At 48.1% G+C, this 66,243-nt stretch overlaps 2 protein-coding genes across 9 annotated transcripts; one reads left to right on the plus strand and one right to left on the minus strand.

Annotated features, from left to right (window-relative positions):
• The first annotated feature begins 5,839 nt into the window (after positions 1-5,839).
• Positions 5,840-33,140, plus strand: SPATA21 (spermatogenesis associated 21). 5 transcript variants are annotated; one of them, XM_041766084.1, is made up of 14 exons: positions 5,840-6,075; positions 6,173-6,300; positions 7,980-8,131; positions 10,371-10,563; positions 12,922-13,220; positions 13,583-13,631; positions 14,519-14,880; positions 15,235-15,326; positions 17,120-17,257; positions 19,576-19,647; positions 19,763-19,880; positions 31,240-31,412; positions 32,253-32,430; positions 32,979-33,140. In XM_041766084.1, exons 1-14 carry the CDS (start codon positions 5,964-5,966, stop codon positions 33,034-33,036), a joined length of 2,124 nt encoding a protein of 707 aa, XP_041622018.1. In that variant the 5' UTR covers positions 5,840-5,963; the 3' UTR covers positions 33,037-33,140. The 5 variants fall into 5 exon arrangements, with proteins under 5 accessions (XP_041622018.1, XP_041622019.1, XP_041622021.1 ...); XM_041766085.1 differs by having other exon boundaries at positions 15,238-15,326; XM_041766087.1 differs by having other exon boundaries at positions 12,925-13,220.
• SZRD1 (SUZ RNA binding domain containing 1) lies at positions 29,379-60,741 on the minus strand. 4 transcript variants are annotated; one of them, XM_041766090.1, is made up of 5 exons: positions 60,638-60,699; positions 59,413-59,518; positions 40,188-40,237; positions 38,176-38,427; positions 29,379-36,887 (listed from the first exon to the last, which is right to left on the minus strand). In XM_041766090.1, the coding sequence occupies exons 1-5, from the start codon at positions 60,679-60,681 to the stop codon at positions 36,785-36,787; spliced, it is 555 nt and encodes a 184-aa protein (XP_041622024.1). In that variant the 5' UTR covers positions 60,682-60,699; the 3' UTR covers positions 29,379-36,784. The 4 variants fall into 4 exon arrangements, with proteins under 4 accessions (XP_041622024.1, XP_041622023.1, XP_041622025.1 ...); XM_041766089.1 differs by having other exon boundaries at positions 38,176-38,430; XM_041766091.1 differs by lacking the exon at positions 59,413-59,518 and having other exon boundaries at positions 33,689-36,887; positions 38,176-38,430; positions 60,638-60,741.
• Positions 60,742-66,243: the final 5,502 nt, after the last annotated feature.

Genomic DNA, 66,243 nt, shown 5'->3' on the forward strand with positions numbered 1-66,243 from the left:
TTCTTCTTTGATGTTGCCTCTCATCTTCCTAAAGTCCTGGAGTGGCAAAGACACCCCGCCCCCCCCGCTGTCGCACATTCCCACCATTCGGTTTATAAGACTGCTCTCCCACCAGACTGTGAGCCTCTTGAATGTGGGACCCCGTCCCTGTCATCTGTGGACCCTGTATTCAGCAACACAGGTTTTGGCACAGTGTAAATGCTCAGTGAGTGAATGAGTAAATGTGTGTGTGTTCAATTGGCTACATCCCAAAACCAAGGAGCAATTTGGGGATGGGCCACCGTGTTTTCTCTTTCACGCTCTGACTCCTTGCATCAATACATGCTGAACCTCACAGGGGAAGAGCGGGTATCCGAGGAGTGAAGCACCCGGACTCATTTAGATTTAGAGAACTTCCATAAATAAATAAAAATTAAAAAAAAAAAAAAAAAGGGATCCCTGGGTGGCGCAGCGGTTTGGCGCCTGCCTTTGGCCCAGGGCGCGATCCTGGAGACCCAGGATCGAATCCCACGTCGGGCTCCCGGTGCATGGAGCCTGCTTCTCCCTCTGCCTGTGTCTCTGCCTCTCTCTCTATCTCTCTGTGACTATCATAAATAAATAAAAATTAAAAAAAAAAAAAAAAGATTTAGAGAACTTCCAGCTGGAAGAGCATCTAGGACCAGCTCTCGAGAGCTGAACTTTGGGCATGGTGTCCACAATCAGCACCAAGCTCCATCATTTCCATTCTGGAGGCCAAGCAGCGTGAAGACAGCACATGGTGACTTGGCCCCACCATGTGGCTCCCACAGGTAGGAAGGCTTCCTCTCACGAACCTCGAAGGGAATCCTCACTCTGTGCCGGGGGCAGCCAGGCCTTACAAAGCACCTGCAATTCCGTTCAGTCTCATATATGCTGGGTGTGGGATGCTGGGGCCATAGGGGTGAAGCCAGCCCAGCTCCAGCTCTCATCAAGTTTACAGCCCAGAGGACACAGAGGAAAATAGTCGTTTCCAACGCACAGCGGGATGGAGGAATTCTGTGGGTGCCAAGAGAGGAGAGAGATCCAGCTCAGCCTGGGGAAGTCAGGGAAGGCTCTCCAGAAGAGGTTACAGTGACATAATAATCTCCGTGAGGTAGGCAGGGCGAAGATAATATCTCTATTGTGTAGTGGAGGCCGCTGACACTGTGACAAGCCCCAGGGAAGCCGCACTGTCCTCGAGTTGGGGAGGTCAGAGAGTCCCTGGCCTTATTCTCAAACACACACCTCATGGGGGGACATTCCTGAAATGCACCCCTAGACCTCTGCTGTGAGAATAGTTGGACCTATCGCCTACTCCTGGGTTAATTACATTCTTTACCAAGCGAATTCAATGCAACCCAACAGGCACAGAGTATAGGCTAAGACAGAGCACGAGGCCCATTCCAAGCATGAGGAGGTGAGCAGGGAGGCCAAATCTTGCTGATTCACCCAGTTGTTCTCTGGTAGGTCCAGGGCCAGGTTGGGGTTTTGATGTGGACAGCTGTCTTTGGTGGCCTCCTGATATATATATAATAGGTCACCTATCATCTTTGTCTGCTGTATTTTTCTTCCATCATAGACATTTCTCTATTTTTATATATTTTTAAATTTTATTTATTCATGAGAGAGACACACACACACAGAGGCAGAGACACAGGCAGAGGGAGAAGCAGGCTCCACGCAGGGAGCCTGACATGGGACTCGATTCCGGGTCTCCAGGATCAGGCCCTGGGCCAAAGGCAGCGCTAAACCGCTGAGCCACTGGGGCTGCCCCCATCATAGACATTTCTAAGAGAAACTCCCCCATTTCTCAGATGGGGAAACCGCTTATAAAAGGGCACTCAATAACAAAACAATCTTGAAAAAGAATAAAAGGGAAGAACTCACACTTCCTGGTTTCAATGCTTACTACAAAGCTACAGTAATCAAGACACCATAGCACCGAAATAAGGCTGGATGAATAGAGCAATGGAAAAGAATTCAGAATCCAGAAATAAACCCTTACATTTACAGTCAGTTGACTTTCCAGAAGTGTGCCAAAAACAATTTGATAGAGAAACAATAATCTCTTCGGCATATGGTGGGGAGATATCCACATGCAGAAGAATGAAGTTGGATCCCTACCCCACACCATATACAGAATGAATTAAAAATGGATCCCAGGGGATCCCTGGGTGGTGCAGCGGTTTGGCGCCTGCCTTTGGCCCAGGGCACGATCCTGGAGACCCGGGATCGAGTCCCATGTCGGGCTCCCGGTGCATGGAGCCTGCTTCTCCCTCTGCCTGTGTCTCTGCCTCTCTCTCTCTCTCTCTCTCTCTCTGTGTGACTATCATAAATAAATACAAAATTTAAAAAAAAATGGATCCCAGACCTAAGTGTAAGAGCTAAAACTACACATTTTTTTAAAAATCCATTTTTTTTAAGATTTTTTATTTATTCATAGAGACACACAGAGAGAGAGGCAGAGACACAGGCAGAGGGAGAAGCAGGCTCCATGCAGAGAGCCTGATGTGGGACTCGATCCTGGGTCTCCAGGATCACACCCTGGGCTGTAGGCGGCGCCAAACTGCTGCGCCACTGGGGCTGCCCAAAACTACATAATTTTTAAAAGAAAACACAGACCTAAATCTTCATGACCTTGGGTTTAGGTTCTAATAAAAAAAAGAATCTAATGGGTTCCTAGAAATGACACTAAAAGCCCAAGCAACAAAAGACAAAATAGATAAGACTTCAATAAAATTTAAAACTTTTGTGCTTCAAACGACAAAAAAGTAAAAATACAGTGCAAATCATGTGAGAAAAATTTTGCAAATTATATACCTGATGAGGGACTTACATCTAGAATATATAAAGAGGGGCACCTGGGTGGCTTAGTGGTTGAGCGTCTATGACCCGAGCCCAAGGCACCCAGGTGCCCTGGAGCAGAAAAAAATCTTAAACTGACTCCACCCTGAGCATGGAGCCCAATGCAGGGCTTAATCTCATGACCCTGGGATCATGACCTGAGCTGAAACCAAGAGTTGGATGCTCAACCAACTGCACCACCCAGGACCGCCCCCCCCAACATAAAATCTTTTAAAAAACAATAAAGAAAGAAAAATGCTCCATTTCATCAGCCATGAGGGAGATGCCAATCAAAACCTCTATGAGATACCACTTCGTACCCACACCCACTAGGAGGCAGGTAATAACAAGTGTCGGTCAGGATGTGGGGGAGTTGGAACCCTCGTACACTGCAGTCGGAACGTGAGTGAAATGATGCAGCTCCCTCGGAAAACAATCTGGCATTACTCTTGGGTAACCAAAGAGGTGGGAAGCTCTTACACTTAGGTCTAGGATCTATTTTTAACGGATCCCCTAACGGTCCCTTAACTCTATGTTTAGCCTATGTCCAGGCAATTACTCTCCTAGCTACATATTCAGGAGAAATGAGAACATATATTTACACAAAAATCTATACCTGAATGTGTATAGCAGCGTTTTTCATAATAGCCAAAAAGTAGAAACGCACAAATGTCTATTAACTGACGAATGGGTATATAAATGTAGCCTGTTGGCCTTAAAAGGAAATGATGAATACAGGACACAACGTGGATGAATCCTGACATTTTGCTAAGTGAAAGAAGCCAGTCACCAAGCACCACGTATCGTGTGACTCCAAGCATATGAAGCGTCCAGAATAGGCCAACCTAGAAGAGAGTAGATCAGTGGTTGCCGAGGGCCGGGGGTGCGGCGGGGAGGATGGAGGTGATGGCTACGGGCCTGAAGCTTCTTTTTAGGGTAATGAAAACGTTCTGATATTGAGGTGATGCGCAAACAAAGCTGTGAACCAAAGGCCAAGGCACCGAGTGCCTGAAAGAAGGACGGGGCCTCTGTGGGCCAGCCAGCCCCCTCCACTCTGTCCTCAGGTTCCAAGCCCTTCTACGACGGGGGGGGGGGGGGGGGGGCGGCGTCCCTTGTTCAGATTCTCACAGTTTCTAAGCTCCAGATGGGGACAGAAGGGGGCTGGATCACTTCTGGAGCCTCTGCCCCCATAAAACGTCAGCTTGCGGAATCCTGGGGCCCGAGGTTCTGAGGTGGAGACAGTGGACAATGGGGGGCGTGTTCGAGGGGTCTTGGAGGGGGTGCCTCCAGATGAGGAGGCAGGAAGGCCCAGAGGACAGAGGAACGCGCAGGGAGCCCTCATGGGAGAGAGACAGCAGGAGAGAGGAACACCCAAGGGAGAGAGAGGGACTGGGTCACAGCGCTGACTCCCCTGTGCCGAGCGAGGCACTAGACCCTTTGGGAGGCAGGCACCGTGCCTGGGGTGAGCATCGACGGGGGTGGGGGTCTTGTTTGCATCTTGGGGGCGCAGGGCAGCTGCCGGGAGGACTGGGGGGAGGCCAGGATGGAAGGAAAGGAGGAGGGCGTGGGGGTTCGGGTTGGTGGCCGTTGGGTCACCTGCTCCACGTCCCTGGTAGACGGGGAGAGCCTTGCGAACCCGTGCACCCTCAGGGCCTGGTGCGGGGCCGGCTGTCGGCTTGGGCTTCCCTGGAGGCGAGAGAATAGAGCGAGACCAGCAGTCCCGAGAGCCACAGGCCCGGGTCCTGATCCAGATCCTCTATGTGGTGCCAGACGAGACGCTGGGCCTCTCTGAGCCTCCAGGCTAAGCCCACTGACCTCCGGGGGGCGGGGGTTGGGGGGTAGAGAACCGCTCAGAAACATGCCCAGCAAATAGGAGGTTCCTGTGGGCCCGGGGGGTGGCTGGCCGTGATTTAGGGGGGAAGCCCCATCAAGATCTCCAAGGTCCCAGGGTCTCACTGAGGGGTCGATTTCCCCCCTAGAAACTTGTCAACAGTAAAATGCGGTCGGTGATGCTCCCATAGAAATAGCATTAGTGTCGCCTCAAAGGAACTCAGAGGCTGGAGGGAGAGCTGAGAGGCTGGAAGCTTGGAGAAGAGGTGGGAGGCTGGAGAATGAGGAGGGGTGGATGGAGAGACAGAGGAGTGGGACGAGGCACAGAGGCTGGGGTCTGTGGGGTTAGGACTGCAGGAGGCTGTCCAGGCCAACACAGCATGTTTGGGTGGCCTAATATGAGGTTGGCTGGGAGAGGCAGGAGAGACACCAAAAAAGGCCTTAGAAGGGATGTGTCCAGGCTGGAGGGGCGGATTGGGGTGCTTTGGTGAACTACCAAGGCCATTGGGGTTCCCAAAACCGATGTTCCCAACTCCTGTTCCTTAACCCCAAGAAGAACTTAGGAGTTAAAATGCATATTAAAGGCTCTGAGGGGGATCCCTGGGTGGCTCAGCGGTTTGGCGCCCGCCTTCGGCTCAGGGCGTGATCCTGGAGTCCCGGGATTGAGTCCGGCGTCGGGCTCCCACCAGGGAGCCTGCTTCTCCCTCTGTCTGTGTCTCTGCCTCTCTCTCTCTCTCTCTCTCACTCTCATAAATAAATAAATAAAAATAAAATCTTAAAAAAAAATAAAGGCTCTGAGAAGTCCTGCAGCACAGAGCCTGTTTCATTTTATTTTTTTTAAGATTTTATTTATGTATTCATGAGAGATACAGAGAGGCAGAGACACAGGCAGAGGGAGGAGAAGTAGGCTCCGTGTGGGGAGCTTCGTGCAGGACTCGATCCCAGAACCCCGGGATCACGCCCTGAGCTGAAGGCAGACATTCGACCACTGAACCACCCAGGCACCCCGAGCCTGTCTCATTTTAACTTTGCTCTTTCCAAACACATTTGGTCTGAGAACGCTCTTCTGTGGTTTACCCTGGGGGACCGATACTAGGACCAAAGAGCGTCCATTAGGAAATGCTGTGGTAGGACAAAGGTCGTGTTTTTGGGATCCAACAGGCCGCAGTTGAATTCCTGCTCCGTGGCCCCGGCTGGTGTTGGACCCTGGGTGAGTCACTTTGCTTCCCAAGCGCCTCCTTGTCCTCGGAGTCATTGTAAGAATTAGGAAGAAGAATTTGTGGGTAAATGGCATGTGGCCAGCTCTTTGGTCATGCTGCATTCCCTCCGGTGCCTTGACTCTCCCCTTGAGTCGGGCTCTCCCTGTATCGCAGGTTCCACGTGGGCTGCTGACGAGGGACTCAGGTAGGTAATGGGCTGGGTGGAACTGTGATCGGATTTCTCCTGCGGGACCACAGCAACTGACGCCCCTCCCTCTGTACCCTCATTGGCTGTGGCACAGCAGACAACAGAAAAGCCCAGATGTACATGGAGGGAAGGATCAAGGCTCCTGGGGCCCAGCCAAGTCCTGGGATGAACACCGCCAGCAAGAGGCCTGGTGCTGAGCCCACCATATCAGGAGTCAGCCAGGTAAGGGCCCCGCACCTCATGTTCTGACCCTGCTATTCCCAGCAGGCCCCTTTCCCCACCCCTACCCAGATTTCCTCCCCAACTGCTTTAATTAAGACTCAGTTATAAGTGACATGAAATCCAATCGAAACTGGACTAGCCGAGCATGAGAATATCTCAGCTTGGGTCACTGACAAATCTACCGGTAGACTTCAGGTATGGCTGGATCAAGGTGCTAAATGAGTGCCTCTTGGCTCTACCTTTCAATGTGCCATTCCCCGGCAGGCTCGCCCTGAAAAATGGCAGGATTTCCCTGGCCACTCCAGGCTTAAATCTTCTCATCTTACATCCTCTGGAATAGCATCCTCAACAGGAAGGAAGTGTTTTTGCAATAGTGGAAAAAAGTCTCTGGAACCACTGTCATTGGCCCAGATCGTGGTCACATGTTCATCCCTGAATTAGTCACCCTGGCACGGCAGAGTGGCCTGGATCTCTTGATATAACGGAGCCAGAGGTGGCACTCAGTTGGCTTCACTGAACCTCCTGCACCCCACCACCACACACGCATATAAAATGCTGACTGCTTTTACGAGGATAGATGCTGCGTGAACAAAAGCAAGAATTCCTACTTCCTCTACTATGTGCCTCCGTGGCCTCCCACCCCTTATAACCCGTATTCTCCCGGCAGCAGCCCCAGGCTTCCATCCGTGCCCCCCCCCTCAGCCCCCAGCCTGCATCCAAAGCTGTTGTCACACCCCTCAGCCTCCTTCCATCCATCCTTCTAAGTGCCAAGTGGCATGACCTGAAGAGCACAGACCAGGCCCTCCTTCCCATCTAGTTTCCCCAGAGCCAAAAATGTCACCATACAAAAAGGTCAATGTTCCAAAGTATTGCCCTCTTCCTGTAACTTCTGTTATGAGTCATGGCTTCCCCTGGGGGCAGGGAGAGCATCTGAAGGTGGCGCGGGGGTCTCCGAAGGAGGCTGGGGAGGCTCCCTTCACCTCTACCCCTGATTATTGGTTCAACGAGCAAAATCATGGGATGGGTCTCAGTCCCGTTGTGCCACCATCCATATGACCTTGGGCACTGGCCACTGCACCCCTTGGAACCCCATCGTCTTGGATGTGTCCTGGCGAGGACCAGCTGGGTTCGGTCCCTGTAGGCGTGAGCACAGGTGACCTTAGTGTTGGCTTTCGGCACAATCTGGTGTGCCAGCCGTCATCATCGGGCGATGGAGCCAGGTCATCCGGAGTCGCTGACTCGGTGAGGCTCGGGCCTAGCTCCCAGTCCTCGGGTTTCAACTCGAAACTGACCGGCCAGGATGGGAATCAAAACCCAGGTCCAGGGCCTGGGCTCTGAAGTGGCGGAAATCGTGGACGCCTCTCTTGGGTCCTCTCAGGGTCTTGCTGTCCTTCGGGGGGCTCAAGCAGGCTGACTCAGGGAGCCCCCTTGGCTCGGGGGCTACTCCGGACCTCAAGTCTGTGCTGGAGACGTTAGTGCCAAGTGACAGCGTCTGGGCCCGGCCGCTCCCTCCGGGGGCGCCCCTGTCTCCTCCTCGCCACCATTGTCCAGTCAATGGCACAGGCACAGGATCTCTCTGGCCCCGAGGCCAGGACGATGCCCAGGGGGAGGGAGGAGCCCTCCCAAGTGGGTGCATGTGGCCAGCCCTGGGCCCAGCGCCCTGAACATCTCTGTTGCAGGTTGCGTTTGCAGATGTTGCAGGGGTGGACAGTGGGAAGCAGCCCTCATCAGCCCCAGGAGGGCCAGCGAAGGGGCCCAGACCCAGGGAATCCTCGGAGGACGGGCCTCTGGAGCTCAGGCCCCGGGAGCAGATGCGTCCGGCAGGACCAGGGTGAGCTGGGGACTTCTTGGAGAAGGTCCGGGAGAGATCTCTGCGAGTCACGTGGGGGACAGGGACGAGGCAGGAGTCCCTGCCAGAGCGCCCTTGCTTCTCTGTCGTGCAGCACAAACCACGCTTTGTAATTATTCCTGGAACCTTCCCCCTCCCCCACTGTCCCAAGGCTTCTTTTATGTGTCCTGCTCAGCCCCAATCCCTCCTGCCTGGGACCGAGCCTGGCACACAGCAGATGCTCAGTAAATACGTGTTCACTGAATCAATGGAAGAATGTGCAAAAGAGAGGCAGAAACACATTTACGTGGCATTATTGTTACTGTTTTCTAAATGCTGTATATTTTTTTGACTTGTCTATAGTGAGAATGTAAATCTTTTTAATTTTTTTTTAAGATTTTAGTTTTAAGGGCCACCGGGGTGGCTCAGTGGTTGAGCGTCTGCCTTCGGCTCAGGGTGTGACCCCGGGGTCCTAGGATCGAGTCCCCCATAGGGCTCCCCACAGGGAGCCTGCTTCTCCCTCTGCCTGTGTCTCTGCCTCTCTCTCTCTCTCACATGAATAAATAAATAAAATCTCTTTTAAAAATGCCTTTACTAGGCAGCCCAGGTGGATCCGCGGTTTAGTGCTGCCTTTGGCCCAGGACGTGATCCTGGAGACCCGGGATCAAGTCCCACATCAGGCTCCCTGCATGGGGCCTGCTTCTCCCTCTGCCTGTGTCTCTGCCTCTCTCTCATGAATAAATAAATAGAATATTTTTTAAATGCCTTTACTTTTATCTATTTCTAGAAATATACCTAAAGGAAATAATTGGAGATTCAGGCAAAGTTTTATGCAAGCTTTTTCACTATCGTGTCATTTTCAATACTAAAAACTTGGAAATGCCAGTATGCCTTAAATACCCGCAATAGAGGAATGGTAAAGTCAAGTATGCTTATCTATAAAATATAGAATTTGGGGGCCCCCTGGCCGGCTCAGTCAGTGAGGTGTATGACTCTTGATCTCAGGGTTGTGAGTTCAAGCCCCATGTTGGATATAGAGATTACTTAAAAAAAAAAAAAAACAAGTAAATAAAATAAAATATGGAATTTTATACTTTCACTTAAAAAGCATGTTTATGAAAGACTTTTTGGCAGGGAAAACATTTATGTTGTAACGATCATTAAAGAAAGATTGCAAATCTATGTATGCAATATAATTGTATCTATGTAAAATTAAGCAAATATTTCAAGATGGTAATGAAATAAGTCCCCACGACAAATATATATGCACATCCATAGGAAGAAGCCTGGGGGAGGTACTCCAGAACCCAGACATGAAAGTGAGATCTGAGTGGCAGATTCAAATCCTGAGCTGTCACCTGTAGCCTTGTGACCGTAAGCTCAAGTCTTGTCTTCAAGTCTCTCAACTTCTGTGTAACCCAGTTCTCTCTGATTTTTCTTTCTTTTTTTTTTTTTAAGATTTTATTTATTTATTCATGAGAAACAGAGAGAGAGAGGTAGAGACACAGGCAGAGGGAGAAGCAGGCTCCATGCAGGGAGCCCGATGTGGTACTCGATCCTGGGTCTCCAGGATCATGCCCTGGGCCGAAGGTGGCGCTAAACCACTGAGCCACCTGGGCTGCCCACTTTCTTTTCTTTTCTTTTCTTTTCTTTTCTTTTCTTTTCTTTTCTTTTCTTTTCATTTATTTCTTTATTTGAGAGAGAGAGAGAGAGAGAGAGAGAGAGAGAGAGAACACGCAGTGGGGGGAGGGGGAGAGTGAGAATTTCAAGCAGATTCTCTGTTGAGTGCGGAGCCTGATGTAGGGCTTGATCCCATGACCCTGAGATCATGACCTGAGCTGAAACCAAGTCAGATGCTTAACCAACTGAGCCCCCCCACAGGTGCCCCAAGATTTATTTTGAAGTAGTCTCTATACCCAACATGGAGCTCAAACCACAACCCTGAGATCAAGAGTCACATTTTCTACCGATCCAGCCAGCCAGGTGCCCCTGATTTTTCCTTTTTTCTAAACAACAACAACAATAGTAATAATAAAGTCCTAACTCCCCTAAACATTGACATCACAGTGTGTGGGATTTGGGGAATTCGCGTCAGTCCTTCACTCATCCTCTCCGGCCTTAAGTCTGCCCCTGTGGCGTGTCTAGTCCTGCACAGGCGCTCTGGGGAACCACTTAGGAGTTTAAGAATATAAAACCGTGGCCCAATCCAGGAGCTGAGGTGTCACTCTGTTGTCCTCCCCAGGAAGAAGCAGTCAGCCCCCCGGGAAGGGCCCGGGGAGCTGCAAGCAGGCCGGGAGCAGGTCAAGCCAAGAAGTGAGCTGGGGGCGCTGCCTTCCAGGGTCCCTGCAGCACCTGAAAGGAAGCAAACCGCGGCTCAGCAGGGGAGACAGCAGAACCCAGGGACGGTGAAGGGCCAGGTCCTCCAGAGCCACCAGGTAATGTCCACGGAGACGTGGGCAGGAGGGCACAGGAGGACCGCCCCACGGGGGACACAGAGAGCCCCCGTTTCGGTACACTTGCATCTATTTCTCTCCGCGCCCTGGAGAGGTCAAGTGTCGTCAAATGTCGGGTGTCTGTGGGTCACTGGGACATTCTGGATGTTCTTGATTGCAAGACTTTGCAACTATGTCAATGGGTGCTGGGGGCGGGGAGGAGTTGAGGGCTTCTGGTTACAATAAACATAGGGTCCTGCTGGATTTAACAAAGCTCAATGGGTTTTCTTTACACTAGGATATTCTAGAAGCTCTTTCTTAGATGCTGAGCAATGTGGGACCTTGCCGGAGATGGTTGGAGCTTGGTGCCTTTTTAAAACTTATTTGACTACAAATGCCTTTTTACTCATTTTCTTTTTAAGATTAATTATTTATTTATTTTAAAAAGATTTTATTTATTTAATTCATGAGAGACACAGAGAGAGAGAGGCAGAGACACAGGGAGAGGGAGAAGCAGGCTCCATGCAGGGAGCCCGATGTGGGGCTCGAGCAGGACCCCAGGATCATGACCCGAGCTGAAGTCAGATGCCCAACCTACTGAACCACCCAGGTGCCCCAATGCTGAACATTTTTTAATGCACTTATAGGCCATCTATATATCTTCTTTGGATAAACGTCTATTCAAATACTTTGCTCATTGTTTAAATTGGATTGGTCCTTTTCTAAGAGTTCTTTATACATTCTGGATACTAGTCTCTAATGAAATACATGAGTCACACATTTTTGCTTCCATTTTATGGATCATCTTTTCACTCTCTGCCTTTTTTTTTTTTAATCAAGTTTTTTGTCTTCTTAGTATTGAGTTGGGGTTCTTACATATTCTAAATACAAGTCCTTTGTCAGATATGTGATTGGTGAATGTTCTCCTCCAGCCTGTGACTTGTCTTTTCCTTTCTCTTAATAGTGATTTTCAAAGAACACGAATTCTGAATTTTACTAAAGCCTAATTTATCAATCTTTTCTTTAGGGCTCGAGTTTTTGTTTTTGGTTTTTTAAAGGTTTTATATTTATTTATTCATGAGAGACACAAAGAGAGGCAGGGACACAGGCAGAGGGAGAAGCAGGCTCCATGCAAGGAGCCCGACGTGGGACTCGATCCTGGGAATCCAGGATCATGCCCTGGGCCAAAGGCAGACGCCCAACTGCTGAGCCACCCAGGCGTCCCTGAGGTCGAGTTTTTGGTGTTATTTCTTGCACGTCTTTGCTGAACCCAAGGTCACATCGGACATTCTTCTATGTTTTCTTCAAGAAGTTTTATAATTTTAGGCTTAATCTTTAAATTTATGATCCATCTTGGGGTGCCCAAGTGGCTCAGTCGATTAAACATCTGCCTTTGGCTCAGGTCATGATCTCAAGGTCCTGGGGTTGAGCTCTGCTCGGTGGGGAGTCTGCTTCTCCCTTTCCCTCTGCTGCTCCCCTTGCTTGTGCACGCTCTCTCTCTGTCAAATATGTAGATAAAAATCTTATAAAAATAAAATAGAATAACTAAATAGATAAATTTATGATCCATCTAGAGTTAATTTTTGTGCATGGCATGTTGGATCGTGGTTCAGGTTTTGGCTCATGGCCATCCAACCATTCTAGCACTATTTGCTGAAGACTATTTCCTACTGAATTTACACCTTTGTTGCAAATCAAAGGTGTTGAGCATGTATGTGTGAGCTGATTTCTGCATGCATCTATTTATCTTTATTCCAGGACCACACTGTCTTGATGATAAGTCGCTTTAAAATAAGTCTTGAGGGCAGCCCGAGTGGCTCAGTGGTTTGGCGCTGCCTTTAGCTCAGGGCCTGATCCTGGGGGACCCGGGAACATGTCCCATGTTGGGCTCCCTGCGTGGAGCCTGCTTCTCCCTCTGCCTGTGTCTCTGCGTCTGTGTGTGTGTGTGTGTGTGTGTCTCTCATGAATAAATAAATAAAATCTTTAAAAAAAAAACAAAATAAGTCTTGAAATCAGGTAACATAACCCCTTTTTAGGGAGCACCATGAAGGATTCTTATACTTTGTCCGTTAGGAAATCCATTTAAAGGGAACCGCCTCACTTCCTCCAAGCTCCACTTCTGTGTCCGCAGAGCAGTGTGGACTATGACTTTGGGTAGGCTGTGACTCCCGTGGGCCTCAGCGTCCTTGTCCCTGAAAACGAGGGTCTGTGCTGCCTTCTAGGGATGCTGAGAGCACTCAGTAAGAGGATGCTTGCAGTGCCTGGCTCACAGTAAGCCTGGGATAACTGGTCTGCCGGTGAGTGTTGAGGCTCACCTGGGAGCCAGGATCCAGGCTCCTCATTTTGGTGTCCTGTCCTCAGCAGGACCCAGCATGTCAGCCCAGCCCAGGTCAGCAGGCAGCTAACGAGCCAGACATAGTGCAGCCAGTGGAGACCTCTTGTATCTTGGACAGCTGTGGGCAGCGGCCTGGAGGCAAGCTCCCCAAGAGGGTGGACACCCCACACATCAGGCCACAGGAGGCTCTACTAGAGCCTAGCCCAGGGGGACAGAAGGAGAGTCTCCAGGAGGCAATGCCCCTAAAGGACAGGGCAGCTCCGGAAGAAAACACGGCCGACTCCTTCTCGACATCCACACCAGGACCTGAGCCACTCAAAGGAAGGTAAGTCATCCTCTGGGGTGCTGTCCCTTACCCGACTCCCTGACCCAACAATTAAGTTATAGATGAGATGAATTCTAGTCCTGATTGCTCCTGACCTGATGTAGGACCACGGACCACTCATGCCCTTCTGGGCCTCAGTTTCCCCATCTCTATGATAGCTCTAATACCAGAATTCTTTGTTCTGCAAACCTGTACTTTAACCATGGGGATGTGAGAGAATGAGGGTCCCCTCTGAGATTAGAAGGCCGGAGGAATGAAGCTGGGATAGTGGACCTGAGTGTCCTGGGTGCTGGGGGAAGGTCGGTGCAAAGGACGACCCTCGAGCTGTCCCTCTGCCAGCCTGGGGTCTCTCCCTTTTTTAGAGTCAAGACTGTGGAGACCGAGCCAGCACCAAGGCCTGTTCCTCCACCGGTAAGTGGAGCCCGAGTAGGGATGGGGAGGGTGCGAGTCTGGAACCAGGGTGAGGAGGGAGGCAGATGTGGGACGGGGGTGGTATTTGGGTCCAGCTGGGGAAGGTGTGAATGTGGATGCACCTGTGTGCTTGTGTGAGTGTGCACATGTGTGTGCTTGCACGTGTGCATGCATGTACACATGTGTGTGCATCTTGGGTCAGGAGCAAAGGATCCCTTTATACCCTGGAGCTTGGAAAGAGGAGCAGAACCCTGGGCTGGTAGCTGGGTTTGTCAGAGGAGATTTTTTTTTTTTAGAAGGAAGGTAATATAACGTGTTTATGCTGATGGACAAGATAGAACTGGGTGCTTTAGGGACAGCACGACAGGCAAGAGCTGCATCTGACTTGGGAGGAAGGGCTGGACAGGAGTCTACATGGCCTGGCTTGGTGGCTGGAGGTGGGTGGAGATGATCTGCCCCTGTAATAGGGGGGACAGACGCAGGAGGTGGCCAGATTTGTCAGGTGAATCAGTGGGCATTTATTAAGTGCCTCCTGCGTGTTGTCACTGGACAGTCGTGGATAGAAGAGGCAGACGAGTCCTGCCCCCGTGAAGCTTACCCTCTGGTCAGGCGGCAAGCGGCCGGTATGGACACGCCACGGAGGCTGTGCTGATCCCAGTGAAGGAAACGAGTGATGGGGCGGCCGTGACCCACTCGAGGCCCCGGCTCGTGGCACTGGGGGACAGCAGAGCCCAGGCGGGTGCACGGGAGGTTGCAGGGGATCCTCCGGGGGCCCAGACAGGAGGGGCAGTGCAAGGCTGCGGCGGAGAGCGAGTGGCAGGGGAAGCTTTGTGGGACAGTCTGGTGGCTGGAGGCCTCCCGGACCCGCCCCCCTGTCCTGTCCCCAGGAGGTGAAGGACCCAGTGCAGAAGCGGCCTCCGGAGCCCACGGTGGCCGCAGGGGCCCAGACCCTCGGGAACCTCCGGCAGGGCTTCATGAAGTGCTTGCTCCAAGTGGAGGAGGAGGAGGCCACCCGCCGGAGGGCGGCCAAGGCCCGGAGGTCCCCGCGGACCCTGACCCCCGCGCCCACCTCGGCCCCCCAGAGCCTGCCCCCAGCCCTGCCTCAGAGCCCGGCCTCGGCCCCTGCCATGGCTCCCTCCTGGGCCCGGGCGCCTGTCCCCCGGGGGTCCCCCGTCGCAGGCCTGGACACGGGCTGGAGAAGAGCGGAGCCCTGGAGCGGGGACAGGAGCCTGACCGGCACCAAGGCGCGGTAGGGGCCACCCCGAAAGGGCGCGCTGTCCCTGGCGGCTCCCGTCTAGACTCTTGCCCCTGCCACCGCACCTGTTCCCTCTCGGGGTCCCCCCCCCCCACGTAGCTCCTTTTCCCCATCCCTGCCAGCTTTTCTCTTTCTAATTCCCCGAAGGCGTGTCCCTCCCCTTCACGTCCCCTGACCCCTGCCTCGTCCTCCCCAGGGTCACTCCGAGGCCCCCTGACCTCCCGGAGCCCCCCGCCAGGTCCTCCCCTGCCCCCCCTTCCCCTGGCCCTCTCCTCGCGCTTGGGGGCTGCCGGGCCGGGCCGGGGCGGGGTGGCTGCATGTGTGCCCTGTGCCCGGGCCTGTCCTCAGCAGGCAGGAGCTGGAGGAGCGCGGCCTCTTCACGCTCTACCAGACCTGGGACGAGAGGCTCGAGGAGCAGCTCACCGTGAGGCAGGAGGAAGGTGAGGGCGCAGGCCTGCCCGGGAAGCCCGATGCCCTCCACAGCCCTGGGCCACGGCCGGGGGCGGGGGGAGCCAGAGCGAACCCTGGGCCCTCTCCCTGGGGTCCAATCCTCTTCCAGGTCCAGAGCCACCTCTCCGAGTAAGTGGAGCGGGTCCTGCAAACTTCTTTATGTTTCGGAGGCATTTCAGGCTCCTGCAACCCAAGCCCACTCACCCCTGTGGCCTCTGGAGGCGGCTTGGAGGGGGGAGGCAGGGCTCTGGGGCTCCCAGGCTGCCCCAGACCATCCCTCACGGTGTGACAAGACAAGGGGACCCTGGACAAGTCCCATTTCCCACGGCAACCTCCCCACGCCCTCCAAAAAATGCTAAAGTTCTGAACAACCGCCTGGGGGAGACTCTGTGCCCTTCGTCTCCATCGTTCTTGGCGCTGGGCCACAGGACCCCACTTGCCCCCAGGAGGAGGAGGAGGAGGAGGGAGCTCTGAGCCCCAGCCCAGGCCCCGCAGATCCGCGTCTGTCCTCCCTCCGCCCTTCACTCCTCCCCCAGATCTGTGCCTCTCCACTGGCCCCTTCTTCTGACTTCCTGAATGCGCTCTCTGGCTCCCCATGACCCCCTCCTCGCTCCTTTAGCATTCCAACTCTCTAGCCATTTTCGGAGAGGCCCTTCTGCCCCACACCCTAGAGCAGAGTTCACGGGCAACATGCTTCTGTGGCGCAACGACGCGGGGTTCCCACCACGACCGACCGTCAGCCCCCTCCGGCTGCCCTGCTCTGATGGCCCAAACCACCAAGCACTACGGTCACATCTGAGTTTAAGAACCATTCTGTTCTTTCCCTTTTGCCTGCCCTTGGTGGGTCCCCACTGCCCCCAACCCTAGACCCTAGTCCCCCTTCCCCTCCCCATTTCAGTTCTGTGTGTCAGGGAGCTATCACGTGCCAGGCACTGAATTAACACAACTGCTCTCGGAGGATGGACTGCTCTGCCCCTCTCACAGATAAGAAAATCGAGGCTCAGAGATGTACGGTGACTTGCCCGTGGCAGTTGTGAAAGGTCGGCTTGCGCGGCCGTAGTGGAGCATCACACAGATCAGGAGGTCACAGGCCTCAGATCAGGGTGTCAGCAGATTTGGTTTCTCCTGAGGCCTCTCCCCTCGGCCTGCAAGTGGCCGCCTTCTCCTGTGTCCTCACGTGGACTTTCCTCTGCGCACACACATCCCGGGTGTCTCTTGTGTTTCCACATGTCCTTTTCTTATAAGGACCCCAGTCAGATTGGGTTAGGGCCCACGTTACTGTCTCATTTTAACTTAACCACCTCCTTAAAGGCCTTGTCACTAAACGCAGTCACACCCTAAGGTACTGGCGGTTAGGGCTTCAACAGAAGAACTTCGGTGGCATGCTGTAAGCCTCAGTTTCCCTACCATGGCCATGGGAACAAGCATTCCGCTCCCACGAGGCTGTTGGAAGAATTAAAGGAACACGTGGCTCTAGAGAGCCTAGCACAGTGCCTGGCACGTGGTAGGGGTGCCCTAACGTGGGTGTGCTCCTGGCACAAAGTGAAGGTCACTAACGAGCTTAGCTTTTGCACACCTGCTGAACCCTTGGCCTGACCCTGGAATAGAGCGGAGTGAGCGAGTGTGACTGCGCCTTCCACTGCCACTCTCGTAGTTGCCTGTGCCCCTCTACCCAGCCATGGGGGTACAGGATGCAGGACAGGAGGGGGGTTGGAAGGGGCGGGATGGATGAGGCGGGAACCAGGCGTGTCCTCACCTCACGTGACCCCGCTGTCCGCCCCAGCCTTCCGCAGTTACTTTGAGATCTTCAATGGCCACGGCGAGGTGGATGCACAGAGCCTGGGGAACATCCTGCTGCTGGTGGGCATCTCCCTGACGCCGGCTCAAGTAGAGGACGCCCTGATGAGTGCTGATGTTGATGGTGAGTGGGGCGAGGTGTCCTCCGGAGTCCCGGGCGGGGCCAGCAAGGTGTGGTTTGATGCTCTACTGTTGCGGTCTGGAGATTTTTCATAAATTTTTGAGTGAGGGGCCCCATCCTGCGTGTCCATTTTGCACCGGCACCCACAAACGATGTAGCTGGTCCCGGCCCCCAAAGTTAATGCTCTCTGAGCGCCTACTCAGTGCCAGCTGCTGGGGATTCAGAGATGACAGTGACCTACCTCTTGACCCTAGGATGTAGGTGATCTCTGAGATCCCTCCCTTCTAGGCCTGCGTGTGTGCTCCACAGGACATTCTCCCATGACTCGGTCACTCATTTAACCAGCTGTGTGACATGGGACAAGTCACTGAAGTCCACCAAGCCTCAGTTTCTGTACAATGGGGCTGAGAGCAGTATCCATCTCACCAGGCTGCTGCAAAGCAAAAGAGATAATCCAGGCAGAGCTTTGAGCTCAATGCCTGGTGCACAGAATGTGTCCAGGAGACACTGAGCTGCTAGTATTATTCATCAGTAAATATTTATTAAATGCCCACTGTTTGCACATTTCTGTGCTGGGCACTGAGAATGGAGAGATATGTAAGACCCAGGAGACCTGCATTTGAGATGCTCACATAGCGACACAGGAGTGAGAGTCACCAAAGGAAGCAGTGCTTAAGGTGGCTTGGAGGCAGGGATCAGGAAGGAAGGCTTCCTGGAGGAGGTGGTGCTTGAGCCAAATCGTGAAAGCTTAAATATTTATTAGGCAGGGACCGAAGGAAGAAGGGCATTCCTCTTGCTAGAAATAAAATACACAAAGGGAAGAGAATGCAGCGTGAGAGGAACCCCATGTGGTTTGGTTGGCTGGACAGGGCATGGGGAGCAGTGGGGCTATAGGGGCCTGGGCACACTCCATCACTGCACGGGGGCGAATCCACACACACAGCCCGAAATTGAGCCCAGCTCTGCCCCTATGTGACTCTCGGCAACAGCTTGCTTTTCTCTGTGCCTTAGGCTCCATCTGTGACATGGGGATAAGAGGCACCTCCAGAGGGTGATTAGAGACCATTCATCTGTCTAGTAGTTCAGAAAGCATCTGCTGAGACTTACTTGTCTTTTTTTTTCTTTTTAAGATTTTATTTATTTATTCATGAGAGACACAGAGAGAGGCAGAGGGAGAAGCAGGCTCCCTGCGGGGAGCCTGATGGTGGACTCCATCTCAGGACCCTGGGGTCATGACCTGACCCAAGGGCAGATGCTCAACCACTGAGCCACCCAGGAGCCCTGACTTACCCATCTTGTATTAAAAGTTTTATTTAAAAAATAAATAAATAAATGAATAAATAAATAAATAAATAAATAAATAAATATTTTATTTATTTAAGTAATCTCTACCCCCAACGTGGGGCTTAAAATCACAACCCTGAGATCAAGAGTCACGTGTTCCACCAGGCTCCCCCAAGATCTTCCCGTCTTAAGCCCTGAGGACAATAGTGCAGAACCAAACAGACCCAGTCCCTGCCTTCCGGCGCCTCCATTAAATTCCAGACCTTATGAGTTGTGGTTGAAATACAGGGTTTTATGAGTGTGTAGTGGGCAGCTGACCCGGTCAGATCTGACGTCTCTGGGGCAGGGACGGTCAAGCAGAAGCATGCATAGGATGTTGACTAAAGGGTTGGAGGGCAGTGGAGAGGATTCTAGGAAGAAGCAGCATGTGCAAAGGCCCAGAGCAGGGAACATGGCCCCAGTGGAAGAAGAGATCTATGCTGGGGGTGCTTGGCCCCAGGTGAGACTGGAGACAGGTAATGGAGCAGGTCCTGAAGGGCCTGGAAGGCCGAGGTGGGAATCTTGTGGGTATAGAATTCTCATGCAGTGACTAGCACTTGTAATAATAACAGTTAATGACATTTAGTGAACTTGTATAATACACACAGCCCTGTTCTAAGCACTTTGCTTCGTTCGATCTCCCATGAGATAAGTAATGGTTATCCTCCCCTATAGATGAGAAAGTTAAGGCCTAGGAGGGTTTGGGGCTTTGCCAAGGTCTCATGGATAGTAAGTGAAGGACCAGGGATGTGAGCCCATGCTGCTGCCTCTAGGATCTGGGAGCTTCCAACACTGGAGATTTTAATTTTCACCTTCTACTTTTCAGTGTGCACTGCACTTGCTGCACTGAATGTGTGCTGTATACGTGGTGCATACGTGTCTCCTGTGCGTTTTATAACCAAACCCATTGAGTAAATGATAATAATCGTGCCCAGGCTGCAATGCCTGGGCCCACGCTGGAAGGCCCCTGCCCACTGTTCTACCTCTGGCCTCTGCAGGAGATGGTCGTGTAGGCTTCAAGGACTTCCTGGCTGTGCTGACAGACACCAGGCGCTTCTTCTGCTCCGTGGGTGAGTAGAGACAAGCCCAGAGGAAGGGGAGCTTGGTGAGGAGCTTGGTGGCTGGTGGACAGTGGGCCTCTGGAACTACCAAATGGTAATTGCAGACATCATCCCATGTCCCCAGAACAGAACGCCCTGGCGGACATGGCTCCCCCGAACCCCCACACCCTATTCTTTGAGATCCTGTCCCTGCTGGTGGAGATGCTGGCCTTACCTGAGACAGCCTTAGAGGAGATCACCAAGTGAGTGGGGCTGGTGGTTGGGGGTGGAGGGTTGCAGACACAGAAATGGCTCCTAGTATTTTGGGCAGCTGAGGAACTTTGAGAGTTAGGACTCTTAGTTGCAAGTGAAAAACATCCACATAAAACTGGTTTAAGCAAAAAGGGACTATATTGGCTCACATAACCGATCATGGCTGCAAGAATGGCTGGATCCAGGAGATCAGATGATACCAGGAAGGCTATCTCTCCTGCTCATCTCTGTACCCTGGCTTCAAGCTCAGCTAGGCTCTTCTCACAGTGGGAAGGATGCCAACCGTCAGCCCCATGCTCCTACCCCTCTAGTCGAACAGATTCAGCAATAAGAGGAATTCTTTCTTGCGGTACCCCACACAGCATCCCAGAACAGGAGAGGTGGAGACTGCCTGGGGCCAGAGAGCACTGGGGATGGAAGCCTCCGCATGTCTCCAGAGTGGGCTGGGGTGGTGGTAGTGGTTCAGCTAAGGAAGGTATAGCTACATACAAAAGGGACATCAGCACTCCAGGGCTAAAAGCAAAGCGTGCTGGCAAAATGGCCCAGCGGGTCTCTCTGTGTGTCACATAGAGGCTTGTCCCTGCCACTGAGACCAGGCCTCGTCCGCATGGGGCCAGAGGAGGGGGAAAGAGAGCAGGCTATTTCAGCAACATCACCTTGGCAATCCCAAGACAAAAGGTCTTTTTTCCTCCCACCATCTGTAAATCACTCTAAATATATATGATTCTGAAGAACATAAATGTATAATTTTAAAAACAACAAAACAAATTCCCCATGTGTCCATTTCCCCAGTTTACAAATAGATCATTTCTGGGACTCCCGGGTGGCTCAGTCAGTTAAGCATCTGCCTTCGGCTCAGGTCAGGATCCCAGAGTCCTGGGATCGAGTCCCTCATCAGGGTCCCTGCTCGGTGGGGAATCTGCTTCTCCCTCAGTCCGGCCCTCCCCCTGCTCATGCTTGCACGCGCTCTCTCTCTCTGAAATAAAAAAAAAAAAAAGTCTTTAAAAATAGATCATTTCCAATAACATCGAAGCCCTGTGTGCCCTCCCCCAATCACAAAGGAGTCTCTCCCCAAATAAGAACTAACCATTACTCTCTTGCTTTCTGTTTTAAATTTTCACTGCTTGTTTTTTTTTTTCCCTTTGTTTACTGAAAATTTCAAATACACAGCAAAATGAAGAGAATTTCACAGTGAACGTTTATATACGCACCGCCTAGATTCCACCGTTGCCTTTCTCCCGTGCTTGTTTTATCTACCCATCCCTCTATTCATCAACCCATTTGGGTAATTTTTTATTCATTTCAAGATAAATGATCTTCAGTATTCTCTAAATACTTGAGCATACGTATCAATGACTAAAGATCGTTGCTTTTTTAGGGCTTTCTTTTTTCATTATTTGAGGTATAATTTACATACAGGTGAAACACACACATCACTAGCGTGTGACTCTCAGCAAATGCTCACACCCGAGCAACCTGAACCCCCCTCTCAAGTTATGTAGAACTTTACCATCACTCCTGAAAGTGCCCCTCAGGATCCTTGCCAGTCGGTCTCCGAACCCACCCCTGCGAGGCAATCACTCTCCTGGTTGTTTTCCATCACGGATTGGTTTTCCCTTTTGGCAACCTCACACGGATGGAAGCGCCCAGTGTCAGCTTCTCCACTTGTCCATGTCGTTGTGGATGTCAGTGTTCACCCCTTTCTTTCTTTCTTTCTTTCTTCCTTTCTTCCTTTCTTCCTTTCTTTCTAAGATTTTATTTATTTATTCACAAGAGACACAGAGAAAAAAGAGAGAGGCAGAGACACAGGCAGGCTCCATGCAGGGAGCCCGACGTGGGACTCGATCCTGGGTCTCCAGGATTGTGCCCTGGGCCAAAGGCAGGCACCAAACCACTGAGCCACTCAGGGATCCCCTGTCCACCCCTTTCTATTGCCAAGTGGTGTTCCACCCACGGACCTCCCACGGTTGATTCATCCATCCCTTTACTGATGGGTTTCTCAGCGGTCCCCAGGGGGGGCTTATAATGAATAAAACTGCCACTAACATTTTTTGTACAAGTCCTTGGGTGGACACATCCGTTTGTTTCTCTTGGCTGAATATGCAGAAGGGAATTGCAGGCAGGTGCATTTTACTTCGGAGAACTCGCCAGATTTTTTCCCCCAGTGGTTGTACCATTTTACAATCCCACCATTCCTATGAGACATGGAGTGGCGCTTTCTGCTCTTTTCTCCCACTTGTTTGTACTCCTGAACACTTCATTGTTCAGCTTTTCATAAACTTTATATGAGCGGACTCCTACTGTAGTCTTTTGTTACCTGTTGGTTCTCCTCCACGTTATGCATTTGTGATCTCTTCACGTTCTTGTGGGTAATTATTGATCATTTGTCCTTCTCGCTGCTCCGTACTATTACGTGCGACTGTATCACAATATGCTTATTCATTTTGCTGATAGGCGTTAGGGCTGCGCTCAGTTTCCAGCTGTGGTAGAGACAGTGTGAATATTCTCATATATGTCTCCTGGGACACATGGGCAAGAGTTTCTCCAGAGCTGTAGTTTTTAAACTCTATGGCCAACACCCCTTTTAAAAAAAGATTTTATTTATTGGAGAGAGATAGAGGACTCATGTGTGCATGAGCAGGCGGAGGGGCAGAGCGAGAGGGAGAAGCAGGCTCCCCACGGAGCAGGGGAACCCGACGACATGGGGCTCGATCCCAGGACCATGGGATCACAGCCTGAGCCGAAGGCCGACATTCAACCACTGAGCCACCCAGACAAATGGCATTGTCACACAATATTGCAGATCTCTTCAGAGTCTGGCAGAAAAGAAGACGGTTTTCCGTCTCATATTTGCTTTGCATTCAATCTGTTGCAATACGTTGCTGTGCTTGAAGTGTATACAGAACTCTGGCCGCACAAATAAATCACAGGATGAGGAAGTATTTTACTAGCCTTTTCATTTATACCTACATATCGTGTGGATTTTTTTCTTTGATATTACATCAGACTTGATAAGTGGTAGAGCCTTATATGGTTAAGATGTAGAATCAGAGACCAAATCAATGAACTTTTGGTACATTTTTATTTTATTTTTTAAAGATTTTCTTTATTTATTTTTAGAGAAGGAGGGCATGGAGAGGAGCAGAGGGGAGGGAGGGGAAGGAGCAAAGAATCCCAAGCAGACTCCATGCTGAGCAAGGAGCCCGATGCGCGGCTTGATCTCATGACTCTGAGATCATGACCTGAGCCGAAACCAAGTCAGTTGCTCAACAGACTGAGCCACCCAAGTGCCCCTATACTCTTCCATATTTTTAAAGTCTATTTATTTAATCACTCTCAAGGGGCCACCTAGGTGGCTCAGTGGTTGAGCATCTGCCTTTGGCTCAGGGCATGATCCCGGGGTCCTGGGATCGAGTCCCACATCAGGCTTCCTGCATGGAGCCTGTTTCTCCCTCTGCCTGTGTCTCTGCCTCTCTCTGTGTCTCTCACGAATAAATAAATGAATTTTTTTTAAAGCACTCTCTACACCCGACATGGGGCTCAAACTCTCGATCCTGAGATCAAGAGCAGCATGCTCTATGGACTGCTAGCTGGAAGTCCCTGTACTTAAATGAAGGAATCCACTCGTCTGTCTTGTAGTTTGAATGGCTCTTTGAGTTTTTGTAACATGCACTGGGCATTTGGAAAGTATTGCATATCTTCTAAATGTTGACATGTTTCATTTTAATTAATAAATATATATTTGCTAGTATATATATATATACACTGTGATATTATATTTTAATTAATATCACCACTAATATCAGAAAAGTCTAAGTATTAGAATTGTTGTGTGTGGCTATAATTCATTCATTTTCACTGCCAAATGCTATTCTGTCTGACATGTACACGACCATGTTAATGGATTTAAGTTTCCCAAAATTCTAACTTTTTCTTGAAAGCTTTAATTTTATCAACAAATGCTATCAGTTGTTCTTGAAGCGATGGGCTATCACTCAGTCATTTAACCAACTAAGTCACCCAGGTGCCCCTCAAGTGCTTTTAACTAAAATAACCACATGTCCAAGTGCCCTGTTTTGCAGTGGAATCCCCTGAACTCCTTCATTTCCCCACTACCTGAAACTTTCCTATGAATGTCATATATTAAAAGCCTAGCTTAAAAAAATAAAAATAAAAATAAAAATAAAAATAAAATAAAAATAAAAAAAGCCTAGCTAGGCACCTGAATTGCTCAGTGGTTGAGCATCTGCCTTTGGCTCAGGGCATGATCCTGGGGTCCTGGGATCGAGTCCTGCATCGGGCTCCCTGCAGGGACCCTGCTTCTCCCTCTGTCTTTGTCTCTGCCTCTCTGTGTCTCTCATGAATAAATAAATAAAATCATAAAAAATAAAAAAAAAAAAAGCTTAGCTAGCGACTATGGGGAGAAATTCAAGTTAGAATTTGTGAAATAAGATAGCTCTACAAGGGGGTAAAACAAGTGTAACAAGTAGAAAAAACAAATCTGGGTGCCTGAGTGGCTGTCAGTTAAGGATCTGCCTTTGGCTCAGGTCATGATCCTGGGGTCCTGGGATTGAGCCCCCACATCAGGCTCCCTTCTCAGCTGGGACTCTGCTTCTCCCTCTGCCTCTGCCATTCCCCCCTGCTCATTCTCTCTCTCACACACACTCTTGCATAAATAAATCCTTAAGAAAAAAAAAGAACAAATGTAAGCATGATGTCCCATAGTTCACTGACTCAGTCTTAGTCCCAAGATTAGGTCAATTCAGTTCGTATTCATCCTACTTTGGGGTCATTGAACTTCTTGGATTTATTTATAATTCTTTTTTTTTTTTTTCTTTTTTTAAAATTATAGAGGTAGGAAAGCAGTGAAGGTTAGGATCAGGGAATTCCAGTTTATTTATTTATTTTTCAATTAATTTTTATTGGTGTTCAAGGGAATTCCAGTTTTTTTTTTTTTTTTAATTTTTATTTATGATAGTCACAGAGAGAGAGAGAGGCAGAGACACAGGCAGAGGGAGAAGCAGGCTCCATGCACCGGGAGCCCGACGTGGGATTCAATCCTGGGTCTCCAGGATCACGCCCTGGGCCAAAGGCAGGCGCCAAACCGCTGCGCCACCCAGGGATCCCGGATTTATTTATAATTCATAGCTTTTATCATAATTCTCTTTTTTGGGTACATTTTTCTGTAAGTAATATTTTTATATGCCCCCCTCCTCTCCTTCTAGGACTCCAATTCCATAGCACTTAAAATTGTTTCATCAGTCATTGAGCAGGCTGTGATCATTGTATCTCTAATTTTCTCTCTGCGCTTCACTTTGAATTTCTATTGCTAAGTATTCAAGTTTGCTGATCTTTTCTTTGCTGTATCTAAGCTCCTTTATTTTTTTTCTATTTTTTTCTAACCTCCTTTAAACTCATCCAATGAATTTTTCATTTCAGCTATTGCATTTTTTCATATTTAAATATTTCACTTGGTTCTATTTCAAAAAATATATTTTTTTAAAATTTTTAATTAATTAATTTTTTTAAATTTTTATTTATTTATGATAGTCACACAGAGAGAGAGAGAGAGAGAGAGAGGCAGAGACACAGGCAGAGGGAGAAGCAGGCTCCATGCACCGGGAGCCCACCGTGGGACTCGATCCAGGGTCTCCCAGATCGTGCCCTGGGCCAAAGGCAGGCACCAAACCGCTGCGCCACCCAGGGATCCCTAATTTATTTATTAATGAGAGACACACTTGGTCCAGGACCACAACCTGAGCCAAAGGCAGGCACTCAACCACTGAGCTATCCAGGTGCCCCTCATTTGGTTCTATTTCATAGTTTTAATTTTCTCCTCATGTTCATATTTCCTTTAAATCCTTGAGCATAATTATAATAGCTCATTTAAGGTCTTCTGCTAATTCCATCATCTTTGCCATTTCTGTATCTGATTATATAAACTTATTTTTCTTTTTTTATTGATCACTTTCCTGCTTCTTATGTCTGCTAATTTTTTATTGGATGCTAGATATTATGGCACTTCCTTTATTGAGTGTCTGTATCTTGTTCTTTAAAGAATTGAACTCAAGGGACGCTTGGATGGCTCAGCAGTTGAGCATCTGCCTTAGGCTCAGGGTGTGATCCTGGGATCCAGGATTGAGTCCCACATCAGGCTCCCTGTGAGGAGCCTGCTTCTCCCTCTGCCTGTGTCTCTCTGCCTCTATCTCTCTGTATCTCTCATGAATAAATAAATAAATTGTTAAAAAAAAAAAAAAGAATTGAACCCGAGAGCAGGTGGTTAAGTTACTGAGAATTGTCTTCTCTTTTTCAGGTTTTATTTTTTTTTTTATTTTATTATTTTATTATTTTATTTTATTTTATTTTATTTTATTTATTTTATTTTATTTATTTTAAGTAAACTCTACCCCTAACATGGGGCTCATATTCATGACCCTGAGATCAAGAGCCACATGCTGTACCAACTGAGCCAGGCAGGTGTCCCTTGTTCAAGGTTTTAAAGCTTTGTCAGGGAGGATCTGGTATAGTCTCTACTATAGGGCTGATTTAGTCCCAACTACTGAAAAAGAACTCATCTAAGAGCTCTACTAATTCCACAGGTGTTCAAGAACATCTTTCTGCTCTGCCTGTTTGAAACTCATGTGTCTCTCAGTCCTAGGTAAACTCTGGTAATTACTTGGTTTTTAGTTCTTTGTCTGGCTTCATAAAATTTTACACTATGTATGTACTGCTTAGTATGCAACTACGTGCAATGTATGTACTGCATGTTTCTGCAACTCTTTCTTTGCATGGCTCCCATCTCTTTGATATCCTGATAACTAATCCCAGGGCCTCCATCTTCACCAATTACAATGTCTGTCCCCTTACCTCAGTGAGTCTATTGTTCTGCCTGGATGCAGAACACCGCATCGGAGTCCAGAAGGTACCTCCAGGCAAATTTTTGTAGAGACCATTAAGCTCACCTCATTGGTTTATTTTCTCTCAGGGATTATAGTCTTGTGCTGCCTGTTGTTCAATATCTGACAGGTTTCATATATTTTGTCCATGTATAGTTATTTACAGCAAGAGGATAATTTCAGCACCAGTTCCTTCATTATGGCCAGAAACGGAATTCTGTTCATTTGTCTTCAATTTTTTTTTTCTGTTCTTCAGATTGGATGATTTCTATTGATCTGTCTTCAAGTTTACTAATTCCTTCTTGCTATCTCCAATCTGCTGTGAAGCTTATTCAGTTACGTTTTCACTTCAGTTATTGTACCTTTTGGCTCTAGAACTTCCATTTGTTTCATGTTTATTGTTTCTATTTCTCTATTCATTGAGATCACATTTTCCTTCAATTATTTGAATATATTTTTAATAGTTCCTTTAAAAAATATTTTATTTATTTATTTGAGAGTGAAAGACCATGAGTGGGCAGAGAGCGAGAGAAGCAGATCCCTGCTGTGCAGGGAGCCTGATGTGGGGCTCAATCCCAGGATCCCAAGATCATGACCTGAGCTGAAGGCAGATGCTTAACTGTCTAAGCCACCCAAGTCTCCCTTTAATAGCTCCTTTAAAGCCGTTGTCTACTAAGTCCAATGTCTGGACTTCCTCAAGGTTGCTTTCCATGAGTTTATTTTTATAGGTCTTACTATGGGCCACATTTTGCATGTCTAATTTTTAAAAAAGATTTTATTTCTTTATTTTAGAGAGAAAAGTGAGTGAGTGAGCAGGGAAGAGGGAAGAGGGGCAGATGGAGATTGAGAGAAACTCAAGCAGATTCTCACTGAGTGTAGAGCCCAACTTGGGGCTCGGTATCAGGAGTCTGCAATCATGACCTGAGCCAAAACCAAGTCAGACACTTAACTGACTGAGCCACCCAGGCACCCCATGCATGTTTGATTGATAATTTATTGTGTCCTGAACATTTTAGATGATGATTTAGAGATTGGATTCTGTTTTGTTTGGACATCAGACTCTTCCTTTGATAAGTGTTAATTTTTTGTTCTTGTAGGCAGTTCAGGTTACTGGCTGATCTCTTTAAGTAATCTTGGTTTTTTACTTTGTTAGGGCATATTTGTGAAAGACCCAGGGGCTACATAAATCCTCTAACTTGGTAGACTCAATTTCCAAACTCTGTTTCTCCCGTGGATTTTAGTTTTAAGTAAGGTCTGTAGTAGGCAGAGGTCAACAAATTACGGGCTGCAGGCCACATTCAGCTCACTGTTTTCACACTTAAACTTTTATCAGAACACAGTCACATCCATCCATCCACATAGTCTATGGGTTCCTTCTACTCAGCTTTGCCAGTTATCTATTACTGGCAAAGCTGAGTATCTATTATCACTTCTGTGATAATGAAGTTGTCTACTTCTCCTTATAGTTCTATCAGATTTTGCTTTATATTTCATGTTTAGAATTTCATATTCCTGGGGATCCCTGGGTGGCTCAGCAGTTTAGTGCCTGCCTTCGGGGCAGGGCATGATCCTGGAGTCCCGGGATCAAGTCCTGCATCGGGCTCCCTGTATGGAGCCTGCTTCTCCCTCTGCCTGTGTCTCTGCCTCTCTCTGTGTGTCTCTCATGAATAAATGAATAAAATCTTAAAAAAAAAAAAAGAATTTCATATTCCCTAATGAATGGGACATGTTATCATTATATGGGAATCATTTGTCTCTCTAGTAATGCTTTTTATCTCAAGGCCTAATTTTTAAAATATAAATATGGCTATGCTGACTTCCTTTGGTTAGCATTCAACGGATATAACTTTATCCTTTATTGACTTCCTATTATAGTATGGATTTAGCTATCTGATACAACTATCACCTAAGCTCCCCTCTACCTATCCTAAAATATTGTTTTTGACTAAATGATTTGGGGAAGTTTGTATTATTCTGGCTATGTAATTTTTAATAGCTGAGTATCTTATTATACTATGATTTTATTTCCTTGTCTTTCTAGTTCCTGAAGTTGACAATTGCCTTGATTTTTTTTTTTAACTCATTCCTTTCCTCTGATTCAGATTCTCTGTTTGTTAGGTTACATGCCTTACTTTTCCTTGGTTTGCTTGATCTTTCTTGGTTTGTTTGGTTTAATTAAAAAATAACGGGAGCATGTTTCCCTAGTAGCTTTTTTTGAGTTACAAAGGCAGTGATTCAACAACTGGCCAGCCCTTGAAATGGCCCTATTCTGTCTTTTCAGTTATAGTGATCTAATCTAAACTTGTCCAATATGGGAGCTCCTTTCACTATCTTCCTTTACTTTGCCTCTCCTGTATCGGATCTCCTGTTTTCTGTGTTATCTTCCTTTTCTGTTTTGATTAATGCCCTCATTTTAGAAGAACATGTCCTCCGGTAGCTTTTTGAGAAAGAATGCATGGGATGCAAAATTTTTAAGATTATATGTGTTTGCAAAAGAGTTTATTTTACATTCACACTTACTGAGTAGTTTAGCTGGGTAGAGAATTCTATATTGGTTATATTAGTTCAGGAATAGACCCCAATGCACTATAGTTCACACAAGATAGTTTATTTTTCTCTTATATTGACAGTCCAGAAGAAGCAGGCAGGAAGACAAGGCTGCCCAGCATACAACTTACTGTTTCTTTCTAACTTATTGTTCCACCATTTCCTAGGTCAATCCTAAGCCAATTTACCAGCAACACATTTGAATTCAAGCCCTCAGGAAGGGGAGAGAGGAAGTGCAGAGCAAGCAATTTCCTTTAAAATTGTGACCGAGAAAGTTGCACACACTTTGCTCATGTCCTTTTGGCCCCTGTGGGGTGAAGTTATTTTCTGGATCATCTCTTTACTCAGCATGTGCCTTTTCAGGTCCTAGTTTTACACAGAGGTCTAGATCCAACTCTCATGTGAGGGCTCTGGTCATTTTTTGTGTTCTATGTGAAACTCATCAAACCCCCAAATTTCAGGCCCCAGAGATAGGCATAGACCTTAGCAGCACTAACAACTTAAGCCTTAAACGTTTCCCAACACCAAGTAGCATGCCCACCCCTCACCACTGCCTCAAAGCCCTGGGTGGTCTGGTTGCCATCCTGCTGCCCACATCTCCCACTCTTCCTCATTTACCAGGCTCTAGCTCCTTCTGGCCTCCTTGCCATTCCTAGAGCTCACTGAGCTCTTTTCTACCTCCTGCCCTTTCCACATGCCATTCCCTCTGTCCAAGACTATTCCTCCAGAGATATCCATTTGACTTGTTCCCTCCCCTCCTTCTGCTCAAATATCATCACCTCTGAGACTTTTGCTGAGCACTGTGAGCAAACTAGCCTCTCATCACTACCCACTCACCAGCTTTTACTTGCTCTCATTACACCCATCACTACTGACATGGTCTTGTATCTATTTTTCATGATCTGACTCTCTCACTAGGTGTGTGCCTAGGTGGTTGATTTAAGAAGGGATTCCAAGGAGGAGCAAGAGAAAGAATGTGAACAGAGGAGGGAGGAACCAATATGAGCATATGTTATTGAGTCAACCACCCCCAGGATCTTCTGAGGAGACTATGAATGTTGACTCAGAATTCTGTTAGAAGAAAGAGAAACTTGTATACCTTAGCTGCTAGCTCCTTTAGTCAAGGGTGACCCCCACGGTGGTTTAATTCCTCTGAACTTCTGGGTTGCACTCTGGGTGTCAGAGAAGCTCCAGGCAGGAGACTTCTGAGGTGAGGCCACCTCAGACTGCCCCTATGCAAAGCTGCTCGAAGTCCGTGTGGAAGTGGTCACCGCAGCAGTGGCTGGAGTGAGAGAGGGGCTGAGACAGTAGGAGGCAGAAACCTTCTCTCCTGCACTGCTTTCCCCAAGCACCTAGATGCATGGCGGCCTACAGTAAACACTCATCTGCTGAATGAATGTGCGGAGCTGCAGTCTAGTGGGAAGGCAAATAGCAGGGTGTCAAGAAAATAAAACTTGAATCTGCAAGATGAGCAGGTTAATTGCACAGCTGTCTTACAGAGCACTTGTACATCTAAGTAAGAATATCAGCGACAGCATTGACAGGTGACAGTTGCCAGGCTCTTTCCGTGGGCCACGTTGCTGAGTGCTTGATGGGCCTTGTTATTTTATCCTATAACACAAAGACTGGTCCATTTTACCCAGGAAACCTGAAGCCCAGAGAAGTCCTGTGACTTGCAGTGATAGGGTAGAGATAACCAATTGACATAAGGGTGACTGGAGGCCAAAGCAAGGCAGTGAGGGGGAGTTAATGGCAGAGATGGGACTGAAACCCATGTCTCCTAACTCCTGGGCTTGTGTCCCTGTCCCAGAGCTGGCTAGGCAGAACAGGGGCTCCTAAGCAGTGAGGGGGGAGGAGGATGAACTAAATACAGCCAGGCTGAGCTGGGTGGGCACTGCCTCCCCAGCTATTACCAGAAGAAGCTGAAGGAAGGCACCTGCAAGGCCCGAGAGATGGAGTTGGCCATAGGCCGGCTGCGGTCCCGGAAGAAGCTTCCCTACAACCCCCAGGAGGCAGACTTGGAAGTCCCAGAACGAAGGGTCCTCAGGATCCTGAGCCGGCTGAAGCAGCAGAACTATGGTGAGGGCCTTGGGCATGGTGAGCACTCTGCTTTCCTGCCCACCTGGCCTCTTTCCCTGGGCCCCGACAGCCAGACCTAGGAGCTGAGAGACATGGTTTCCCACTTCAGGATTAACTGTGTGCATTAGTCAATGATCTGAAAATCACGATCGCTAGCCCTCTGACAAGGGCCTTCTGCACTCTTGCCCTGGGCTTAGCGCTGAGCACACGTTGGTCCCAAGAGCCTCCACTGAGCAGGGTGGGTGATTAGCAATCGTAGATCACCATTAACTGAACACTGTGGTCACTCCCCATGCTAAGCTCTTTGTAAATGTGCTAGAATTTAATCCTCACCATCACATGTTTACCCCATTTTACAGATGAGAACAGTGAAACTGAGGAAGTCTATGCCCAAGGTCCCACAGCTAATGTGTGTCAGAAAGGGCAGTTTATACCCAGGTCTGACTCCAAAACCTGTGCTCTTTTCACTGGGCAAGACTGTCTCCCCTTAAGTGCAGGTGCCAAGTGATGGGCTAGGAGCTTTCCAGAGTCTCTCTAGTGTGCCAACCAGAATGCAGGACCCATCACCAAGACATGTGCTCCTGTGTAAGCTGTTAGCCCTTACACAGTGCTCAGTGTTGAGCTGCGCGCTGTGCGTGTATTAGCCCTTTAATCCTCATCGTCAGCTGTGTGGGGTGGGTACTCGCCTCCAGCTTACACAGAGGCTCAGGTTAACGGATCTGCCCAAACCCACCCAGCTTGTTATGTGGCAAAGCTGGGATTTCAGCTGGGTCTGCCTGCCTCCCAAGGCTGGGCTTGCTCTGAATCATTCCCCTCTCCTGCCTCCTCCTCCCTTGCCAGCTGCCAACCTGCAGAGCCCCTATGCCCAGGTGCCCTGCATCCCACTCTGTCCGAGGTTGGACAAGAAGATGGTTCGTCGGAAGCAGGGCAGCCAGTATGTGCTGGACCCATGCACCCCCGCCAGCCTGGGCCCCGACATCCATAGCCTCCTCTTCCAGTCAGCATCTCAAGGAAGCAGGTGGGTGCCCAAGAGGCAGGAGCTCCAGCCCAGGCCCATTCACCTCCTTTTTCACAAGGCCCTGGCCTAACCTGAGGGGAATCCATCCTTCCAAGAGATGATGCCCAGGATACTGCTGCTCCAGGGAGGAAAAGGGGGAAAGGATGGAAGCAGTGAGAAACTAACCTACATTGAGGGCCCATGTACCACACTGGCTGTGCTTAAGTCAGGGTACTTCTTCCTTCCTGTGCCGACACAGTGGCACATAGCGTCTTTCTCTTAGGCTGGTACCATCTGCCTTTCTCATGCACGAGGTCAGCTCGCAAGTCTTTTGCCTGAGTATGACTCCATGTTAGGAGCAGTATGAAACAGGCTTGACTGCTGGATGGAGGGAAGCTTCCCCTGCCAATCCCCTTTCAGGCACTTTGGGGACAAAAGGAATCAGGACTTGCAGTCAGGCCCCTGAGCCCAACTACTAGGCTCCATTGCTTCCCAGGAAAGCCTCCTCTCCCCGGGGCATGTGGGAATGGCTCATTTCCTCCCACCTTTCTCCTCACCTCTCTCCCTAGGGAACACGGCTCTGAGTGCCGAAAGTGGCTCAGCTCTGTCCTGGCTCGAACACACTGACCTATGGAGTCCTGACTCTGGGCAGCTGTTCAGGTCATCAGGCAGGTACCGCTGCTGGATTTTGCTTTTGTGGCCTGGTAAGCCAATAAACACCAAGAACCTCAGCTTCTGTGTGTGGGGCAAGGAAGGCCCTCAGGTTTTCCACTTGGCTCTCAGAGTACAGGGCCCCAGATTCCCTCAGGCTTAGGAAACCCTGAAGCAAGAAACATCTTGAAACCCTGTCAGGGTTGGGACTCCTGCTAAAGGGACCCTGGGTGCAAAGTCTTGACCTTCTATGCACTCTCAAAGCTCAGAGTTGGGACTCTTCAGATGAGTGCTCCTTTGGACTAGGAGCCTCACAAAGGCGAAAGCATCTCTTCCCACTTGCTCGAAGGTAAAGATTCTGGACCTTAAAAGCAGAAGACTGACTTTGCAGAAGGGCAGGAGGGGTCTCAGCCATGCTCTGAGAGGGCCCCAGACGCTTGGGGGCCTTTCTCATGGAACTTAAGGGTATGTGGGTCTTTGCCCCCCCAACCCACACACCACCCCAGGCCTATTTCTCTAACAGAGAGAGCCCCTCCCTGGGACTGAGCAGAGGTAGCTCCCCCAGTGATTAATCAAGCAGGCATAGCAAGAGGTTAGGAGGCCAGGGACTGAAATGAGGACAAGGTTCTGACAAGTTTAAAACATGTATTTAAAATACAATTTATAAAATGCTTAATCTGCCGACTCAGGAGCCCGCGGTGCGGGGTGGGGTGGGGTAGGCAGCTGCCCGCTAGACCAGCAGAGCAGGACTGCAGGGGTGCGGCCCTCCCTCCCATGCCCTTCTGTTCAGACACCCAAGGGGCCCACATGCACCCCTGGGATCACACGAGCAGAAAACAGGACCCCGGACGTTTCCAGAGCCTCTGCTTACCAGGGAGGCTGGGGCAGCCCTGCCCGCCCATCCCTGAGCAGAGCATCCCCACATGGGGCAGAGCAGGGTATGGCTGGGCTGGACAGGGCAGGGCGGGGCAGTGGGCTCTGGAAGGGGCTGATGGTAGCAGATAGGGTGTTGCCTCCTGCCTGCAGGTGGGGAGCACCCTGATTGAGTGGGCTGAGAAGGGTTGGTCACCAGGCCTGGACCCCCAGCTCCTTTGGTTATAGGCTGACATCAGAGTAGTGGCTCATGGGAAGCGGTTAGCTGGAAGGTCTGGGCCTGGCTCATGGGGTCAGGGAGGAGCTGGGGGAAAGGGGGACAGTACCATGAAGGCAGATAAACAGGCAGCAGCCTCAGGTTTCTGCCCCACCCCCACCCCCCCTGGGGTTTTCCAAGCCAAAGCCTGCAGCTTACTTAAAAGAAAAAAACAAAAAAAAAAAAAAAAGAAGAAGAAGAAGCACTTAAGGAAAGTTACAGACAATCAAAAAAAAAAAAAGAAAGAAAAACAAAACAAACAAAAAAAAACCCCACACACAAAATCCAAACCATTCTCCCATCAACCCTCCCACCTCCCCCCAACACATCTCGTTTTCATTTCTCTTTAAAATTTTGCCTGCCACCTCTCCATCTGGGAAGCCAAGAGTACAACTGTTGATGGGTGGTGGCAGGTACAGTGGGCAAAGCCCCATCTTTGGCCAGAGGGAGGTGGGAACACCAGTCCCTACTACATCCTCAATCCACAGACACCCATCAGCCAGCCTTCCCTTCGGCTCCCACTAGGGGAGAGGGGGGCAAGAGCAGGTGGTCCCGATGGCTGAGCAATCAGTATTCCTGGCCATCCCACCTGGCCTACCTCTGTACCCTTCTCCAACTGAAAGGACAGTCTCATCTTGGGCCAGAAACTACTATTACATGAAGGCTAGACACTGTACATCTAGAAGGAGGAAACTTGGTCAGGGCAGTGGAACTATAAAGACAGCAGCCAATCTTCTTCCTTTGCCACTTCTGGGGGATCATCCCTCTTACAACAGCCTGTGGGTACAACCCAACAGCCTGTGGCCTCTTTGTGACTGAAGCTCTGTTCCAGCTCTGCTCATGCACCATTTCCTGGCTGCTCATGGTTATAAGGCTATGCTGTGGACTAGCTGCTGATTCAACGGGCAGCTGGCCCTTCCTCCTCAGCGGGAGATGCAGTGGGACATGGCTTACTGGGCCTGACCTACATTCCCACAGGGCAAGGCTGAGAGCCAGGTAAACCAAAGGTGGAGTGAGCCTGCAAAACCTAGCTTGCCACCTTGGCCACCGCAAGCTGCCCTAATCACAAAATGTCCTATCACCCACTCCAAAATTCATCCGCTGAGTGGGGAGGCTACCTGGCTGGCTGAGGAATAAGGCGCAGTGCAATGGAAGAGACCAGAAAGCCTGAGAGGACCCAGTTATACAAACACACACATAGCTGCTCTAGGCAGCTGCCCTCTTAGCCTCTCCCACCTTAAAGAGCCAAAGCAAATCTCTAGGCTCTAGGGACAGAGGGGAAACTGCCTTCATTCCAGAGCCTTGCTCTGGAAAAATGGGTGAGGGGTGGCCTGGGTCTATGGTCTGTCACCACCAATCTTTGCAATGCACAGCTTGCCTTTTCCCACATGTATTCAGAATGGTCTGCTCCCAAGGTAGTGATTTCACAAAGGAAACATACTAGGCATGGTGCCATCAACAGAGATGGTGCTCCACAGACTCTTGAGAGTTCAAGCCTTGCTGGAGTGGGAAGATCTATCCACCTTCCAAGCACACTGGGCAGGAGGTTCAGAGTCCTGGAACCACTTTCTCCTGGTTCTCCTCGGGCTAACAGCAAAACACTGAGCAAGTCTCACATTCCTTACTTCCGAGCCCGGAGTGCATCTCACTCCCTGCTCTCTTCTAGAAGGAGCAAGCCTGGCTGGCAGGGAACCACCCTGAGGGGTATGGGAAGGGGAAGTCTGTTCACTTTCCCTATCTCCCAAAATACTAGAGGTGGGGTTGGCATCCTCCCCAGGCTCTCTGAGCCTATAGAGCTAGCTCAGTCTCCAGGTAGGGCGAAGATGCCCTGGGACTTAGCTGGGGGAGGGAGGTATAGGCATGGGGTGCTCATCTGTCCTGGGGGCTGCAGAGCCCTGCCCCTTTTCTGGGCGGCAGTAGGAATACAGAAGCTAAGCTCACCAAAGTCCTATTGGTTAATGTTTCTGGTGAATTTCCCAGAAACATTTTTAAGTAGACTACCAAACTACCCTTTCTCAATTAAAAATTCATTAAACTGCTAAAACCCCTCCCATGCACTTTTTCTTGCAAATCAGATTATTTGTATAAACAAACAAAAGTAGGAAGGAGAAAAAAAAAAAAGAAAGGACATTTTCAAATGGAACTTGCTTTTAAGTGATGAAGACATGCACTTGCAGGTGGGTGGACGGGAGTTCTCATCCGTATTTTGAAATCCCAAATTAATGAGCATGATAAACTGTTATTGCTGGCACTGGCTTTACCCCAAGTGGCCGAGTGACACTGTCTGACTCTCTACTCTGAGTCCTTCTTGGGTCCCCCCAACCCTCCCCTAACCCCCACCCTTTCCCTTTCCATTGACTTGGGACAGCCCTTGTAGACGTGCCAATCACAGTGGGAAGGGGGGGGGAAGGAGGGAGGTCACAGTGCATGGGGTTCAAGGTCACAGTGGGCGGAGCAAAGGGGGTCACAGTGCAAGTAAGTCAGGTCGTTCCCTCTGCTCAAGTCCAGCTGTCTGCCACGGCAGTGCGACCCGTGGCGGACGACCCAAGAGGCGGTGATGGCGGCAGCGGTGGCGGCATCCTTTCCCGCACGCATTTATCTGCGCTGTTTGAAGCCCTGTGACCCATCTGGACCCAAAGGCTGTCTGATCACATTATTGGGCTGCCTGCTGTCCTCAGGTTGGGAGATCCTGGTTGGCCTGGAGGGAAGAAGATCAGAGGGAGGCCTGAAAAAAGACATACAAGAGGTCCCCAAATCTTTTTTTTTTTAACTTTTTTTTTTTTTTAAAGATTTATTTTTTATTCATTCAGAGAGAGAGAGAGAGGCAGAGACACAAGCAGAGGGAGAAGCAGGCTCCATGCAGGAAGCCCGATGCAGGACTCGATCCAGGGTCTCCAGGATCATGCCCTGGGCTGCAGGCGGTGCTAAACCGCTGCGCCACCGGGGCTGCCCAAGGTCCCCAAATCTTAAAGCCAAATCTTAAAACTGCAGCTAGGGCAGAAGCCAAAGTAGCTATCAGCCAACTCTGGCTCCCTCTCTGACGAGCTGGGAAGCTCACGGGAGCGGGGGGTAGGAGGGCCGGGAGTCTAGGCTCACCTCTTCCCCTGAATCTAGAGATAGGGGGAGTGCTCAAGGGCCCACCCTGTCCCGAGGCAGTGACCCTGGACAGCTCCACCTCCACGGCACTGTGTGGCCCGGCTCCAGGCTGTCAAGCAGAGGTAAGACCCCAAACCTAGGGCTCAGCAGAGGGACCCAGCACCGGCCACTGCTGCGCCCTGCTTCTCTCCAAATCATGACTCATACTAATATGGAAGACTAAAAGGAAACAGATTTTTCTAGTCTGCCAAGTGAAGGCTTGGAGAACGGAAGTCTATCAGATTAACGAAGGGACAGGAAGAAGGTACATAGATCAAGTCCCAGAATAGCAAGCCCCAGGAGGCCTCTCAAAGTCAGAAAGAGGCTACTTTTACAAATACTGCTTTGGCAGAAGGTGACAAATTTACATAATGCAACCTGTAGGACTACAGAGAAAAAAAGTGCCGGTAATGAAAAAGGATTTAGAAAATTCACCAAACATCACAGAGAGCTATTATGAGACCCCGAAGATAACATCTAAGCACTTCCGCTGTGCCAAGCAGGGTTCTCAGGACACTATACTTATTCATTTGCACAATGAGTTGACAGGGGAGGTACTATCGTTATCCCATTTCCCCCCCCAGATGAGGCTATGAGGGTACGGAGAGGCTAGGCAGCCCCAAGTGGAAGGAAATGGCAGATTTCTGACTCAGTCTGCGACACGCAGAGGGGGTACACCAGTAAGCCAGATGGCAGACCCTGACCTTGCTCCCGGGCTCGGCTTAGCAGCTGGAGATGCCGCCTGCCTGCTCTCACTACTCTGCTTGTCCCCAGGCCACTCCCCCTCCTCTACCTCAAAGTCGCCTGGCATAGCGGTCCGGTCCGTGGTCAGCCCTGCCAGCCACACTCACCGGTCGAGGATGGGTTTCTCTTGCTCCTCCTCAGGGCTGGCGCTGCCCAGGATCCGCTTCCGGGCCTCGGCGTACTCCGCCTCCCGCTGAGCTAGGGACTTGACAGGAAGGGCTGGCCTGCTGGTGGAGTTGGGGCTGCTGACCACACCGTTGCTGGTGGGTCTCTTGAGGATGCGGATCTGTGGAGGGGGCCCCGTGGGAAGGCTATCGTCCTGAATCACAATGGGCACTTTGGGAGGAGATTTGGATTTCCTGCTGACAAAGAGCAAACACAGCTTCACAAGTCCTATCCTTGACCACAGAGGCCCCATCCATGTACCTCACCCACCCCCCATCACTTTCCCCTCCTAAGTCTACTCATTATTCTCTGGCCTCTGACCAGACACCAACATTCTTACTCCTCAAGAGGGGTCTCTCGAAAGAGCAACCTCGCCATAAGTTCACGTCGACCTCAGGTCTGCTCCTCAGACCTAACCCCAGGCAAAAGGGGCTGGAACAGCATCTCATTCTGGGACTTCTATCCCCAGGTTCACAGTCAACATCAACCACCGTTTGGCCCCTATGGCAAGACATTTCGTGCCCAGAATCCAATGATGTCAGTTAAAATCCCAACTTCCCTACACAGAGCAGAGTGTAACAGGCTGGTGTAGTGGGAGCCCCCCAGCTTAGGGGTCAGCAGAGCGTTCACTCCAGCCATGGCCTTCTACCACATGTGCTTAAACCAGTCAAACACTACAAAGGAGCCCACTCCGCCATCCCTGCCTGGCATCAAGACAGGATTTACCAAACTGCCTCAGACCTCTGGTAAGTGACCTGTGCCTCCCAGAGACAAGCTACACCAGACAACGGGATCACCTCTTCAGAAGACTTTCTGAGCAGAGACACCTCCCTCACCATGGCTCTCTGGTATGCTGGATGCGGCGGGGCTGGGGTAAAGGACAATCCTAGAAACAGTGCTGGGCAGTGCTCAGAGGAGAAGCACTGTCCAAGGCTGGTGGATGTGCACACTGGGCAATGTGTCCACAAGGAGAGGTAGAGAACCACACAGGAAGGGAGAGAAACAAAAGCCACAGGGGAAAAGGGGATCCAGGCAGGAATGATCGCTCTACACCAGCCAGAAAGACCCTCCCAAAAGCGGCCTAAATGAGCTTCTCTTCAGAACCAAACAGCCTACAGGGGCCTGTTTTCAGAACCACAGCTGTCAGGTGGGCAAGGGGCTGGAGGAAGTCTGCTGCCGCTAGGAGGAACTGGAACAAGTCCTGGGCAGGACAGGAATGGCGTGGCAAGGGGACTAGAACCAGACATCAGTGCAGTTGCTGAGATGAGCAGACAGACAAGGAGCCAGCAATCCGATCAAAGAGTCAGGGAACCAGGAAACTAGTGGGTGGGCAGGGCCCTCCTGGCATCTCCTGGGGAACGACTATCAAGTCCAGAGAGGTCCTCTCCTCCTCCTCCCTTCCCTCTCCTCTCTCTCTGGGGCAGGCCCACAGCTTACCTAAGCCCAAAGACAGACTGCTGAGGTCAACTTTCACCTGCTCTGAAACCCACTTTTTCTGTGTGGCTGTGGGAAAATACCCTTAAAAAGGTCTTTGAGAATTTCTGAGATCTTTTTTTCCAGAATATCCCCATAATGCCCTCAGCCACCATGCTACTGAGGGCCCAGAGAAATCATCTGTCCAATCGCTTTATATCACAGAGAAAGAAACTGATTTTTCCAAAACAACTTGTCCCAAACCTCGGAGCAACTGGAACAGAGCCAAGCCTAAGACCCAAGTTTTCTGATTTGTCACCTCCCCACTTTCCACCAGACCACCTCACACCAGGTACCCACTGAGTTAGAAGGCAGATGCGACACTCCAGACTCACTCTCAAAGCCTCAAGCCACCACATCTTTGAGGGACATGCTCGGGTGCCTACCCTGCTAACCCTAACGGCCACCTGTAGAATACCACTGACTGCCCAGCTCTCGAACAGCAGAGAGCATGAGCCCTCAGACCAGACAGCAGCCTTACCTCTCCTTTTGTGTGATCTTCAGTTTTTTTTCCAACCGTCTGTCTATTTCCTAGAGGAAAAAAATGTATATAAAAAGTGGAAAAAAAATCTCTCTTAGATAAAAACTTATGTCTTTATTTTCAAAGCTAAGGATGGTGTCCTCTGACCAGGGACATTACTGTGTCCTTGAGGTAATGGATGCAGACCTCCCTTTACTAGCCTCGGGTCTGGGAACCTGACTCTCTGAGGGTTCATCTCCCTCCAACCCCGTGGCCATGGTGATAGCTCTAGATCTCAACATGCAGCTGGGTTCCTTGTGTAGCTTCCAAATAGTCTCCTGGCCTCCAATCTGTTCTTCACAGCACCATTCAAATCAACTTTCTACACAAAAGTCTAGTTGTATCACTTCCCCACTAAAACCCCTTCAACTGCCTGTCAGATCAAGTCCAAGCTCCTAAGAACGCCTCATTCATATCTTTGGTTCCTGTTTTATATCACTGTGAAGCTGAGCTGTTACCAACCCCCAGAACCCAGCATGCTGACTCACCTGCCTGCAATATCCTCCCCTTTGCAAACTTCCACTTATCCTGCAAAACCCACGCTGATGTCTGCCTCTCCATGGTGGAGTCTTCTCTGGCCCCATACACAGTTAATCACCTGCTTCTCAGACAAGAAGCTCTCCCTTTTACATTCCTTCACGATCACATGTTATCACATATTTTACAGCCTCCCCCCCCCCCCCCCACTGTTACGGACTTGAACTCTGTGATTAGCACTTAGACAAGGCCTGGAACAAAACAGAAGCCTAATATCCGTGAAACAGGTGGGCAGGGAGCCCTCAGGCCCTCAGCACCAGGAACTCTGTGATGCTCCCACACTCTTGTGCACAAGACCCCATGCACTGGACAGGAGGAGGCTGTGCACAGAGCAAAGATCAAACCTTCAGGCTTCTTGGCTATTCCACTGCTTTTTCATACAAAACATCCCACAACTGTCCTCTGTGAGGACAAGACCATTTAGGAAAAAAATTGTATGAAAAATGGTATTATTTCTCTGAAGAAAAGATCTGTAATGGTGGTTCTCAACTGGGAGTGGTTTTGCCCACCAGGGGATATTTAGCAATGTCTGGAGACATTTTTAGTTGCCACTGCCAGAGCAAAGGTGCTACTGGCAACTAGTGGGTAGAGTCCAGGGATGCCATGCTGCTAGAATCCTACAATGCACAGAACTACCCCCTTGGCAAAGACTTACATAGCCCCAAATGTCAGTAGTGCTGAAGGTGACAATCTTAACTTATAGGACATATGGGATTTTCAAGAGTCTATAACTTGCAAAATGTCAAGAATCACTGCCTTAACTGCCAGTAAAGTCTTTGAAATTTGCTGAGATCCACCTCAGGGCCAAGTGTGTAGCCAGTTTTCAGGAATGTTCCAAATGTCCTGAAAATGACCATATTCTACAGTCAATGAGTACAATTCAAGCTGGTTAATTATAATGTTCAAAATCTTTACATTCTTGCTCATTTGTTAGGTTTATAGACTATGCAAAGAATCAAAGATTATTTTCTAGTAAATTACCGTTTATCATTATGAAATAATCTTCTTTGCCTTAAAATCTATTATTTAATATGAATAAAGCTATTTCAGTTTTCTTTTGGTGAGTAGTCCCCAGAATATGTTTCTCTTTTCCTTCTCTTATTTTTGTCTCCTGTAAACAATATGAAGCTCGGCTCACCCTATGAAGCCAGATTTCAATCCAGTCTGACACGGACATTCATTCTGATTGGTGCTGAGTTGTGTTTAACATTTTTTGTTTTTATGACGTATGCAAAATATGTTTGGGGCAAGCACAACACACTGAATTCTGAGGGTCCCATCCACTCCCTGGAGGGGCTAGGAAGCCACTAGATGGAAGACCCCTCACTCAAGCTTAGAACACAAGCTAGCACTCAGCTGCTGTTTAATAATGACTGGAAAAGGTGCACTGTGACCACTACGACCACCTGGGTGTGCATGGAGAGAATCTAAGCCCACAGCACTTAATTCTTTTTTTAAATACCAATGTTATGGCCTGAGTAGATACTATTTCCCACATTAGTCTAAAGCCCTGTTACCATGTAAGGGCTTTCCAAGGCTTTCCACAAATAACTTACAGTTTCAAGCTCTACACTGAATCATTTTGCTCCCATCTGAAAAGGACACCTCCTACTCAAGTTTCTCCATCCTAAATGCAAGGTTTAACATCTGTGGGATTTAGAGGCCTTCACACAGGGTCAGAACCAAATGCCTCCACCAGCCAGGCAAGTAAGCAAAACTCCTTCTGCAGGAGCCCAGTGGGGAGCTGAAGCGGCTAAGAGGCACCAAAGGGCACTGACCCTGCCTACAGATGGGCAGCAGAGCCCTGGCTCACAGGGTCAGAGCTGCTATTTGAGGAAAAAACCAGACTCAATATTTTTACGGGAAAGCTCTACATTTTTAAACTTCATTACATGAACTCTCACTTTCATATCGCTACGAGGGCCAAATAAGGCATACAGACAATGGGCCTAATACATGAGGTTTTTTTTTTTTTTTTTTAAATTGTGGTAAAATACACATTACTTTAACTGAATGTGAGAAGCCCCATTTAGGTTTCTCTCAAGAGAGCAAACTGTTTCCTTCTTTCTGTACGGCCTTAGGGAAGAGAAGAGAATTTGCCCAGGCTCATCAAATGAGCCTGGGTAGGAAAGAGCCCTTCAGGAGGTCATTATGGACCATGCCTGAGTATGGCCCAAATGGGTCTCTGTCCCCAAACTAGAATGTAACCAGCATACCTGGCACATAATATAAACTAGTAGCTTTAAAAATAATGCCTTACATCATCATAATGCTTTATGGCTGTCAATACACTTCCCCCAGACACTCATTTTCTGTTCACACTACCTACCTCTTTGATAGACAAAAGAGCTTTTATCCTTTTCTGTCAGATGAAGGAATGTGGCTCAGGGAGGTTAAGAAACAAACCCAACGTCACAAAGTCAACCACAGAGGCAGCCCAAGAACTAAGGACTAAGAACTAAGGCCTTTTGAGGCCCTCCCCGATGCTGGCGCAGACCCACAACTGCTCACATGCCCTGGAGATGAGAAAGCCATTAGATACACTGATCTCTTCCTTGTCATCCCCAAATGCCCACTGCCCCCTGGCACTCCAATAACTAAGAGTTCCATCAAACTCCATCACACTAGGCAGGATAGCTTATCAGAACTGAGCAGGAATTCCTCCAGCAGATTAGAGAATGGGATATAAATCCAACAGCTTTGGGAGAAAGCTGATCCTGACCGTATCCAGATGGCCAGCTGGACACGAGTGTGCCCAGAGCTGGCCCGGCGAAGAGGGAGTGCCCTGCCAGCAAATGGAGAGAGCGCCGCAGCTCCCTCTGGAGTCTGTCCAGGTATCATGAGTCAGTCCATTCTCCTTTTGGACAAGGCCCTGCAATCGATCTCCTCTCAGTCTCGTGCTCTAAGAGCTGCACCAAGCCAAAACTTTCCTACAGGGTGCACTACAAGGAGAGTGCTTGTCGCCTTCAGAGATGCAATAGCCCAGTGGAATTAAACAGGTCTCAGAGTGCTGCATGAGGAAGCATCTAGATGTAGGCCCAACAAGAAACCTTATCACCAAAGGGCATCTTCTCTTTTCATAAGAATGAACAGGATGAACAGAACCTTGGCCAAAGGTGGAGACTTCTGTGTTAAGAGGCTCAAGCTTCACAGGTAGTGAAAGAAACCCATACATAAGCTCATCACTCTATGACTTCTCTGAGCCACGAGGGGTCACCAGGACAGAAGCAAGTGTTAGGACATAAACGTATCAGAAGTGGGGTGATAAGAAATGTTTGATTTCCCATGACTTTTTCTGGAAAAGCTAGCTATTTTTTGGCCAAATAGCACTGAGCAGACTCTAGAAGATGATTCCCTGTGCTCTGCTAAGTGGTGTGGTCTCCTCTTTGGGTCAAAAACCTAAGCAAAAGCTCTCTTGCTCCTTACAGACACAGATATCACTTGCCCTGTGGGGCTACATCTCTACAAAAATGAGGTGCACTCCTCTTGGTCTGAGAGAACAAGCAAAACCAGAAGGAAGGAGTAGAGGCAGGAGGTCATGAAAAACCAGAGTGGGGAGCAAGACAGTTCTGGACAGGGTGGTCCCTTATGGGAGGTAAAGAAGAGGCCTCAGCCACAAGGCAAATGAAGTCAGATGCAAGGATGCAACAACCTCAAATTCTACTCACCTGAGAGAAGCACAGCTTCCTGAATGCTGATGCCCTCAACCTTGCAATGACTGTGCTTGTAAGCTCTCACAGAAAGCTGGAGGGGGTGTGGTGGCACATGAGAAGAAGAGCAGGGAAGGGGACACCCCAGACTATTTTGTTACCTAGCCACCATCTTCAAAAGGATCAAAGGAGACAGAGAGGATAGGGATGAATCTGCGGGCGGGCAGACTGCCATCACAGATCCACTGCTGTAGCAGTTAAGAGGTGCATGAAAAAGGAAAAAAGAAAAGTGGGAAGCAGAGAGAAAAGGAAGAAAGTGAAAGGAGGACGGTAACTAGGCTATTCCAGATCTTGGTCCAAATACAGCAAGTATGGTGTCAGCACAGCTGTAGCCTCAGATCTGAATATTCAAGAAACAGACTCCATTGGTTCACCTAGGGCTGATGAAGCCTTGGGGGGCTGATTCAAACTAGCCAAACTCACAAGAGACACACTGAACAAACCCAAGTCTTCCTCCACTACACTATGGGGGTGGGGGGTGTTCCCCACCTTTTCTGGTACCTGACCTTCTGCTATCCACGCCCAGTATGCCCCCCTCACCCAATTCAGTGCCAAAGGAATGGACTATCATGCTCCACCACTGCATCCCTCCTCTCATAACTAGAATCCCTGGTCACCAAGGCAATCCACACAACTCCTCTAAGATTTCAGCAAATCTTGGACCAAATGGAGGTTCTTGGCTCTGAGTTAGGAAATAACCTCTTTTTATCAGCAAAAGTGACTAAGTGACTTTTCTCAGATAATCTGCTTCTCTTTATCAGTTTCCATTTCAGAAGATGACATTTTCTGATTTTCCTCTTGAATTCAAGGAAAAACGACTGGTCTTGGGCTCTTCATGACCCACTACATCCCACAGGTTCATCTGGTCTTGTGCAGCTACCTCAAACTGGGGAGTGCATGTCTGCGGACTGACACTGGAATCTAAAAAGAGACCCATACCCTGAGTACAGAATTGTTCTCAGAACTGAAGCCTGACAGGTTCTTTTGAGCACAATGCCACCATTTCAGAAAAAAGCAGAGGAGATGCTGGGAAGGAGGAGAAGGCAGACCTTTATTCCAACACACCTGGCCTGGAACTCTAGAAGTCTTGAGCAGGACCTCAGTATCCACTCCCCTGGCTACAGGGCCTCCAGTGTCCCCAGCAAGGCACTTATGCCTCCCATTCCACCTGGATGAGATTCTATTTCTGCAGGGGCCTCAAATTCACTTAAGAATCCACAGCTAAAGCCAGAAAAATCTGGTCCAAAACTATCAGATAAAAAGGTCTCTGTACTTTTAGAGCCACACCACTGGCCATTTCAAGTCCAGACGTGCAATCCCAAGACTTCTCCAAACCACCTTCATACCAACTCTGTTAACCCTGTTTCAGCCCAGCCTTATTTCTCTATGTCAGTGGTGTCGCAGTGATAGTTGACAGTGCTTATTCTAGCCCCACTGGCTAACTCCAGGGAGGGAAGCCCCCAAAGTCAAACCACTCTGGGTCTGATTCTGAAGCAATGCTTCATTCAGGATCACCATCAGGTTCAAAACATTAATTCAACTTCTGGGCAAACATGATTGGTTAAGTTAAAAAAAAAAAAAAAAAAAAAGGAAAAGGTGGGACACCTGGTTGATTCAGTCAGCAGGGCATAAGACTCTTGATCTTGGGGTGGGGATGCCCGGGTGGCTCAGCAGCTGAGCATCTATCTGCCTTTGGCCCAGGGCATGATCCTGGGGTCTCAGGATCGAGTTCTGCATCGGGCTCCCTGCATGGAGCCCGCTTCTCCCTCTGCCTAGGTCTCTGCTTCTCTGTGTCTCTCATGAATAAATTAAAAATATATATATATATTAGGTGTAGGGATTATTTAAAAATAAAATCTTTAGGGCAGCCCCAGTGGCGCAGCAGTTTAGCGCCGCCTGCAGACCAGGGCATGATCCTGGAGACCCTGGATGGAGTCTCACGTCAGGCTCTCTGTATGATGCCTGCTTCTTCCTCTGCCTGTGTCTTTGCCTCTCCCTCTCTCTGTCTCTATGAATAAATAAAATCTTAAAAAAAAATAAAAAATAAAAAAATAAAAATAAAAATAAAATCTTTAGGGGCACCTGGGTGGCTCAGTTGGTTAAGCGTCTGACTTCTGCTTGGGTCATGATCCCAGGGTTCTAGGATCTAGCCTCACATTGGGCTCTCTGCTCAGCGGGGAGTCTGCTTTTCCCTCTCCCTCTGTCCCTGCCCCCACACTTGTTTCCTCCCTCCCTCCCTCAAATAAATAAATCTTTTTTAAAAAGTTTTTTTTAAATTAAAAGGCAGTGTTTAGAAGTCGAAACACAAGACCATCTAGGCCATGAATTCACTGGTTGCCTTTTTAATACAGACACATCAATCTGCTGGAAGGTTCCATTTCCTACAAAACACTCCTCCATTGTTATTCCCACAGCAAGGAAAGAGATTCCACTTTGAGTGGGTCACTGTGGGGGCCCAGTATACAGTTTTACAATTCCCTCCCTAGGGTGGCCTGGGTGGCTCAGCGGTTTAGTGCCGCCTTCAGCCCAGGGCCTGATCCTGGAGACCTGGGATCAAGTCCCACGTTGGGCTCCCTGCATGGAGCCTGCCTCTCCCTCTGCCTGTGTCTCTGCCTCTCTCTCTCTCTCTTTCTCTCTCTCTCTGTCTCTCATTCTCTCTCTCTCTCTGTCTCTCATTAATAAGTAAATAAATAAAATCTTAAAAAAAAAATTCCCTCCCTAAAGAAGTCTATGCTTTGCGGGACACCTGGGTGCCTCAGCAGTTGAGTGTCTGCCTTTGGCTCAGGGCATGGTCCCAGGATCCGGGATCAAGTCCCACATCAGGCTCCCAGGGAGGTGCCTGCTTCCCCTTCTGCCTATGTCTCTGCCTCTGGCTCTCTGTGTCTCTCATGAATAAATAAATAAATCTTAAAAAAAAAAAAAAGAAAAAAGAAGTCTATGCTTTGGTAATGTATCTCAAAAGTGCCCTTTTGCTTCACTGTGACAAAAAGCCAGAGACAAGCACTTGTGGAAAAACTACTATAAGGCAGGAGACCCGCCAATGCTGGACCCTCAGAGGTAAGGCAATCCTTGTTGAAGACGAGAGCCCAGCCAGGAGGGAGGAGACAGATAACCAAACCACTGTTGCTATATTAGGGGTATGAACAGTGTTTTGAAAAGAGAAGTGGAGAGCAAGCAACTCTGCGATGAGGAGCCTGAGACAACTGCAGAGACCTAAAGAAAGAGTATCAAGGAAAAGAGAGGAGCATAAAAAATCAGGGCAAAAGAGGATGAAAACATGAATAGAAGGAAAGGAAAAAAGGAAAGGGACCTCAAATAAGAAATTTCCTAAGCTGAAAACCATCTGAGATTACTTGAGCTGCAGTAGGCAATGTTTTTTGTTTTTAAAGATTTTATTCATTTATTCATGAGACACAACAGAGAGAGAGGCAGAAAGAAAGAGAGAGAGAGAGAGAGAGAGAGAGAGAGAGAGGCAGAGACACAGGCAGAGGGAGAAGCAGGCTCCATGCAGGGAGCCTGATGTGGGACTCAATCCCAGGTCTCCAGAATCACGGCCTGGGCTGAAGGCGGCGCTAAACCGCTGAGCCACCCAGGCTGCCCAAGCAATGGGTTTCATTAGCTGTTATGAATACTATTCAAAAAGTTGCTGCAGGGATCCCTGGGTGGCGCAGCGGTTTGGCGCCTGCCTTTGGCCCAGGGCGTGATCCTGGAGACCCGGGATCGAATCCCACATCGGGCTCCCGGTGCATGGAGCCTGCTTCTTCCTCCGCCTGTGTCTCTGCCTCTCTCTCTCTCTCTGTGACTATCATAAATAAATAAAAAATTAAAAAAAAAAAAAAGTTGCTGCAGAAAATCAGCTATACTTCCCAGGGCCAGAAAGATTAAGACTTTGAAGAAACCAGGAGAACCAGAAAACTCTGAGGGGCTCTGGCAGCGTATGCTGTAAAGATGAAGCAATTCTTACTTGGAAGGGAAAGCTGCTTCCTGCCTTCCTTCCCAAGTTCACGTGGCTTTCAGGACCTCCCCACAACTGCCTAGGAAGAGGAAGTCCTTTGGGCACGCTCTCCAGCTACATCTCCAGTCCAGTAGCCACTACCACACGTGGCTGGAGAGCACTCCACATGTGGCCAGTCCAACTGAGCTGTATTTTAAGCATGAAATGCACAGTACATTTCCCAGACTTAGTCCAAAAATAGTGTAAAATAGCTCATTAACCTATTTTCAATATTGATTACATGCTGACATGATACTATTCGGGATATACTGCATTACATTTAAAATACTAAAATTAGGGGATCCCTGGGTGGTGCAGCGGTTTGGCGCCTGCCTTTGGCCCAGGGTGCGGTCCTGGAGACCTGGGATCGAATCCCACATCAGGCTCCCGGTGCATGGAGCCTGCTTCTCCCTCTGCTTGTGCCTCTGCCTCTCTCTCTCTCTCTGTGTGACTATCATGAATAAAAAAAATAAAATAAAATAAATAAAGTACTAAAATTAGGAGCACCTGGCTGACTCAGCAGGTGGAATATGTGACTCCTGATCTCTCGATCTCAGGGTCATGAGTTCGAGTCCCCCACCCCCACAGCTGGGTGTAGAGATTATTTAAATAAAACTTAAAAAATATTAAAATTAATCCTGTTTCTTTAAGATTTTATTTTTTCATTTGAGAGAGAGAGAGAGAAAGAGAGACAGAGCGCGGGAGCAGAAGGGAGAGGCAGAGGGAGAAACAGACTTCCCACTAAGCAGGAAGCCCAATGCAGGGCTCAATCCCAGGACCCTGAGACCATGACCTGAGCCAAAGGCAGACATTTAACCATCTGAGTCACCCAGGTGTCCCAATCCCACCTGTTTCTTTTTACTTTTTAAATGTGGCTTCTAGGAAGTTTTAAATTACATGTGTGGCTTGAGTGGTACTTCTCTTGGACAACACTGGTTGAGATCTAACCTTAGAATAAAAGGTATCTATCTCTGTTATACATTTAATCTTCCAGCAACTAGTGACTCAGCTCTCTAAGGACCCAAGGGGCATGTTTACAGATGTGCAAAACCTACTCTGGTGGGTCCTGTCATTTTGGCATGACAGCTAGCACTTACCCCATGCCCCATATTTGGCCCAGGCCCTGGTCCAAGTAACACTCACCATCCTGTGCCAAACTAGCTCTGAAACTGTTGTCAGGAGTCCCCAATGACCTCCACTGTTGCCAGATTCAATGGTTAATTCTACGTCTTCACTCAACGTCTCAGCATCATCCCACACTGCTCAAAACTCCTTCCTTAAAGCATATTCTTTTTTTTTAGGAAGGGAGAAAGGGAGGAGATGGAGAGAGAGAATACCAAGGAGGCTCCATGGCAAGCATGGAGCTCAATCCCACAATCCTGAGATGATGACTTGAGCCAAAATCAAGAATTGGACACTCTCATAAATAAATAAAAATTTTTAAAAGGGGGGGGGGGATCCCTGGGTGGCGCAGCCGTTTAGCGCCTGCCTTTGGCCCAGGGCACGATCCTGGAGACTCGGGATCGAGTCCCACGTTGGGCTCCCGGTGCATGGAGCCTGCTTCTCCCTCTGCCTGTGTCTCTGCCTCTCTCTCTCTCTCTCTCTCTCTCTCTCTCTCTCTCTCTCTGTGTGACTATCATAAATAAATAAAAATTAAAAAAAAAAAAAAAAGAAGGACACTCAATTGACTGAGCCACCCAGGTGTTCCTCTTTTTTTTTTTTTTTTGGGTGCTCCTCTTAAAGCATCTTTTATACCAGCCTCCCAAATCCCACCTTCCCAGTCTCCTCCTACCTCCCTGGCTAGCTCCTCTCACATCTCATATTTGATTTCTTTTGTAACAAGATAGGCTCCTCTTCCTCTCCAGACCCCTTGAGGTTGGAAGGTTTGCACCTTTCCTCTGCTGGAGCTCTACTGGCTTATTTGATAATCTCATCTAGTTCCACAGCCTTTTTTTTTTTTAAGATTCTGTTTATTTGAGAGAGAGTGAGTGAGCATGAGTAGGGTGGGGGGAAGCAGAGGGAAAGGGAGAAGCAGACTCCCTGCTGAGCAGGGAGCCCCACACGGGGCTCAATCCAAGGACTCTGGAATCATGACCAGAGCTGAACGCAGACATTTAACCGAGCCATCCACACCCCCCTACGCACAGCTTTATAGACACTGATATACACTGCTGACTAAACACACCCAGTTTGATTTCACAGGGACCTAATCTCATCAGCTCCAAAACCAACCTCTTGATTTCACTCACTCACCCAAGCCTGCTTCTCCCACATTCCCTCCACTTAGGCCATCTCAGAAATTCTAGTGTTCTGGCAACTCAGACCAAAAACTCTGGAGTCCTCTGTGATGCCTCTTTCTTACTTGGTTCTACTTCCAAAACATATCCTAAATTTTCTCAACACTTCTGCTGCTATGACCATAGACCTTGAATGAACAGCTGAAATAGCATCCTCATCAGTTTGTTTTCACTCTTGCCCCTAGAATTTATTTTACACACAGCAGCCAGAATGATCCTTTAAAAAACCAAGTCAGCCTCTGCTCAACACCCTCACATGGCTTCCTATTTCTTTCCCTTCCTTTTCTTTTCTTTCCCTTCCTTTTCTTTTCTTTCCCTTCCTTTTCTTTTCTTTTTTCTTTCTTTCTTTCTTTCTTTCTTTCTTTCTTTCTTTCTTTCTTTCTTTCTCTCTCTCTCTCTCTCTCTCTCTCTCTCTCTCTCTCTCTCTCTTTTTGGCTTCCTATTTCAAGGTAATATCCACCATGGCCTACTAGTCTATAGGATCTGGCTCCCTGCTATCTCTGACCTCTTCTACCACTTTGTGTTACTATTATCCCCCACCTATTCCTCAAATAAAACAAGCATGCTTCAGCCTCAGGACCGCTGCACTTGCTGTTCCCTCCTCCTGGAATGCACTTTCACCAGCATCTGCACACTTGCTTTCTTACTTTCTCTCTGCCTATCTTTATGGAGAGGCCTTCTCTGAACCCTCCACCCAAAATGGCACCTCTGCCAGTCACTTTCTATGCTCCTCATCTCTTTTCTTTTTCACCATGTATGTGTATACATTATTATTTACTGTCCATCTTTCTACACTAGAAAGCAAGCTTTATGAGAAGAAACTTCATTCATTACAGTTGTCCATAGTGCCTAAAAAGTACCCAACACATGAATTAATGAGCCTCCTATGAAATAGGATTTTAGAGATATATTCCCATTTCACAAATGATTTAGAAATCAATCCTGAGAGGTTATGTAACTCGGCCATGGTTCCACAACTAGTATGGAGCAGAGCCAGAATTTGAAATGGGTCTATCTGGGTCCAAAGGCAGCAACACTATCCATGTCCTAAAAAAGAGCTAAGGGGGTGCCTGGGTGGCACAGTTGGTTTGGGCATCCAATGCTTGGTTTTGGCTGAGGTCAGAATTTCAGGATTGTGAGATCAAGCCCGGCGTCTGGCTCTGTAATCAGCATGGAGTCTGCTTGGGACTCTCTCTCTCTCCCTCTGCCCCTTTCCCCCAACTTGCATGTGTGTGCTCTAGTGCACACACTCTCTCAAATATTTAAAAAACAAAAACAAAAAGACAAAATGGAGCTAAGGCTGCCACAGGCATTTCTCAGCAGCAGTGGTGGCAGCAGCATTCTCCAAGCACCTGCCACAGGTTCCTGAAAGGAAGGCACTGTGCACTCCCTTCATCACCTCTCATCCTCACCACAATCCAAGGGATGTATAGCAGCCTCGCTACACGCTCTGAGGTTAAATGACTTGCCTAAGGCCACTCAACTAGTACATGACAAAACTGAAGCCTAAATCTCAAGAGGAGGAAGCAAAAAGTTTCAGGAGTGTGGCTAGTGGGTGGCCACAGGAACCACTAAGACAGGATGAAGGCTGGCAGGGTACACCAACTTGCGTTCTCTGCACCCCAGGCCAGGTGAGTGCAAGCTCAGGGTTCCCAAGGAAGGGCTACAGCAGTAGCAGACCACAACAAAGTCCAGATCTCAAATCTGTAAAGTACCCAAAAGAAAATAATTCTTTTTTTTTTTTTTTTTAAGATTTTATTTATTTATTCATGACAGACACACAGAGAGAGGCAGAGACACAGGCAGAGAGAGAAGCAGGCGCCATGCAGGGAGCCCCACGTGGGACTCGATCCCGGGACTCCAGGATCAGGCCCTGGACCAAAGGCAGATGCTTAACCTCTGAGCCACCCTGGCATCCCAAAAGGAAATAATTCTTAAGTAGAGAACAAGTCTCACAATTTAAATGGATCCCAAGCTGGAGGGCTCAGACACTGTGAGTTGCCATGTTGAGACAGTTTCTTTCGGCTTCCAGGGCGGGGCGGGAATCCATGCAACTCTTTCCCTTAAAGGTGCAGAAGAGGCAGCAGTGTGAGTAATGGTGGTGAGGCCTGTTCTTAGAATAAAACAGTGGGTAGAGTCTATTGGGGCTCCCCTTTCTCTGCATTTACTATTGCTTTTCCCTTGCATCTTGTACAGAGAACAGTGTATTAGCCCTCAGGCGCAGCAATAAGAGAGAGCACTCAGCCAGTCTTAGGAACTTCCTACTCTACCCAGACAGAGGCCATACTGGGGAAGCTGGAGACCTGGGGTACGACACCCTCATGCTCATGGCAATGGCATTCTCTGCTCTAACATCTGCCGTTTTGCAAGATCTCTTACTAAGTGCTTCCTTAAACTCTCACCATTAGGCAAGGCAGATTTTATTAACCTGATTTTACAAAAGAAGAAAACGAAGCTGAGAGAAAGGTAGGCAGTGAGTGATCTGGCCAACAATCAGATCTGGCACCTAAACCTCTAGCCTTGCCTTCAGACTTTCGTTATTGCCCGGACGAGGAAGTAGGTCAGTAACTGGCAGAAGTGACCTACTCTTTCTTCCTTTTATAAAGACTACAAGTCTCCTCTCCCAAAGGAAATGTGCGCTCGGACTCTGGGGAACGGAACAAAGTCATTCTTACCTCCCCTCTACACCAATAGCTACACCACCAGGAGGTTTTATCCAAACACCCAAGGGCACTGTCATCAAACGCTAGTTAGAATCATGGCACTAAACAGGAGCAGCAAACACAATGCCTTCAGGGCCAAGCCAATAAAGCAAGCAGGACAGAACACAACAGGTCCCACAATAAATAAAGTGGGGATTCCAGAGGACAGGAGAGCAACCAAGACCCAGGTAAAGGCATTCAAATTCAATATATAACTGTGTGTACCCCAATAGAGTATATAGGCTGAATCCCCCAAAGCCGCCAGTTTGCAACTACAGCTACAGGGATCCTTAAAATATCGGGCAGAGGTATTAAATCTTCTCAAGAGATCTGAGCAAAACTTACGTCTATTATTCCTTTTCACTTGGCCAGATATTAAAAAGTTATTTCCCACTTATGATCAAGCTTTCAACCAGCATGTCACTTGCCCTCAGTGATACACTGACAGTAGCGCTATCTTCTTGGCTCTTGAGAACCAGACTGGAGTTTCTCAGAGACAGAAAATTTATTAGTTCATTATCAGGCTGCAGAGGCAGAAGATCAATGCAGGTAAAACAAGTCACAATACCTCAAATGAACTAGCAACTAAATATCCTAAAGCATTTAACTGGTTAATTATCTTCTGAAAAGCAAAAGTAAACAACAGTCCAAAAAGGTCCGTAAGTGAGGGCTCAGGATGCCAATAGCTGACCTGTGATCGACCAAGTGATTTTCTCTCCAAGTGATTTCCTCTCCCGGACACTGGGAATAAAAATACCTCCATGTCACTAGGTCATGTTGATTGCGACAATGAACGTACAAATGCACTCTGCCTAGCCTGTAGTGAGCCCTTAGGATGCTATCCAAGAAGCCCTTCCAAAAGGGGCCTGTGGGATTGCGGAATTTGGAGGCTTATGGTCAGAGTTGCTCACCAGTGAGATATGTAACCAGGTAGCAAAAACTGACAGCTGGAGGGTCACAAAAGCCTTTGTAAGCCAAGAAAGCCCAGAGCATGACAGCTAGGAATTTGGCTCTCAAGGTCTAGGAAGAGAGGTGACAATCCTGACCTCTCCAGACTTGAGTCCTAACTATCCTGTACGATCTCATCTAAGGATCACAACCCTGAAGAATGCAATTTCAACCATACATATTATTCCTTTTAGAAAGGAATGACTGTTATTTCCTGTGTTCATTTTATAAGGGAAAGAGTTTTGGGTGTGGGGAGGGGATGAGTTAGTGGGAGGAACATTTTGAAATATCATACCCTCAGGGATGAGAATCTTTATCTACATAAAGACTGAAGTCAGGATTTGTTGCTAATTTCTGCGGTGGTGGGTCTTAACCTCTATCTTCCCATCAAACATCCTGCATAGAGCGGAATGTTAAAGAGAAGGATGCTTGGCAGAAACTAGCAGTTAAAAACACTTCAGCAGGAGAAATCTCTGTGGTTACTATTTAAAAAAAAAAAAAAAAACACCCATTTCATTCTGTATTTTGGCCACAGCTATAAGTAGCTAAACCCAGTCTTCTCCTAGGAAACCAACAAGTCTGAAACTGTCCCAACAGAAAAAAATTTCTATTCCTGTGGAGCAAGTGTGCAGGAAAGAACACCCCATACCTTGTGAAGGCTTCTAGCTGACACAGCCAGAAAGCGACATTAACTGTGGGGAAGCCACTGCGTATAAAGGTGGAAACCAGAAAGAAAGGGCTGGCCCCAAGAATACGTTTGAGTCATCAGATCAGGACAATAGTCCTTGCAGGAATTTACTGAAAGCTTCAGAGAGATATACTAAGTTCTCTCTCCTGTTTTGTAAAGAAAAGCAAGAAGGCCTGTGACTGTCTGAATTTCCAGCCCACAGCAACCATGACAGCTCTCTCAAACACCCAGAGCATGCCGGGAACAGGCCCCCCATGCAGCCTCAATGAAAAGAGCCGAGAAGTTATAGTGAAAAGCTCATTATCCTACTTTCTTTGAAACCACAGTGAAACAGATCTTTTTCCAGAGTCGCTGGGACAGACTGCTCAGCATGATCATGTCTAAACTGGCCAACTGCTTTATAGAAAGCCGGAGCTGGGCATCATCACAGTCCCTAGGACCCAATCTCCCAGAAGAACTGGAATAACTTAGGAATGGCTCCTTCAGGCACAGTACACCTGGATTTGTGCTTTCTGATACCCCAAGTCTTATGTGTATTCTTTACTATAAAGACAAATCAGCACCAGGTAGCACCCAAATAACTGTTATTTCTTCTCTATCCATATCCACTGTAAATATTCCATAATGACAGCAGTTACAGGGAGTGCTGAAGACCTCAAAAGTGAGGTAGAAGCCATGCATGCTTCAGGGAGAATGGTGTCTTCTTTAAAGAATAAAATGTTAATCAAAGTTCTTACCTCTTAAATTAAAATCTGTCATTATTCTGCTTTAAAAAAAAAAAAAAAAAAAAGGCCTCCAAAGCTCTCTTGTGCGTTCAGGACAAAGTCCAAGTTCCCAGAACCAAGTACAAGGAGGCCCTTCCTGATCTGGCCCCTGCATACCTCTCTGGCCTCATCTCTTTCCATTCAGCCCTGCCAACCCCCTACCCTACAGCCAGAAAGAAGTATTTGAGTATTTGTAGCTCTCCCAATGCAATGTGGCACATTCTTCTCTTGCTGTCTACATGCGCATTGGGCCTATATCTACCCACCCCTCCCAGACTTACTACAACTTAATTAAGGGTCCTTTGAATGATCACCTTCTCTACTGAACTGTCTCTGATCTTAGCCATGGTACCCCATCTATGCCTCTTCCAAAGAAAGTGCTGCCTTACCCATCCAACTCCTCTACTGGACTGTGCCCAGTGCCTGGTACACAGTCAGTATGCAGTGCTGACTGAGACCTTCCTATAGTAGACTTGTATGCCACCCAGTATCACTGATGGGATGTTTAGAGGCCTAAAGAGGGTAGAAAGTAAACATAAATTTGAGTTTAGTCTAGAAGGCCAGTCATCCTTTTTAATTTAAGATACATTTTCTTCCAATTAGCTATATGACTTGCCCTTGACAAAAACAAAAAGCAACTTTTGATATGCAAAGAAATCAGACAGGCCGCCAACACATTATAATAACTACCAGTCTAATTCCATTTGTGTACCATCTATCTTCCCCTAGGATTGGGTTAGCCCATAACCTATAAGATGGACTAGCTTATGTCTTTTTTTTTTTTTGGGATCCCTGGGTGGCGCAGCGGTTTAGCGCCTGCCTTTGGCCCAGGGCGCGATCCTGGAGATCCGGGATCGAATCCCACATCGGGCTCCCGGTGCATGGAGCCTACTTCTCCCTCTGCCTATGTCTCTGCCTCTCTCTCTGTGACTATCATAAATAAATAATAAAAAATAAATAAAAATTAAAAAAAAAAAAAAGATGGACTAGCTTATGTCTTTTTTTTTTTTTCCTGGTCTAAACAAGTGAATATATAAAGCTTCAAACTGTCAGAAATTGTGCAAACTGTTGATTTGATTTTTTAAAAAGATTTTATTTATTTATTTGAGATAGTGTGAGTGAACACAGGAGGAGAGAGGAGGCAGAGGGAAGAGAAGCAGGCTCTCCACTGGGAAGGGAGCCCGATGTGGGGCTCAATCCCAAGACCCTGGGATCATGACCGAACAAAAGGCAGATGCTTAACTGACTAAGCCACCCAGGCACTCGATTTGATTTTTTTTTCTTTTCCCAGAGCACAAAGATGTCTTCTCATTATAAAATGCTCCCCTGAAATGTGCTTAAGACAAAGGGTAGAATTTAACGTTTGAATGAACATTAATTCAATTTACATTTTCATTTCTCCCAAAGGCAGTATATTTTTATTTTTTAATTTTTTTTAAATATTCTTATTTATTCATGAGAGACAAAGGCAGAGACACAGGCAGAGGGAGAAGCAGGCTCCCTGCAGGGAGCCCAATGTGGGACTCGATCCTGGGTCTCCAGAAACACGCCCTGAGCCAAAGGCAGATACTCAACCGCTGAGCCACCCAGGTGTTCTCAAGGCAGTATATTTTTAAAGAAGCATTTCCTTAGTGGAATATAAGCTATATTCCTTGAATTGTCCTTTTATTGGGGATGTAACTCCTTGGGAGGAAACAGGCAAAGGAACAATTCTATATTAGGTCAGTGTTCATACTAAAAGCAAAAAAGCAGCCTATTTACAGACCACCTGAAGTATTTCTCAAAGCCTTCCTTAGAATGACACAATAGGACTCAATATTGAGTATTTTGAAGATGTGCAAGAAAAAATGACCTCATAATTATGGACACATAAGACATTCCAGCATGATGTCAAAATTTTTTGTGATGCTTAGAGCAGAGACACCAAAAGCCTCTACTTTCAAGGATTAGACCTCTAGATCATATAAAGTTAGAGTGATTGCTTTATAAATTAATTAGCTGATGTCCATTTGCTAGTTTTCTCACCACCCAGGATGTTTTTTTGGAAAGGCGGGTACTTGACACTCATTACCATGTACCAGTTGGAAGACAGGATAAACAGAAGGTAAGATTTTTACATACACAACTGGCTACATCTGAAAGACATGTACAGTCAGTTGGTTTGCCAGTGGTGTGAACATTCCCTCCCTGGCCCCTCTCCTGCAAAAGTGTACATTTACAAAACCCTTTGTGAAATTCAAAAAGGGAATCAAACTTAAGAGAGCTTTTAAATATAAGCCCAAAGAAAACATCTTAAAAAAGAAAGGTGGGGATGCCTGGGTGGCTCAGCGGTTTAGTGCCTGCCTTTGAGCCACGACAGGAGATCCTGGAGTCCCGGGATCGAGTCCCATGTCAAGCTCCTTGCATGGAGCCTGCTTCTCCCTCTGCCTGTGTCCTTGCCTCTCTCTCTCTCTGTCTCTCATGAATAAATGAATAAAATTTAAAAAAGAGAGAAAGAAAAAGAAGGGCAATGCCCAACTTCCAAGTTTTCTTCCAGATCTCAGGCAAAGAGACAGCAAATTGCTACAGATTGAACCCTTCTTTAGAGTCAAGATAGGCTTGGTGTCAAATCCCAGCTCCCTACTTACTATCTGTGCGACTTTGAGCAAGATAGGTTACTCCCTAAACCTCAGTTTTCGTATTTATAAAAGGACAATATCTCTACAGCTCATTTCAATAGTTCAATTAAAAGAAATACAAAAAAAAACCTTGCATTTGGGCAGTTACTGCACATTGTTATCACCAAGGAAGGCAAGGTTTGGGTTCCATCTCTGTACCTGGCACTTTTAAACGGTTTTAGTGAAGTATAGTAGAAAGAACACCGGAAGCATCAGAAAGATCTAAGTTAAATCTTATACCCTTGGGATTCATTCAGCTGTAAAACGTGGGACTGGGCTAGCTGATCCCTAAGTGAATCACACGTTACGAAAAACAAAAGTAACCCCCCCCCATTTCTGAATCCTGCATTCATTCCTGTTTTCATTTTTCTTCTTTAACCGTGAAATACTCATGTCCCTTGTAAACAGGTGAGAAAAACCAAAGAGAGGCCAAGATGCTCGAGCAACTTATCATTTGAGTCACACTCAAATCGTAGGCCATGCTTCTTTGAGGGAGGGTGCACGTGAAGGGTGTCTGAATGATGCCCTCCTATTAGTGGTAGGCAATAAACGCCTGTACCCGGAAACTTTGCATTCTCCGGCACGAAGTCACTCCTAAAAGCACACTGCCCTACCTAGCACAGAGAAACCAAAAAAAAAAAAAAAAGTTTGTCGAATAAATTACCCAGATGACACCTGTTGCTGCTGCTGCTCCCTACAAAACCTTTCCATTGCTCGCCTGACTCAAGTCAAAAATCCGAGAGACATGCCCAGCACGTGACTGTACCAAACACCTTCTGAGCGAATTAATTCTTCGAATCCTTAATGATGCCAAGTGGAAAAACATAAAACACCGTGAAGGAAATGCTGAACCACCGGAAAAAGTAAAAAAAATAGAAAAGAAAAAAACCTTCGAAGCGAAGCCAAGTTTCAACATTCCCGCAGAGATGGTCCCACTGCTGCAGGGGGGTCGACGTGTCGGCCTCTTCCAGCTCTGATGAGCACCCTCGGAGGCGCTGGGGGGGGGGGGGCGAGGGTGAGGGTGGACCCCAGCTCCTGCTCCACGCCCCACTCCCAACACATAAACCTTGGAGGTGGGGGGGGCCACTCGAGCCAACACGGAGCGGACACGAACACGAGGAGGCCGGGGGGGGGGGGGCCCTCTCCGCATCCTCGGCAGGCGCCGCCGCACAACCGCGCACTCTGAAACACCCCCAAAAAGCCGATCGCCAAGCCAACCAACCCAACAGACACTCGGCTGCGGGATAAACTCTCCTCCTGCACAGCTTCAGAGAGTCCCAACCAAAAAAAAAACTCCAAAAAAGCAGAATCGAACGGTCCGCTCCCCCCCCACCCCCCCTCCCCTCCCCTCCCAGGAATGCGGCTACTTTACAGATCGCGAGCTCGCCCGGAGACCTTCGCCCCCGGGGCCGGGGCGGGGGGGGGGGGGGGAGGAGCTGGGGGGGCGCTCGGGTCGTTGGGTGGTTCCCCGGGGAGAGGGAGGGGCTGCCCGCCGGGCTTTCGGTTGTTGCACAAGGGGTCCCCGGGAGACCCGCCAGCCGCGGGCTCTCAGAGTAAAAGTGAAAAAGAAAAGAAAAAAAAAAGCCCAGACTCGCCCACCGCGGCGGAAGGCGCAAAGCAAAGGGGGATTTTTTCCGCACGGAGTGGAGGGGCCCAGAGCCGACTCGACTTCCCCTCCGGCCCCCGCGCGCCGCCCGGGCCCACATGGTGTGCGGCTCAGCATCAGAGCACAGGAACTTTAAAATGGTGACCCGGGCGCGGGTGGGGGTGCCTGGCGGCGACACCCTGGAGAGCAAGGCTCAGAGAGTCCCCGGGACGAGCGAGCGGACGCGGGAACCAGGAAAGGAGGCCCCGGGGGGCGGGTGGGGCGCCCCGGGTGACGCGCACGACGCGGGGATGCAGGGAGGCGCACCGGGCGGAGGCGGAGGGAGAAATGGAACGCGGCCCCTTTAAGAGGCCTTCACGGCGCTCAGGGACCGGGGGCCCCTCGTCCGCCCCCGGCCCGGCGTGTGGGGCCCTTCCTCGGGGAGAACCATCCCCAGGCCCGCTCCCCGGAGGCTTCCCTCCCGCCAGGTCCCGCCCGGCCCTGCCCCGCGGCGGCGACTCCTCCTTACCCCGCTGTCTGCCGCCTCCTCCCAGCTCTCAGCGACCTCCTCATCTTCCATCTTACTCGCCGCTTTCCCTCCTCCCCCACCCCCTCCCCGCGCCTGCGCCCTGAAGCGCGCCTCCGTCGCGGGCGCCGGCACGCAAGGCTTTCCTCAATGGACCCCGCCCCTTGCCCAGCCCGGAAGTGGCCCCAGAGGCCGCGCCCCCGCCCCCACGAGCGCCGCGGAAGCCATCTTGGAAAAGGGCAGAGGAACCAGAAAGCTGCCGTTTTTCTTAAGGGCAGCGTGTTAAGTCTCGTAGTGGACGGGAGAGCCCGTGTGAAGTCATCGCCTTGAGTACGGAAGGTGTGTTCTTTGGAACCATCTTTTCTAAGGGCAGGCAATCCCTGAAAACTTTTTTTTTCTTCTTTAAGCCAGTCGTAATCTTCGTAAACCGCAGGTTACATTTTTTTTTCAAAGCTCTGAAAATATTTTGTATCCCACCGGAGGATGAAAAATATCTGCTGATGCATGACACATTATTTCTGCTTAATAGTGTGAAAATGTTTACAGGTTTTCCTGCACGTAGAGCAAATATTCCAAGCATCTGTTAACCCTCCACGGTAAAAACGTGGTTAGTTCATAATTCTGGCACCTGAGCTGGGCAACCAGCACGACTAAAGTTCTCCTGGGTCATTAAATGAGAGATGCATTCATCAGCATTTCCTTAAAAATTTACTTAGGCGTCTTCCTAAACAGTATTTCTCTTTTTTATTTTTTCTCCAGTGCCAAGGTAGAGATCTTGAACTTTAAAAAGTGTGACTTTGGACACTTCCAACTTGAACAAGCTCATGTGATCTTATGCAAGTTACTTAAGATGTCAGTGCCTCGGTTTCCCCAAGTGTGCAAAAAAGGTGATGATAATAGTAGCAGCTGCTTCGAAGGTTGGTTGTCAGAATTAAACTAGCTACTATGCAGAAAAGCACAGGACTGTGCTTGACCCACAGTAAGACTTACAGAGGTTAGCTATTATCATCACAGGGGGTGTCTTGCACCAAAGAACACTTGAAATTCTCTCATTCGTTCTTTCCCAAAACTCAAAACCAAGGGAAAAGTAAACACCATCTATTTTTATTCTCACTGATGTGTTCCTATAGGCCTCTCAGTATTAAGACTGCCATTTGGTAGTATTGGATTTAGCTGTTGTAATCCAATGATCTAACCTGGCATGTGTTTCGTCTCCTGTTTTTAGCATGCCATCAATCGTTCTAAAGTAACAGCTTCCTGTTGAGAATTTTTGCAGTTGTATTTCTAATCATTATTACAAACTGCAATCATGTATTAAATGTTGCCAACCTTTAGGGGCGCCTGGGTGGCTCAGTGGTTGAGTGTTTGCCTTCGGCTCAGGATGTGATCCTGGAGTCCCAGGATCAACTTCCACATTGGGTTCCCTGAATGGAGCCTGCTTCACTCTCTGCCTATGTCTCTGCCTCTCTCCCTGTGTCTCTCATGAATAAGTAGATAAAAATCTTAAAAAAAAAAAAAAAAAAGTTTTTTAAAGATTTTTAAAAAGATTTTTATTTATTTATTTGAGAGAGAGCATGAGCAAGGGAGAGGAGCAGAGGGAGGGAGAAGCAGATTCCTGCTGAGCAGGAGCCCCACATGGGGCTTGACCCCAGGACCCCAGGATCATGACCTGAATCAAAGGCATACACTCAACCAACTGAGCCACCCAGGCGTCCCTGTTACTAGTCTTTAGAAGATAAAATGACATGCTTAGTAATTCTCTGGTTTCATGATTTCCTGTCTTTGAAATATGCATCATCTCTGGGCGTGTCCTCAGTCTGTCATTTTTATCTAGATGCTCATGGCGTGAACCACCTACTAAACACTAAAGATTCCCAAAGTTGATTTCCAGTCCTGACCTCACCTGGTGTTTCGGATTCATATAGGTAGGCTTCTTCTTGGCATCTCCACATAGATATTCCATTAGCAGCTGAAACTCTTCAGGTCTAAAAACAACAAATATTATGAACAACCTGACCAACTTTGAAGAAAAAGGATTTTGTCTTATTCACTCTCTGGACCTATATTTACTTTGAATACATTCTTCTGTGAATCCGTTCTATTAAATGAATTATCCTGACTAAGCCTTAGGCACAGCAAGGGGGATGCTAAGCCTTAGGCACAGCAAGGGGGGATGAGATTGTCTATCAGGCTTCACCTAAGTCTTGGTCTTGGGGTGTGATTAGATTTTCAAGGCAGCATTTTTTTTAAGGCTCTGTAGTTTAAGCATGTTACCAGCAGAGGGAGACAGTTCCTCAAAATTTTGTTATATTTGGCACCACGCCTTAACAAAGGAAATAATTGGAGCATTCCTGGGACTGCATTTTCTAGGAGAAAAGAAAAAGAGAGATCTTGGAGACATTGGAGGATGCTGCAAAGGAAATAGCTTTTGTTCCACCAGATGAGCTACCAGGAGACCAGCTCTTGTTCATCATATAGGCCCCTTTTGACCTTGGGCAAGTCCCTTCCTCATCTGTAAAATGAAGAGATGGGACCAAATAAACTGTAAAATTGAGGAAGTGGTTTTCTTCTACTGGGGGGAAAGCCCCAATAGTTGAACTAGGGGCATACACGTATATTGACAGATATCCTAAAACATGAGTTTCTCTTTCCTGTGAAATATGTTTCATATACCACTCAAATTTGGGACTTGCACTCAGAACTACAGGCACTTTTGATACACCACATAAAACACTGATATGTGATAGGAATTAAGAGCAAAGCCCCGTGACACCTGGGTGGCTCAATCAGTTAAGCGTCTGACTCTTGATTTCAACTCAGGTCATGATCTCAGGGTCCTGAGACTGAACCCTACACCTGGCTCTGTGCTGATGAGTGTGGAGCCTGCTTAGGATTCTCTTTCTCCCCCTCCCTCTGTCCCACCCCCTCTCCAAAGAGCAAAGCCCACAGTGAGAAAACTTTCCATCTAATGCACAAGCTGAGGTTGTGTAGGTAGTTGTGTTAAGAAATAAATGCAAGGAATGGGCAGCCCAGTGGTTTAACGCCACCTTCAGTCCAGGGCATGATCCTGGAGACCGAGGATCGAGTCCCACGTTGGGCTCCCTGCATGGAGCCTGCTTCTCCCTCTGCCTGTATCTCTGCCTCTGTGTGTGTGTGTGTGTGTGTCTCATGAATAAATAAATAAATAAATAAAATCTCTTTAAAAAAGAAATAAATGCAACGACAGAAAGAGAGAGCAAACTTAATATTTAAAGGGTACCTACATTTTGACCTAGCAATTGCATTTCTAGGAAATTTCCCTATAGATACATTTGCCCATATGCAAATAACAAAAGTACAAAGATATTCTTTGCTACTTTGTTTATAATAACAAAACAGTAGAGACAAATGTCCATCTCTAGAGTATTTGTTTAAAAGATACATAGTACACTCATACAAAGGAATAGAATGCAATTTGTTAACAAAATTTTGATGGCCCTAAATATTCTGACATTGAATGACCCCAGAGAAGTATAGTTAAATAAATTTTTTTAAAAAGCAACGAGGTAGGGATCCCTGGGTGGCGCAGCGGTTTGGCGCCTGCCTTTGGCCCAGGGCGCGATCCTGGAGACCCGGGATCGAGTCCCACGTCAGGCTCCCAGTGCATGGAGCCTGCTTCTCCCTCTGCCTGTGTCTCTGCCTCTCTCTCTGTGACTATCATAAATAAATAAAAATTTAAAAAAAAAAGCAACGAGGTAAAGAGGAACGAATGTAGTTTGTTGCTATATGTATATGTGGGGTTTGTTTTTTGTGTGTTGTTTAGGTTTTTTTATTTAAGTAATCTCTACCCCCAATGTGGGGCTCAAACTCATGACCCAGAGATCAAGAGTTGCATCTTCTTCCGACTGAGCCAGGCAGGCACCTCTGTATGTGTATGTGTGTGTTTGTGTATACCTCTCTGGGAAGATCTAAGAAACAGGTTTTTTTTTTTTTTTTAAGATTTTATTTATTTATTCATGAGAGACACAGGCAGAGGGAGAAGTAGGCTCCTTGCAGGGAGCCTGATGCAGGACTGCGTCCCAGGACCAGGATCATGGCCTGAGCTGAAAGCCGACACTCAACTGCTGAGCCACCCAGGAGTCCCGATCTAAGGAACTTTAACGGTAGTCACTTTGATGGAGGAGAGAGGTTGCTGGGGTACCGGTAGGATGGACTTAAATTTTATATGTCCTTTTGTACCTCTTGAATGATGTTCTGTGTTTATAGTTTACTTATTCTACATAAGTATATACATAAGAAGTGAACTTCAGTAATTGGTGATTGGAATACACTCTGGTGGAAAACTAACTTTTCTTTTACACTTACAGAGAAGTGACGGCTGCCCCTCTCATCCCAGCCTCATCACTTGTCCCATGACGTCCAATCATATCCCAATCAGCCTTCACACTGCAGAGAGATTATTCTAAATTACTATTTTCATCACATATCCTCCCTGCCCCCAAATCTCCATGACCTAGAAGGTAATGTCCACTTTTCCTTCTGACATTTCAGATCATTTATAAACAGGCCTCAACTTATCTCCTCCTGTTTGTCAGAAGCAACATTACATAGAGTTCAGTAGCATAGGTTTTGGTGCTTGCCCATCGCTCATCATCAGAGAAACCCAAATCAAAACCACAAAGGGATATGTGGCTATTACCAAAAATACAAGAAAAAACAAGTGCTGGCAAGGAAGTGGAATAAAGGGAACCCTTGCGTACTATCGGTGGGGCTGTAAATTGGTGTAGCCACTGTGGAAAACAGCATGGATGTTCCTCAGGAAATCGAGAACAGTACTATCATAACATCCAGCAATTCCACTTCTGGGTATTTATCTGAAGAAAACAAAAACACTAATTTCAAAAGATATATGCATATCTGTATTTATTGCAGCATTATTTACATCAGCTAAGATATGGAAGCAACGTAAACATCCACTGATAGATGAATGGCTAAAGAAGATGTGATATATTTATACACTGGAATATTATTCAACCATAGAAAAGAATTAAATCTTGCCCTCTGTGACATGATGCACCCACAGGGTATTATGCTCAATGAAATAAGTCAGACAGAGAAAGACAAATGCTGTATGATTTAACTTATACGTGGCATCTAAAAAACAAACCAGGGATGCTTGGCTGGCTAAGTCAGTAGAGCATGTGCCTCTTGATATCGGGTTGGGACTTCAAGCCCCACATTGGGTGTAGAGAATAAACTTAAAAAAAATAAAGAAACAAAACAATTGAAGAAACAGAACAGACACTGGATAATAGATACAGTAGACAATGTGGTGGTTGCTAGAGGGAGGCCAGTGGGAGAATGGGCAAAATAGAGGAAGGAGATGAAGAGTACAGACTTCCAGTTCTAAAATAAACAGGACACAGCGATACAATGTATGACACGGGGAATATAGTTAATAATATGTAGCAGCTTTGTGTGGTAACACTTGGTAGGTCTGTCTGGGTGATCTCTTTGAAATCTATATAAATGTTGAATCATTATATCCTACACCTGAAATTAATATGATATTGTATGTCTAGCTACATTCATTTAAAAAAAAAGTTCTGGAGATGGAAGGTGGTGATGGT

Source organism: Vulpes lagopus, chromosome 8, assembly GCF_018345385.1.
Source record: "Vulpes lagopus strain Blue_001 chromosome 8, ASM1834538v1, whole genome shotgun sequence".
Classification (NCBI taxonomy): domain Eukaryota; kingdom Metazoa; phylum Chordata; class Mammalia; order Carnivora; family Canidae; genus Vulpes; species Vulpes lagopus.

Bases quoted from the DNA above. Each gene is read 5' to 3' on its own strand.
- SPATA21 (XM_041766084.1), top strand. From the start codon at position 5,964: ATGTGGCCAGCTCTTTGGTCATGCTGCATTCCCTCCGGTGCCTTGACT. The intron at 6,076-6,172 runs GTAGGTAATGGG...GCTGTGGCACAG, and splicing joins GCTGCTGACGAGGGACTCAG to CAGACAACAGAAAAGCCCAG. The intron at 15,327-17,119 runs GTGAGGGCGCAG...TGTCCGCCCCAG, and splicing joins CACCGTGAGGCAGGAGGAAG to CCTTCCGCAGTTACTTTGAG.
- SZRD1 (XM_041766089.1), bottom strand. From the start codon at position 60,681: ATGAGGAGGTCGCTGAGAGCTGGGAGGAGGCGGCAGACAGCGGG. The intron at 59,519-60,637 runs GTAAGGAGGAGT...CCCCCCCCCCAG, and splicing joins AGGAGGCGGCAGACAGCGGG to CGCCTCCGAGGGTGCTCATC. The intron at 36,888-38,175 runs GTGAGTGTGGCT...TCTTCCCTCCAG, and splicing joins GAGAAACCCATCCTCGACCG to GCCAACCAGGATCTCCCAAC.